The sequence below is a fragment of the Gymnoscopelus microlampas genome (genome assembly GCF_963454915.1).
Source record: "Gymnoscopelus microlampas genome assembly, chromosome: 11".
In the NCBI taxonomy this organism is placed as follows: Eukaryota; Metazoa; Chordata; class Actinopteri; order Myctophiformes; family Myctophidae; genus Gymnoscopelus; species Gymnoscopelus microlampas.
The window spans coordinates 39,730,508-39,787,974 of NC_139948.1; the positions used below are offsets into that span (position 1 = coordinate 39,730,508).

General features: G+C 40.7%; 3 protein-coding genes across 4 annotated transcripts; 2 read left to right on the plus strand and 1 right to left on the minus strand.

The window, feature by feature from the left end:
• Window positions 1–2,531: 2,531 nt before the first annotated feature.
• Window positions 2,532–27,405, plus strand: LOC311055042 (ethanolamine-phosphate cytidylyltransferase-like; the record flags this gene model as incomplete). Of its 2 annotated transcripts, none has more annotated exons than XM_084071116.1 (13): window positions 2,532–2,657; window positions 15,065–15,153; window positions 20,644–20,805; window positions 21,499–21,565; window positions 22,245–22,329; window positions 22,785–22,844; window positions 24,789–24,921; window positions 25,392–25,474; window positions 25,587–25,664; window positions 26,057–26,122; window positions 26,440–26,505; window positions 26,592–26,680; window positions 27,291–27,405. In XM_084071116.1, the coding sequence occupies exons 1-13, from the start codon at window positions 2,533–2,535 to the stop codon at window positions 27,403–27,405; spliced, it is 1,218 nt and encodes a 405-aa protein (XP_083927242.1). In that variant the 5' UTR covers window position 2,532. The 2 variants fall into 2 exon arrangements, with proteins under 2 accessions (XP_083927242.1, XP_083927241.1); XM_084071115.1 differs by having other exon boundaries at window positions 22,785–22,826.
• A 6,850-nt stretch (window positions 27,406–34,255) lies between these two features.
• LOC311054753 (guanine nucleotide-binding protein G(o) subunit alpha-like) lies at window positions 34,256–47,146 on the plus strand (the record flags this gene model as incomplete). The annotated part of the gene is made up of 9 exons (XM_084070758.1): window positions 34,256–34,391; window positions 34,489–34,580; window positions 35,490–35,582; window positions 37,186–37,346; window positions 40,674–40,802; window positions 42,873–43,014; window positions 43,461–43,532; window positions 46,057–46,144; window positions 46,947–47,146. The coding sequence occupies 9 exons, from the start codon at window positions 34,256–34,258 to the stop codon at window positions 47,144–47,146; spliced, it is 1,113 nt and encodes a 370-aa protein (XP_083926884.1).
• Window positions 47,147–48,845: 1,699 nt separating this feature from the next.
• On the minus strand, window positions 48,846–50,600 carry LOC311054754 (neuropeptide B-like; the record flags this gene model as incomplete). The annotated part of the gene is made up of 2 exons (XM_084070759.1): window positions 48,846–48,974; window positions 50,340–50,600. The coding sequence occupies 2 exons, from the start codon at window positions 50,598–50,600 to the stop codon at window positions 48,846–48,848; spliced, it is 390 nt and encodes a 129-aa protein (XP_083926885.1).
• Window positions 50,601–57,467: the final 6,867 nt, after the last annotated feature.

Genomic DNA, 57,467 nt, shown 5'->3' on the forward strand with positions numbered 1-57,467 from the left:
GTGCAATACAGAATGTACAAGCTTACACGTTGTACGTGCTGTGATGGCAGTCCAAGGGTGCCACAGAATGCTTTGATAATATTTGGAATAGACAATATCCTTATACAATCATTTTATATCCTATGAGTTTAAATCACAGAGAATGTGCTGTATTTGGCTTTTTCAGTTCACAACCCCATCGTAAGCTGAATTGGGCTATATCTGTCACAGGGAAATTGGAGAACCAGGGAAATTGAAAACGGAGCGCTCGTTTTTTAGGCGTGGGGCTTCGGGGCGAGGCGGGACTTTTCGAGACAGGGTTTATTACGCGAGGCTCGCGAGGAGGAGGAGAAGGAGGACGCGGCGCCGCGAGGCGGGGCTTTGATGCGACGCGGACCTGGCTTTTGTTGTTCCCCCCCACATAGCAACCAGGAAGCTACGCTAGTGGAACGCTGAACACGCGTTCACACGCACACGTGATAATAGTTATTGTCCATGACGGAGGCGCGCCGACTCAGCAGAGCTTGAGGCCGAGGAGGCGCGAGTGCCCGCGCCGACCGGCCGATGCTCTGCTAGTCGAATCAGCGCCGTCCGAGTTGTAAACCGATAGGGACAGAATAGATCTTTTCATGGATCACTATCCGTGTGTGTGTGTGTGTGTGTGTCAGAGATAAACTAAAACAAATGTTAAAAGCCAGAACACAATAAAAGCATGAGCGCGTGCGCGTGTGTGTGGTCGGGGCCATATATGGGTGGGTGGTAAAAACGAGCGCGCCTTCTCCAATTTCCCTGGTTCTCCAATTTCCCTGTAACATACTGTATATACCTGGATCACCTGCAGTCTGAAATAATAAACACATTTAACAAGGACCACTTCATGTTCACCCATAAGATAAGATATGATATTATATGATAAGATAACAGCTCGCCTCCATATCTATGTTCTGTGGGCTCTCTGCACTCATCAGTGCCTCAAGAGGGCTCCACACAGCACATCTCAGCACATCTCAGCACACCTGCCTCTCATCTCCACCGTGCATCTCCCCTGTCCTTCATCTCCAATCACCTCCAAACTCTTCAAGAGCCTGGCCTGCATGCCACTCTAAGCCAGAGCTTAACCAGCCTTCCGTGTGGTAAAGTATAACCAGCCTAACGTATGGTAAAGTATAGCCAGCCAACCCTCAGCTTTCCAGTGTTTGTAGAGCTTCTAGCCTGCTTAACTTTTGTTGCAGCGCTTCACTTCTCCTCTCCAGAACCTGGAATCCTGAGCTGAGCCAGCGGAGCCCACAGCCCTGACCAGCTTCCCTTGTTGTTAACCGTGGTTCATAAACTTGCCCTTGTGAGCTTTAATCTTCAATTTGCCTCTTCCTTGCTGTGCACCTGGGTCACACACACACACACACACACACACACACACACACACACACACACACACACACACACACACACACACACACACACACACACACACACACACACACACACACACACATTTAAAGTGCTTTAAATTGCCAGTGGTCATCAGGGTTCCTATACGTTTTGCACACACACACACACACACACACACACACACACACACACACACACACACACACACACACACACACCGATCCTAACAATAAGATGTGCGTGTGCGTGTGCGTGTGCGTGTGCGTGTGCGTGTGGTGTGTGTGTGTGTGTGTGTGTGTGTGTGTGTGTGTGTGTGTGTGTGTGTGTGTGTGTGTGTGTGTGTGTGTGTGTGTGTGTATATAGAGAGAGAGAGACAGAGAGAGAGATAGATAGATAGATAGATAGATAGAGATATTCACACAGGAAATGACATCTACTCTGTCTCGGTTAAAACGTTTCGGGGGAGGACCCCCAGACCCCCGCTTAGTTGGTCTGGGGGTAAGAATAATAATCTCCTTGATTCTCACAGTCAAATGTTGGCAGCCCTGACATACACATACATACTATAAATACATACATACATACATAGGCCTACTGTGTTATCATAGTGTATTGTTTGTGTTAGTGTTACACAGTGAGGATGTGTCTCACACTCAAAAGGCAAATAAATATCCATCCTATAGTTTTCTCCCTGACCCCCCCCTCCCTCCTGTGGGAATTGAGACGGTGTCACATGACGGTGGAACTATTATGTAACAACATGTCGGCAGAGGACCAGCAGTGCACTAGCAGTCATCTCATCTCATCGTACGATTCCACGCCGCGGTGACGCTGCTCTGTACCGGTTAGGAGGAGGAGGCGTTGGCCCCGCTTGGCCCAACGGTGCTTCCATAGCGAGGCGTCACTTATTGCACACAGTCTCCCGGCTGCCCTGCACGCACCGCACGGCATACAGACAGTACATGATACCAGGCTTGACACACACACACACACACAGTCACACACAGCCTTTCCATCTAAACAAAACGCGAGCAAATCCCGCTGCCGTTGGGTTTTTCTGTGTGTGTAATAGGATCGTACCGCATAGATAGAATATATATATAGGCCTATATATTTTTTGGCTTATTTTTTTTTAGCCGTTGTTTGTTTGCACGCACAAAAAAAATGATCAAGAACGGACACCACCACGGTGGGAACGGGGGGAAAGACGCAGGGATCACCGGCCCCTGCGCTGCAGCCTGCAGCCCGGAGAAGAGACGGCGGAGCGTCCGGGTGTGGTGCGACGGCTGGTGAGTTTTGTGGGGATTTAATAACCGTTATATTATGATGCGAATCATGCGATGGATGGCTGGTGGGTTGGTGGCATCTTATCTTAATAACCGTTATATCTTATGATGATGATGCTGCTGCTGCAACATTGCTGTCATTTATACTGTCCTCTGATCATGTTTGATTCAATGACTTTAAGGCAAGCCCTGAAGCCCACATCTATTATAGGCCTGCTACAGAACACTAGTCTAGTAGGCTATTTGAGAGCTGACTGACATAAATGATGACAGCCTGTTTCGTGTGTATATGACTGCAATACTGCAATATGTACAGTAGCCTATACGTTTTGCACACACACACACACACACACACACACACACACACACACACACACACACACACACACACACACACACACACACACACACACACACACACACACACACACACAGTCAGAGAGGAAAACCGAATACAGGCATTAAATAACAGTTTTTATATACAGCACAGCTGCCATAAAGTTTCATATATATAAGAGTTTCAATAATATAGGAGGCACATCATGAAGTATAGCCTGTTTAGTGTGATGAAGACGTGAGAACTTGTTCCCTTCCTTCCATGGGAAGTGCATGGAGGAGTCGTGACACACTAATCATGCACGATGCACACAGGGAGTCCTTTTCCAATATGATTCACTGCCAAGTGCCACCATATGATAGGGAGTCTAGACACCTGTCAATGGGGCTCAATTTCAGGTTACCTGGGCTTGTGCACAGCACTGTGACTGTGTCACTTAACCACTTAAACCCCCTTGAGCGGAGTCCCTCAGGGATCTATACTAGGGTATTTTCTGTTTTCTGTTATTGTTGGGGAAAGCTTTCGCAGAAAATAGCAGATTGACAAGCTCACTCTTTTCTGTGAGAGCTTTCCCCACAGTAAGGTTACTGCAGGGTTTAAGTGGTTAAAGGCAATAAGTTATGGCAGAAGAATGTCTTTGGTCAAATGATCAACATGCTAATTCTGTCATTAGTAAGCAAATGCTATGCTATATATAAAACAAAAATAACATTCAGTTCATTTTGAATATGACATATTTTGTCATTTAGGTTCTGGCAGTATAGGCTAGTTACATAAAATCCTCAAAATGATTTATTGCTCTAGTGGTGGATAACACTATAGGTTACACATTGATGAAGGCCAGGTTTATGGTGGAGTTCTGTTTACCTTATGACGACACTTGCATGCCATGTATCTATATCTGTTGTTGGGCAGAATGAACCTGTACAGCTTTATGGTAAATAAATACTGTACATGCCTTTGAGACTGACAAGATTGTGAATATGAACTACAGGGCTGGGTGATATGGACAAAATCAAATATTACAAAATGTTTGACCAAATACCTCGATATCAATGTTGTCATGATATCAGTTTTCTTTTAAATATTTCAGTTATAATTTTTTTAAATACATATATCTTTTTTTCTGTTATACAAAAATAGCCATGTGGCAGATCTACAAGCTTGTGAGACTGGTTAGCTTAGCAATATTAAAACCAGGACAAGACAACAGCCATAATGCCATCACGATATTACGATATCCCAAATCCCAGATGGTATCTAGACTCATATCACGATGTTGATATCATATCTACAGTATCTCTTGCCCAGCCCCAATGTGAACTGATTTGGCTGTGAGTGAGTACGTCATGTACAGTTCAAAACATGCACTGATCTCCGTGGAGCAGTGATAAATTGATGACAAAACACAGATCCTTCTACCGGTAAACATATGCCAAGATGATGTAGCAGCCTAACATAAAACATGTGCCAACATGATATAATGTAAAACATACGTTGGTAGAAAAAGTACTCAAATGTTTTGCTTAAGTAAAAGTATCAATACTACAATGCAAAAGCAAAAGTATTGGCATCAAAATGCACTTAAGTAAAGTACCAAAGTACTCATTATGCAGAATGTCCCATTTCACAAGTTTTCAAATGTATAAAACATCTTTTTAAAATAGCAGATCTACAGGCGCACAATCGCATTGTGTGCTTGTAGATCGGTTATTTTCAAATGGAGGAAATGTATATACAGTACAGGGTTGAAGTGGTTAATGTACGTTTTGTAATAATAATCAAAATCTATAAAGTAACTAGTAACTAAAGTTTTCAAATAATTGTAGTTGAGTAAAAGTACAATATTGCCTCTGAGATGTAGTGGAGTAGAAGTAAAAGTACTGAAAACTGGAAATACTCTGTAAGTAAATAAGTAAAAATACCTCAAAAGTGTACTTAAGTACAGTACTTAGTAGTAAATGTACTTATTATGTACTTAGTATGCTTACTTAGTATGTTACATTACACACTGAAAACATATGCTAACATGATATAACACAGCAAACCGATGGAGAAGACATTTTCACTGACACTGCATAAATTGTACACTCACAGTGCCTTTGGAGCCAGTAATGGTTATTCAAGGCACAAAACGAACATGTGTGCCAACATTCCTTGGTCCTAAGACGCAGTACGTGCACTGCCTGTGATCACGATGATGTTACTGTAACAATATGTTCCAGCACTCACACATCCTACACTATACACATGGGTCAGACAAGTTCATTTGTCCTAGAACATTGGTTCTCAAATGATTTAATTTCAAGGACCTTCTATAACAGAAGGTCAGAGAGTACAAAAAAAAGGATATGGTTCCATTTGTACACTCTCAGAGTTACAGACCTGTAAGGGTCCATTTGGAACCGAGTCAGTCAACCGAGTCAAGGAACCCTGAGGGTCCCTGGAGGACCCCACTTTGAGGACCACTGGCAATTTAAAGCACTTAAAAATGTGTGTGTGTGTGTGTGTGTGTGTGTGTGTGTGTGTGTGTGTGTGTGTGTGTGTATGTGTGTGTGTGTGTGTGTGTGTGTGTGTGTGTGTGTGTGTGTGTGTGTGTGTGTGTGTGTGTGTGTGTGTGTGTGTGTATGTACATAGGCTACTGTATGCTTATACCATTATTGAAGCTTGCCCAGTAAACCCATGGTGATGGATTGTCAACACGGAAAGGCTACACTGAGTGGCTTTGTGTCTCTGTGCCAACTCACATAATATCAATAACAACAACAACAACAACAACAACAACAACAACAAAGTGAGAATGAGTGAGAACACAAAAGGGATTCTATAACTGTATTCCTACAAACTGAGGAGATGCGTAGTCTGTATGTTTCATCATGTCCATAACTAGTCTGGGGGGACTCTTCTTTTGAACAATTAACTTATTTTTGGTTTACTAAAGGGCTGGAGAGATGGGGAGGCCCCTGTTATTGAACACTCTAGCAATGAGTGCTATTGGAATATAGAACTATTTAACACACAGTAATATTTAAAAAAATAAATGTCACTTAGACCACCTGTTATTTTGGGCCATTGTTGTTGTTGTTGTTGTTGTTGTTGTTGTTTGTTTGTTTGTTTGTTTGTTTGTGGAGGTGATGCCTTCCATAGTCAAGGTTATTTGAGGAGAATATCCACCAACAATCTATTGTTGACACCCTTACACTGCTCTGTACTATGACAGTGAGTTCTCAACCTTTGCAGACCGTGACCCCCCATAATTATCATATTTGAACTGGGGTCCCCCAAAAATCATCATATTTGAACAAGGGACCCCCCCCCTCCCCCACCCCCACCCTGACAAGCACTTGGAAGTGTAGGAGTTGAGGCATTACATTTTGTTTGACTCAGTTCCACAGTTAAATATTGTGAAAATAGCAGATTTACAGATGACCAGCTTTTATAGTCTAGTTTGTTCATAACTTTTGATCCAGTCTTTTTATTTGCTTTAATTTTTTGTTGTTGAGGTATTAAAAAAAGTCTTAAAATTCCTTAAATTGTCACTTCACTGTCATCTGGGGACACCAGATGACCCCCCCCCCCCCCCAAATCATGTGGGAACCCACAGGTTTAGAACCGCTGATCTCAGAGACCATGTTAAAATGTGACATCCGTTTTGGGTGCACATGACATGACTCATGCTGTGTGTAATGCTGTAATCTACTGCACATGAAGATGTCCTGCTACTGCGCGTGGGCAGACTGGGCACGAGATGTAATGTAACCATAGCAAATGATAACGGCATGGTCCGTCTTTTACACAGTCAAATCCTCAAGTGTTCATTCATCCATCTAATACACAAGCCTACTCCATCAGAATGGACCCAAGTATTAAGGAAACCTTTACGTCTTAAGTATCTTGATAGCTTCAAAAATAATCCATGCTGATTATTTTGTCTGAGAAGACCTCACATTTTCAACATTTTGAAAAATTCTCTTCAAGAATCAGTTCATGATTTCTTATACAGATGCAACCGCTCCTATAAGAGGGTTTAGGACCCATCCGTGGCGAAAGTTTTTCTTTCCGTCGTGAAAATGTGTCTTTCGCTGTGACGCCATGCTGTGGAAAACACGCCCATAGGCTAAGCTTTGCAGGATGTGCTGTGATTGGCTAGCGCGAGACACATGATGAAATTAACTTCAAACTTCGCAGACGCGCTGTGATTGGCTAGCGAGACACATGATGAAATTAACTTCAAACTTCGCAGACGCGCTGTGATTGGCTAGCGAGACACATCATAAAATGAACTTCAAACTTCGCATACGCGCTGTGATTGGCTAGCGAGACGCATGATGAAATTAATAACTCATAAATATCACCGCTCACTTCACACTGGGTGTGATTTTTTGCAGAATGTTCGCCTATTATGACGAGCCCCAGAGTAAGGGATGCTAGGGTACATGCAGTCTTAGCACATGCATTTGGTTCAGATGCAGACCGTGCGTTGGACAGTGACAAATGAAGCAATCATTCATGATGAACAAACAAACATTCATGAACAAAGATCCCGCACTCTGCTCTTGCTCAGCAGCATCAGTTTTTATTCAAATTGACATGACGTTTCGCTTCATCGAGAGGGTACATGATGTGGTCAAATCAGCAGTGAGGATCTTTACTTGTGTAGATCTATGTCTGTCATGATGAGAAACCGCAAACTCTCCTCCTGGGCAGAGGCTGGGCTCATAGGCCAGAGAGAGAGAGAGAGAGTAAAAAAGAAAGAAGGAATTCTCTGAATCTGCCTGCTCGAAGACCAGGATTACGGGGGCTTTCTCTGGGAGAATTCCAGCCATTTAGGTGTGGCCCGGCCGCACTGTGGTTTGATGGAATGTTGCAGAATATTTGGGATGCCACAATATTAACCGGTGGGCTGAGCTCGCAAAGAGCCCCAGTGTCAACACAGCTCATGTCATTAACCCCTCTAACACCCGTGGGCCACACCTGCATGCCAGCATGTGGTGGAAAAAAGTACTTGAGTAAAAGTATCGACACTGCGATGTAGAAATACTCTGTTGACAAAGTAAAAGTCCGGAATTCAAAATTTACTTGAGTAAAAGTATGAAAGTAATTGGCATCAAAATGTACTTAAATGTACCAAAAGTAAAAGTACTCATTATGCAGAAATCTTCCATTTCATGTTTTCAAAATGTATAAGATCTATAGCAGATCTACAAGCTGCGACGCGTTGTGAGCTTGTAGATCGGCTATTTTCAAATAGCCCAAGTCTATATAGGGCTGAAGTGGTTAATGTATGTTTTGTAATAATATTTAAAATCTACAAAGTAACTAGAAACTAAAGTTACTAAAAATAATAGCTGTGGAGTAAAAGGTACCATATTAGCCTCTGAGATATAATGGAGCACAAGCAAAAGTTTAGAAATTTGGAAATACTGCTGTAAAGTAAAATAAATACCTCAAAATTGAACCTAAGTACGGTTAGTACTTGAGTACATGTACTCAGTTACATTCCATCACTGCCTGCCAGGCCAGCCAGGGAGCCATGCAGCGGGCTCTTCACTGAACACATTGTGCTGGACCATATTATTCACCATGTTCTTACTGACATTCTGCAGCGTCAGCACAACCATAAAGGCCTAATTGTCCAAGGAGGAGGCAGCCCTCGTCTTCCTCGCCCGGCGGTATAACGTCTCGTTGTCTGTATGGGACAGTGGGACAGTTAATCTAACTAATCGAATATAGAATAAATAAATAATCTATTTTAATCCATTCAATCCGGGAACGCATCTCTGTCATTTTAGATTACTTTGGCTATTCAAAAATAGCATATACGTATACAAGGTCATAGCGCGGCACCGGGTGCCGCGCTATGAGCTTGTAGATCTGCTATCTGCTATCTGCTCTTTTTTTAAGTGGACATTTGTAACTCAAATATTTGCTTCCGCTTTAAAAAAAATATATTCAAAGATTTGCACACAATTTCACAATTTTTCAAAAATAGTAGATCTACAAGCTCGTAGCGTGGCACTCGGTGCCACACTCCCAGCTTGTAGGTCTGCTATTTATAAATAGCCAAAGAAATCTTAAAATTACACAAATTATGCTTTCCTGGTCTTAAAGGGTTAATACAAATAATCAATTTGGGGGTGGGGGGGCAGATTTAGAGGCTCACAGTGCTTTGCGTCGCAACGACACGCTGTGAGCTTGTAGATTGGCTATTTTTGCTATTGTGAGCGACAGAGCGACACTGTTGTACCACTTAAGCCTGGTATTAAATAGGGCTTCAGTGGTTAATCAGACTTATCAATTTAGTAGATTATTAAAAAAAATGATTAGAATTATTTCCGCGTTTTTTCGCTGATATTTTTTTTAAAAGTACTTCTCGATTATTCGATTAAATTAAAAAGTTATCAATAGAATAATAATCAGAATCAGAATCATCTTTATTGTCACATCACAGGTTTACAGAAGTAAAAAAGTGTGTGAAATTTGTTTTTGTGCAAGTTCTATCGTTTTTGTTATTTCCATAGAAAAAAAGAAAGGGAAGAAGAAGAAGGGGGAGGGAGTAGGGGGAAGAGAGATCAATCAAAGAAAACAAACAAATATCTACATATACACAGTGCCTGAGGTAAGATATAAAGGTGCGTGAGCAAAGCAGCACGTGATATACTATGGACGTTAGTTAAAAAAACAATCAATCACAACAATAAAAAAAAACAATCAATCAATCTGCAGCCCTATTTGTTTGTGTTAGGGATGCAAATTATTGATTGATAACCTTATCGATCAATTAATTGATTAATTGATAAGCAGCGTTTTTAGGACCGAAAAGGAATATTCTAGTCAAAATCGGAAATGTGAGTGCAGAAACATAATAGGCTCTATGCACAGCAGCCATATTGGACAAAAATTGGGCCCCTTCCTTACTTCCTTTACAGGTGTTACCAATGATTCTATTGAAGGCTCTGTTCCATTTAGTGTAGCACAGTGGTTCTCACACTTTTACATTTCAAGGACCCCCATAACCCCCATAACTCTGACACTCTCAGAGTTAACACCCCCTCAAGGAACCATGAGGGTCCCTGGACCACACTTTGAGACCCACTAGTGTTTCTACAGTAGTGAGCCAACATGCACAATATCAGCACCCTGCCTCTGTTTGACCAGAATGGAACAGAGCCTTCATTAGTATCATTGGTAACACCTGTGAAGGAAGTAAGAAGAGGCCCAATTTCTCTCCAAAATGGCTGCTGTGCATAGAGCCTATTGCCTGGATGTATATAACATTAACGAGTGCCAACGAGCATCAGCTGGACACAGACACACACATGGAGCCTCTGGAGGGCTCTATGGAGTCTGTCTCATTTCTCTCCAAAAGCCCTTGAATATGATGGAATATGATTAAGGATTACTGTAATTATGGTAAGCTCACATTTCATATTACACACACACACACACACACCATGCCTGTAACTTTAACTAGCCCGACGCATTGTGAGCTTGTAGATCGGCTATTTTTGGTAAAAGTACAATATTTGCCTCTGAGATGCAGTGGAGTAGAAGTAAAAGTATTGTAAATTACTTTGGAACTACTCAAGTAAAGTAAAAAATACCTTAAAATTGTACTTAAGTACAGTACTTGAGTACATGTATTTAGTTACTTTCCACCACTGGTCACCGCCCGTCTCCCTGTCCCCGACGAGGCACTCCGCTCATGTTGCTTAGCTACTTGTGTGACACAGCAGGGTGACAGGGTTAAAGTTCGCCTGCCATCGTCATCATCATCCGGGCCAGGAGTATAAAGTCCACTTCCAGTTCATGTAATTAACACTTCAGATAATGTGTCCAGACATGCACTTGTCCAGTCCTTTATCGACTCATTCCAGGGTCACCTGAGACGAAACAACACATTCTGTGAGTTAACCAGTCGATATTAGATACAGCAAGCACAATTAAACAATTATTTCTAGTTAAATATTTATTGTTCGCCATGGCGTGGATTTAAAGGAGTAGTTCACCCCAAAAATGACTTATTTTCTATCAATTGCACACCCCATGAAGCCTTGAATTCATGGAGATTTTTGTCCCATTCCTGAGCCAATAATTTGATGACCGTGTCATCGGTCAGTATGAGACTCTTTGAGACTCCGCAAAGAATTGGCTCAGTAATGCGACAACAACAAAAAAAAACTCCATGAATTCAAGGCTTCGTGGGGTGTGCAATTGATAGAAAGTACGATTTTTACAGTACCGTATATCTTCATAGCAGCACTATACAGACATTGTAATTGTTCCCATTCAAATCTTGAATAATTGCAAACGGTGTGGTTCTCTTTGCTTCATTACAGTGTCTAAGTGTGGATCCATACATTATTACTTAAGCCATTAAGACCGGGAACGCATCTGTGTCATTTTAGGTTTCTTTGGCTATTCAAAAATAGCAGATATATGAGCTTGTAGATCTGCTATTTCTGAACAATCGTGAAAATTTGTGAAAATCTTTGAATATATATATATATTTTTTGTAAAGCGAACATTTGTAACTCAAATCTTCTGGGGGTCCCTGAAACAAAAACATTTTGAGATGGGGGTCCGCGGCCAAATGCATGAAAAAGTTTTAGAACCACTGATGTAGCATCATAGGTTTTAAAAAAAAGACATTTAGAAGACATTCTGTCGGCCTCAGGTCTTAATGGGTCAAGCCATTACTGGTATAGAATGTGTTCTATGTCTCCGTTCTGTACACTCTGACCGTCAACCGCAGTCCTCTTGCAGGTATTATTGTCAAGGAGCCCTGGCTCGGTTTGGGTGTCTGTTAACAAACTAGTTAATTTTTCATTAGTCCCCTGTGATCCGGTTGTGTGATGATGATCCATCCCTGCACAAAAAAGAAAAAAGACAGCAGAAATACAATCACTTCACCCTCAGCGTTCCTGAGGTTACTCAAGGGCAGATGCCGCTGACTGCCTCCCTCCCCAAGTCTTATGTAACGGGGCCTCTCAAAGTGGGGTCCAGCCAGGCAGGGACACCACCAGGGGGTCCTTGAGGGGGGTTCCAGGTGGTCCCCTGCAAAATGAGCAACAGTTTAAAACACTTACAGGTATTCGACGCGTTGTGATGCGTTGTGAGCTTGGCTATTTTCTATGTTATATTTTCAAGCTTAACAGTTGGCTATTTTCGATCTACAAGCGTGCCACAAAGCGTTGTGAGCTTGTAGATCGGCTATTTTAAAAACATTTTTGACAAATATTGACAAATGGTTGTCTCTTATGGGGGCCCATTGCTCAAGATCTTTTCAAATCTTGGTCCGCTCCTTGACATGAAAATGTTTGAGAACCACTGTTATGTAATGCCGTCTTTGGACTCTTCGTCACCTCCAAATGGCCCTGCACCCCCCCTACTACAGCTCCTGCTCTAGAGCAGGGGTCTTCAACGTTTTTCAGGCTATGAACCCCCTAGCTCAGAAAGAGATGAAGCAGGGACCCCCTCTATATTGTATGAAATTGTGTTATAAATTAAACTCTTACTTGGTCTGCTCTTTTTTCCCTCTACACTTTGCCCAAAATAGCAGATCTACAAGCTCACAACGCCTCGCAGCAGGAAGCGTTGTGAGCTTGTAGATCTGTTATTTTTGGCTAAAGTTCTCCTCAGAAAAGGGATGCTAGGGTTCAAGTGGTTAAATGTCAAAACAAAAATCATATCACACAAAGATTTGGCGACCCCCCTGTAGTAACTCTGAGGACCCGCTCCCGGACCCCCTGTTGAAGACCCCTGCTCTAGACTTAGTAAACTGGACCTGAGTTGTCTTTGTACTTGGATTGCTTTTTTCTGTCTACACCAAATCTCTTTGCAGAGAGCTCTACTTAGCTTGTAGATCGGCTATTTTTGGCTAACGTTCCCCCCAGAATATGGATATTGGGGTTCAAGTGGTTAAAGTTTAAATTGCCAGCTAAGCACCTACTTTCCGTCGTTCACCCTTCAGAATATTGTCACTATGTCATGGTTTTACTGTATAGAAACTTTTCAAGAAATGGAAAAAAATATCTTTGTTCCAATGGATCCAATGTAGTTATATTTAGTCACAAGCTCATATTGTTAATACTTTTAATTGGTTAAATATTTATTAAACCCACACACTCTTAACCACTTTCAACCTGGCATCCCTATTTTTTGGCATGTCATTATAGCCGCACTTCACTTGATTTGCGTGACACACATACAATGAAGTAGGCTATTCATGTATGAAATAACAGTTCAACATTAAGAGTTGAATTATAGGTTTCTGCCAGACAGCGAGGATATCTTTTGTACAGAAGATACAGTATGGTGGTTGATATGGAAGCCCATAGAAATAACAATAATGATAACAATAATGAGAGTCATGGTTCATCTTGTCTTTTAGGACGAACTGGAAGGAAGCTTGGTTCAAGTGAAAGGCGAGATATCTTCTGTGTAGAAGATACAGTATGGGTGGTATGAAATCAAATACAAATAGAACAGACACATAATAATAATGGTTTATCGTGTATTTTAGGACCTACTGGAAGACATAATATTAATAATAATGATGATAATGGTTCATCACATCGTTTAGTACTGTACTGGAAGGGATCTTGGTTCACTCAAGGGCGATTGGGTTCGCTGTGTGTACAGTGATGCCACACAGCGAGGCACACAGATGCACAGATATGATTAACATGCCCCGGGGCTGACAGCATCACTGGATTATCATACCGTTCTGGCCACGCACGTGGTTGTTGTGGCAATCTGCTTCTTATCTGTTCCTTATTGATTTGTAGAGGACGCTGTTCTTATTCTGCACACCACTCGTGTGAATCCCGGGTAGTCTTGTGACATGCAACAGTATCTCAATGTCTTTAACCAGCTAATGATACAGGCTGTGTAATTAATTAGCCTTTTTTTATATTCTTTTCTTTTAAAATTTACGTTTATTTACCCAGGGAAGGTATGCTGAGCATGAATGCTCTTTTTCAGCAACACACACACAATAAAAGCTGGGTACTACCCAGTACAAACACAGTCCTATACCACTGAGCAGTTGGAGGTGCTGTGCCTTGCTCAAGGGCACTTCAGCGGGTGTTGAAGGGGGGGGGGGGGGGTGTGAGTGGTGAGTAGTGGTCATTCACTTCCCCACCCGGATTGCTCCTTCCTGTCTGGTGGATCGAGCTGGTAACCTTTCGACCACAAGTGCGTTCATCTAACTTTTAGGCCAATGCTGCCCCCGATATTATTTGGACATGTGGAGGCAATTGTTGGAGGTCTTGTTTTCCAGATTGACAGGATAGATTGATCTGCTTGTGATATGAAATCGCCTGAATTTCTCCACAGGGATCAATAAAGGTCTATCGATCTATCTCTAACGTTTCACAACACTAGTTTTGTAGTAATAACCGACTGAGACTTATGGTGTGCATCCTCTTCTCGTCTTATCTTGCCTGTACATTAGACATCACTGTGAGCAGACACAACAATTACCAGATGAATAAGTAGCCTGCAGCCTGTGATCATAGTAGGAGGCTAATGACCATCTGTCTGCTATCACTATGCTACAGGACCATGATAATATACTGTACACTCCATTGTGTGCCATGTAGTGCAAGACTAGGTCAGTGGTTCTGAACCTGTGGGGGGTCCCCAAATGACAATTTAAGACCTTTTTAATACAAAAAAAAAGAAAGACAAACTATACTATAAAAACTGGTCAAACATTGGCCAAATTGTCAAATAATATAAGAAAGAAGCAACATTTTTGAAAATAGCAGATCTACACGCAGATCTACAATGTCGTAGATCTGCTAATTTAGCTTTTTATTAATGATTGAAAATTTAAAATATTGAATAACTAAAGCGAAATTTCTACGTGCCCCCAATTGATTATTTGTATAAACATTGATTATTTTTTAAACAATCATTTATATCGATGTGTTGTTCTATTACCTGTTGTGCCTGCATCTGTTTGAAGTATATGGGCTACTTACTAGGGGGTAAGAAAGCTTGCGTTGTGTTACAGGAGAAGTCAGAGTTAAGTTAACAGTGTATCTTCTCCCTGTCTCTTTCCCAGCTATGACATGGTCCATTATGGCCACTCCAACCAGCTGCGACAGGCCAAGGCCATGGGAGATTACCTCATCGTTGGAGTGCACACAGACAGTAAGGTTCCACGGCTTTCAACAGTGCTGAAATTGTTACCACTGAGCCAATGAACAGAGCATGCCTGTTTGCAAACAGGGAGACATTTTATTCTGACCTTCAGGTAGTACCAGTGGTGTAAAGTAACTCAGTACAGTAAATGTACTGAGTTACTTTTACATTTACTCAAGTACTGTACTTCAGTACAATTTTGAGGTATTCTTTTCAGTGCTTTTACTTCTACTCCACTACATCTCAGAGGCAAATTTTGTACTTTTTACTCCACTACAATTATTTGAAAACTTTAGTTACTAGTTACTTTGTAAAACACACATTAACCACTTCAGCCCTATATTTTATCGGCTATTTGAAAATAGCCGATGTACAAGCTCACAACACGTCACTTTGTGACGCATTGTGAGCCATCTGCCTTTCATCTCAGATGTTATGGGGGCCCAAGGCCCAACTTAACCACTTAAACTCTATACGTAGTTGACCGGGGTCTATACTTGGTCGGTCCCCTACTGTACTTTCTTCCCCTCTACACCAAATCTCTTTCATGTCTCTTGACGCGATGTGAGCTTGTAGATCTGCTATTTTCTGATCATGTTTGCCTATCTTTGCCAAATGGTTGCCTATTATGACATGCCCAGAATATGAGTTGTTAAACCAAACTGCACCTCTTTCCAGGGTTTTTGGTTTTGTTCATAAAAATCCCAAAACATGCTAAATACATTCCTTGTTCCTAGTACCACGTAACCGTTGAAACTTCTCTAGTATCATGTGATAAACATCGGTATGCAGCTAGTTGGCAGTGGTTTGTTTAACAAGGAAGAAAGTTAGCGAGTGCTAGCAGTTTGCTTATCCGCAAAAATGCCTGGGGAACTTGTGCATGTTTAATAATGTGTGGCGTCTGGAATAGCAGCCAAATTTAGATGTGGGGAAACAAAGTGCCTTACCTCTCCACATTTGGAATTGCGCCCTACTTCAAATGGCTTGTTGTTATCATAGGTGACCAGGCAGGCTGGAATGATGTTCAATGAAAGCCCGAACAAAGCTCTCCAACTCAAACAAATGGTTCTGCGTGTCTGAATTTGGGATGTGGGGCAGGTGAAAACCTGGCATGTGGGCTCTGAGTTCCTGGGGCACACAACTACCCAGGACATCGTATAGCACATGCAAAATAGAGGAACCGTGTGCAGTTATCAATGGACGCGCCTCATGTGAATTGCACTGTAGTGTGCAGTGTTCAGTTTACTTCATTCCGAACTTGTCCAAGTCAACATCTCTGCTGAACATACTATGCTTGTGCAGACTGCGCACTCTGCATAATGTATTCCAGGATAGATAAGCGGATGGAAGGTGGACCAAATTCTCTCTACATGCTGTATTGGCATTTTAAAAAACAGCCCTGAACACTGAGAAGACTTTATGAAGCATGCAACACATCGATGCTTAAACTCTGCCAGCACCGATGGGTTAAAAATGTGAAAGTTTGTGAGAGAGGACTGATTCTGTGGCCTCATGAGATCAACTATATGTCATGCAGTCTCAAGAGGAGCATTACCAGAGCCAGAGGTCAAGAAAGCCGGAGCAGATCCACTTTTTTCCAGTGGGACCATCAGCATTCCCCTTTCTTATCAATACCAAACTGATAAACCAAAGCAACAGTATACCATTCACAAGTGAGGACATGTATTCAACCTCATCAAAGGTACTATACCCACTCTATAGTATTTGAATTGATACTAAGATTATACTCTGTCACACAAAAATAAATACATCCACATTCCAATCCACTAAATTGAAACTGAATTGGCTGTCAAACAATTATGTTCAGCTGTAGAACTAATGCATGTAATATAATTCATACTGTCATTAAAGGTCTGACCTTTAATCCAGAAATGATGCGATCTTAAAAAAAAAAAGTTTTTATTTATTGATATATCATGTGTTTATATCCTTATTTGGACATGAGGAGAGTGGTCAGATATTATATATATATATTCACATTGATATGAATGGCACCCAGTAGCCCTCTACTGGCCTTAAAAGGTAATCCCACAAAGAAAGATATTTGGCAATAATATCCAAGGTTGCGCCAGTGTTCACATTGGTTAAGCTATCAATATTTTGAATGTATTTTATCCCACGAAAATATAACAATAAACAAATATTTGTGGTTAAGACAAGCACCAAATTAGCCGGTAAACTCAGATAAAGGATTGGTTATTTAATAGCTTGTTAATGTTCTCATGGGAACACATTAAGTAATAATAACATGAGTGTAATAATATGATGACCTAGGCAGCAATCAGTAAATACATTTAGTCTTTATTCCGCTTTATTCTGTCTGCAGGGCCCATGGATTGTCTAATCAAAGAGATGACATTGAAAGAAAGAAACTCCCTCTTATAGTGCCATTTTGATCAAGCGAGTGAACACAAGAATGCTTCTAAAGGGTATTGTAGAGTATACTTAAGTTGTCGCGCCAGTGTTGTGCGCTGAAAAAAAGTTGTACAAGCGCACGCATTGTGAGTTTTTAGAAATGTATTTTCACACCGGTGCGCAACTGATATAAATCAGGCCTGCGGTGGATATTGGTTTTGCAGCAGAGGCAGCAGATGATCTCAAAAAGGCAGGTGCTTGAGATAAAAATGGATTGTAACACTTTCCTCATCTCACTCCTGGCCAAGACACCTGTGCATTGACCTTTTCTTAGAAGCATGCGATGCCTAGCTAGACAAAATGCTTGCAGAACAAAGAGCAGCGTGTGCAGAAAATGCAGAAAGCACTGGCAGTACAGTGTGTGATGATGTCTTAGAAAGAGACGTTTACAGGGTGTGATTTCTCCCTGCGGTCACTCCAGGGCAGTGGCTCCCAAACGGTGTGCCGAGCTTGTGACAACCACACATCATTTTGGAAATATATAGGCCACTGTACCTATACCACTATACAAAAGGTTATGAATTATTTTACAAAAGGTTATGATTTTTTTTTTTTTTTACTATAAGATTACTTAGTGCTCACTCATTTCCCAACACAAAGGCAAATTATATACCCTAAATTCATTACTTTTAAATTGATAAATGGGGCAAATGCTGACATTCACTTTGGTAAAAAAGTGACATAATGATCCTCTTAGGATGAATGGATGGTGTGGCAAAAATGTGGCACGGAACATGTAATGACATTCTCTAAGTCTACTGTAGCCTATATGTAGATACAAATTAATTCAATACCATATTCCATTTTTGTTCCATTTTTGCTATTTCGTCTGTCTTAGGGAGTAAGAGCCTCATCAGTGCACCCTGTGATCGCTATAGGCCTTCCTATTTTAAACCACCGGTACTTAAATAAAGTCATGGTCAATGGGGTAAAAATATTATTAAAGTTAGATAAAAGTTTAGAAAATGTGTGGGAACCCTGTCTTTACCTCAAAGGCCCTTCGATTGACCTTTGGATCCCCTAGCCTTTTGCCTCCATTGTACTATCCCAGATTCCTCTGTCCTCCTCATCCACTTGTGTTCCAACCTTAAACTCCCCATCACACCAGCCCTTGTTTGTTCTGTTTCGGTCCAATAATCAGCAGCCCAGGCACCAGCTGTGCGCTGTGAGCTCCAGAGGGTTGCTCTCGTGACGGTAGCACAGGGAGCCAGGGATGCTGGCCTAGCCTGGCCACCATGCAATCTGTCTCACTCTACCATGGCCCACTGGGGCATTCGGACACTGTGACACACAAACATGGTGCACCAAAGTGGACAAGAAGAATAAAGCACTGGAGCTTCACGGACGAATAAATGCCTTTTTATTTACAAGGTGCCAGTGGTGTAGAGTAACTAAGTACATTTACTCCACTACAATTATTTGAAAACTTTAGGTACTAGTTACTTTGTAGATTTTCATTATTATTACAAAACATACATTACCCACTTCAGCCCTACAGTATATACATTTCGGGCCTTTTGAAAGGCTCTACGAGCTTGTAGATCTGCTATTTAAGATTTTTATACATTTTATACATTTGAAAACTTGTGTATTCTGCATTGCAATATTGATACTTTTATTTAAGTAAAACATTTGAGTACTTTTTCCACCACTGCAAGGTGCTAAGTAAAAAAGTGACGTTTTGATGCAAGTGCATCTTCATCAGCATCATGGATGCATTCTGATGAAGATGCATCGAAACGTTAGTCACTTCTTTACTTCAACATAAATAAAAAGTCATTTATTCGTCCGTGATGCTCCAGTGCTTTATTCTTTTTGTCTGCTGATGTGTCCCGGTTCTGTGATGCACTGGACCTGCCTGTTAACTGTTTGATGTGCGGTGGTACTCCCTTTCTTCATGGTACACCAAAGAGTTTAAAGCCTGAGTTATACTTAAGTTGCGGTCGGGTGTCTGTCGCGCACCGAAAATAACCGATGTACAAGCTCACAATGCGGCGCAGCACAATGCGCGGTGTAATCCTCTTGTAGATCGGCTATTTTCAGTGTGTGACACTGGTGCACAATTAAGTATAAATTAGAACAACTGTTGCTGTGGCTTACAACAAACAATGGGAGCCTCACATATAGAACAAAGAACAACAGCAGTCTTTCCTTCGCTGACATGATAATGGGCCAGTCTCTACGAGAAAGACTACTGTATTATTCATTTATGCCGTTTGTCGTGAATCTACAGTATGTATGTCATGCTGCCATGTTATCTTGTTTTGATAAATGCTGGATGCTGCTGTTTTTTAATGCTGCTCAGTTTTAATTCACTGCACTTTAGGATTTGTGCTTATTTTTTATTTATTGTACACTGCTGGTCCTGAGTACGAGTTTCATTTCACGCGCAAGCATGTAAATGACAAATAAAGTGAACCATGTGTTATCCCTCTATTCTGTGTGATTTAGGAACAGCAAACCTTATTGTTGTCCTGTAATGTTTTCACGGATTTAACCCATGAAGACCTGGAACTGTGTCATTTTTAGATTTGAGCTAAAAAGCATTATTTTACACTTTGGGCTATTCAAAAATAGCAGATATACAAGCTCATAGCGCGGCACCGAGTGCCGCGCTACGAGCTTGTAGATCTGCTATTTTTGAAAAATCATGAAAATGTGTGCAAATCTTTGAATATATATATCTTAAAGCAAACATTTTGAACTCAAATCTTTGCTTCTGGGGGTCCCTGGAACAACATATTTTGATGGGGGTCCACGGTCAAATACATATCATTCTGGGGGTCCTTGACATGAAAAAGATTGAGCACCACTGATATAGAAACATACGTTTTTCAGAATACTGTTGAGATTTAGGAGACATGTAGAATCGGCTTCAGGTCTCAATGGGTTAAGTTCTCATTCGTCCGTGACAAATGAGAAAATTACTGAGTTGAATAAGATTAAAGAGTATTAGAATGGGTCGAACTAGCAATAGAATACATGATGCTCAGAAGCATCTAGCATTAAGCCTAAATCTGCCTCAGGTCTCAATGGGGTTAATCCCTGTGCTTGCTCCCGTAGGTGAAATCGCAGAGCACAAGGGCCCGCCGGTCTTCACTCAGGAAGAGCGGTACAAGATGGTCCGCGCCATCAAATGGGTGGACGAGGTCGTGGAAGGGGCCCCCTACGTCACCACCTTGGAGACCCTGGACAAGTACAACAGTGACTTCTGTGTGCACGGAGGTACAGCACCGCTCATTCCAGCTAAATCCAATTATAATCATTTGTTGAATTAAAAAAAAAAATCTTAACACGCGATGACAAACAGCGGTAGAAAGTAACATTAGTACATTTACTCAAGTACTGTACTTCAGTAAAATGTTTAGGCACTTTTACTTCCTGTTTAGGCACGAGTATTTCCTATTTGTTATACTTTTTACTTTTATTCCACTACATCTCAGAGGCAAATATTGTACTGTTTACTCCACTGCAATTATTTGACAAGTTACTTTGTTGATTTTGATTATTATTACGAAACAAATTAACCACTTCAGCCCTATATATACCTCGGCTATTTGAAAATAGCCGATCTACAAGCACCCAACGTGTCGCTCCGCGACACGTTGGGTGCTTGTAGATCTGCTATTTTCAAAAGATTTTTTATACATTTTAGACATAATGATAACTTGTGAAACTTTTACTTTTGGTACTTTAAGTATATTTTGATGCCAATACTTTTATACTTTTACTCAACAAGTAAAATGTTGAATACCGAACTTGTCATGTATAACAGACTATTTCTATAATAGGTTATTGATACTACTACTAAGTAAAGAATTTGAGTACTTTTTCCTCCACTGGTCATGTGGTTAGAATGTGGCAGAGCTCGGCTTTGCCCTGGATACAGTGTGATGTCATCATGTGATGTCATTTCAGATGATATAACACTAACTGTGGATGGAAAGGACACGTATGAAGAGGTTAAGAAGGCGGGGCGATACAGGTGAGTTCCATCTCTGAGGAATTGCAGATCATGTAGTCGCTGCCAAAGTAAAGTACACGGACGTGATGAATCTGATGATGTCATCATAGCAGACCCCAAAGCGGACCCTGAACATACATACGTCTGCCTAGGAGGAACTAAATGATGTAATTATAATAATCGATTCTGAACAAAAAAAGTATCAATTTGGGGGGGAAATAAAATGTTGCTTTTATTTGAATGTAATTTTTTTTATAATCGATTGAACCGATTAGCAGGGCTGTCACGATTACATATTAAGTAGATTTTTAAAAATTGTGACTAACAATCTAATTGTGTTTTTGGCATTGAACATTGGGACATACAAATAAAAACTACATTTCTGTTTGCGTTTTAGTCTTTGTAATAAAAATTGCACATGGAAGATATGTCAAATAACTGAAATATACCGACATTTATTAATTTTATACAAAAAAAACACAAAGAATGCGGAAATAGCTGATCTGCAAGCTTGTAGATCAGCTATTTCTGCTTTTTTTAATGTATGAACATTTTTCAACATGGAAACGATTATGACGATTATGACAAATAATTCTCAAATAATTGTGATTAGACGATTATATAATCATTGTGACAGAACTACCGATTAGATTAGATTGCTTTAATTAATTGTTGCTCCCCTAATGTTCTGTTCTTTCAGGGAGTGTAAGAGAACACAGGGGGTGTCGACCACAGACCTGGTGGGCAGAATGCTGCTCATGACCAAAGCTCACCACAGCAACATAGTGAGTAGAACGGCAAACCCTTTTACTTTGTCCCTTTATTCTCACCACAAACCCTGAAGTCTCCTAACCCAGTGTTTCTCAAACGTTTTCATGTCAAGGACCCCCCAAATTGAATTATTGTATTTGGCCGCCAACCCCCATCTGAAAACGTTTTGTGCCAGGGACCCCCAGAAAAATGTATGTGTTTTTTTTTTAATAAAAAAATATTTAAAAAAAATCCAATATTTTCAAAAATAGCAGATGTACAAGCTTGCAGCGTGGCACGAAGTACATCTGCTATTTTTTGAATAGCCAACATATGAAGTGGTTAAAATTATGATGATGCTACTGTATATTAACTACTTTTGCTGGGGACCCCGTGGAACCCCCCCAAGGACCCCTGGGGGTCCCCAGACAGAGACCCCACTTTGAGAACCAATGTCCTAACCTGACACCCTCCTCTCTCAACTCCTCAGGGTAGCCCAGACTACCAGCAGCACACGGACAACTTTGGAAAGGTAGGCATCTTCTTGTCTGTCAAATCATTCTTCCATTCATTCAACTTGAACCACTTAAACCCTTTTATACTTCAAGACCCAAAGGAAATTAGACGTTTGCCTGGAACCCAACCTAGTGAAAATAGCAGATCTACAAGCTCACAACACGGCGCAAAGCACCGCGTTGTGAGCTTGTACATCTGCTATTTTCACTTCTTAAACTTTTTATTCATTTTATGTATGAAATACCTTTGAAATGTGTTGTTTAATCGATGAAAAGTTGTGATTTTCTTAGTTAAACTTTTTTTTTGATCTTTTGAAATAATATGTATATATTATTAAAAAGGAGATATTTAGTACTCGGGACCCATAAAAATTGGTCCGTGACACAAAGATGACTCCCGACCTACTGTTTGGGTAACAGTGCCCTAAGGGGTCTATACCTGCATGGTCCCCTCCTTCTTTCCCCACTCTACGCCAAACCTCTCAGATAAAAATAGATGACCTACAATCTCGCAAACGCGTCACAACACGATGCGTTGTGAGCTTGCAGATACTGTAGGCTATTTTCACCGGACGTTTGCATATTTTCGTCATGTCCAGAGTAAAGGACGGACTCTAGGGTTCACGTCAAAGTCATTGTAATTCTGCCCACTTGATGAAATTTACTCCCAAACTCTTAACGAGGGTCTATTTAGGACCAAATCCTTGCCTCTTTAGCCAGTCTGTTGCCCAAAAGTTTCCAAAGTTGTCCTCTGGGCTAGATGCCACCATTTCCAAACAAAGGCCTTTACTGTGGGCCCAGTGCAGAATCATGCTGCGGAGCTGGCAAGTAAACAATGAATGCCACCCCTGTTCCCGGATGGGGAAACCTAACACGCCGTGAGTCCTTATGGTGGCAAAAGAAAAGAGCACTGTTTTTTTTGGGGGGGGGGGGGGTTTGTTGTCCTTCACTCTTCCGACGGGAAGGGCAATGATGTGAATGTAGACTAAAGGCACAGCAGAAATGTACATCTTTGAATGGACCAAGGGCCAAGGCTTGGATATTTATGATGAGGCCAACACGGAAGCTTATGAATGGCCAGAGTGGCGCTGTTTTACCCTGCGCCGACCTGCGGTGTCAGAAAGAATTTATTTTAACGCAAGTGAATGGGTTTTTTGACAAACTTTAGACTAGATTTTCTTACCGTAATAAAAATTGTCATAAATTCTATATGCTTCCAGTCGCTAGTTTAAAGTCTCCTTTCAATCATCATGATGTGCGTTTTGCTAAATTATGGTCCCATTTATTTTAAAATTGACGATAAAGTAGGCTATTCTCTAGGAGGGGCGGGATGATTTGATATAGAAAGCAGGGGAGTGGCTTTGTCCATCTCATTTATACAGTCTATGGAATGGACCAGTGATGTTTCTGTTGTCTTGGAATTTGTTCAATATGCTTCTCATGCCACTTGGGGGCGCTGGTGCAGCATGAGCGTTCAGTGTTCCTTAGACATATTATATACTGTACAACACCACATTGACCACTGGATCATATGGCAACATCGCTGCCATATTGGTAGAGGCAATTTGCTTTAACTCCACTGCAAGAAATATGCCTGAGCTGTATAAGTACCCGGACAGTTAAAAAATGTCTGTATTTAAAACCATTACTGTCTGTTACTACATTTGTAACAATCCAAACCTGCTTGAAAATCGATTGCGAATTCAGCAAGTTATGATGATTTGAATCGTGGAATGTGGATAGGCCCCCTGCTTCAATAGACATACATACATGCATGGCTTGCACCCGACTTGCCCCGACCAGTATGGCGTCCGCATTGAGGCATCGCTCCAATGAGCAGCAGCAGCCAATGCGTTATATCTGTATATACATATATCTATGGCATCCTCTGTTCAATGCACTACTACAGTGTTTGAGAGCACATCATCATGTCTTGGCTGCTGCTATACTAAGTACTTATTTCCTCCTGCCCCGTTCAGAAAGGCCACAGTCCGTGGACAGGGGTGTCCCAGTTCCTGCAGACCTCCCAGAAGATCATCCAGTTTGCCTCGGGCCAGGAGCCTCAGCCTGGGGACACCATCATCTACGTGGGCGGAGCCTTTGACCTCTTCCGTATCCTCTGATAAGCATGCGATAACATGACCTAAAGGCTTCCTGACTAAAGTAACTTGCTGTTTCGAGAGCTAGAGCCCGACCAATGTAAGCTTTTTGTGTCCGATTGACTGTGATGCCGATTATGAAGAGTCTATACAGTATAGTAAAGTATATATATCGTAATTTTTACTTTTTGTGGGGGGTTTTTTCTCGTAAATTACTGCCCAACTTGATCATACTACAGCCTAACACAAAAGCATCAAAAGTAGCAGATCTACAAGCTCGAAATGTGGCGCAAAGTGACACGGTTCGAGCTTGTAGATCTGCAGCTTTTGCTATCTTTGAATTTGAAAGTGGTTAAAAATCGACTGCATAATTGCAGATACAGATGTTGTCAAAAAAGTAAAGCAATGATATATCTGATATATATCGACCAGACCAATATGGCTCTGTGAAACTGCAGTGATCCTTGACCAGTCTCCTTGCAGACATCGGCCATGTGGATTTCCTGGAGGAACTATATAAGCTGTCGGATAAGCCATATATTATTGTGGGGTTGCACTTTGATCAGGTAACAGTTCTACTCTCTTTTTATGCCTCCAAATGTATGAGATGTGCTGCACGTTTCGTTGAGGCTTATAAGCTGGTTTCATATACTGTGATTTGATTGTACTTTATTTCAGGAGGTGAATCGCTACAAAGGGAAGAATTACCCCATCATGAATGTCCATGAGAGGACGCTCAGTGTGCTGGCTTGTCGGGTGAGTTCATTCCTATGTAGGGCCATAGCTGCCATATTAAAAAATATATATAATTAGATGAATAAATAATAAAGAACAAAATTCCTCTCTCTTAGGCATGTAACGATTCACTCAACTCACGATGCGATTCGAATCATGACACTAGGTTCACGATACGATTTTTCACGATTTTTTAAACCCAAAATAATTTTCCAGACAAATGACCAAAAAATCTTACAAAGATCCTATATTTTCTTCTCTTTTTTTTACGCGCCCTCTGCTGTTTGCATCGCAATGCATTATTAAATCGATTTAAATTGTCACCAGTTTGAATCGTTACATGTCTACTCTCTCTATGTAAATGTTTAGCACTGCAGTTTTCTTTTGTAAGTAACAATTTCACAATTTCTCAGTATGTTTCTGAAGTGGTGATCGGGGCACCCTTTGCAGTCACAAAAGATTTGCTGGACCATTTCAAGGTAAGGTAAATACGTACCACGGCTACAGTTTCCATCTTAAACACGAGAACAAACAGAACAATCCCAAATTTCACTAAATACCGCTAATGATATTATGCATCACTTGACTTTGGAGATTTTTTTTTATTTAATGTTATATATTCTACTGTGTATACTTAACTTCTTTGACTTGTTTTCCTCCTTGTTTTACATTTTCTTTCAACTTTCATTGCAATTGTGTCTTATTTGTTTGTTTTTTCTTTTTTGTGTTAATGGTACAGCAAGATAGCAACCTTGAACAATTTTTTAAATAAAAAAACGCCTATTTCTATTTACAGGTAGATCTCGTGTGCCATGGGAAGACAGATGTGTATCCTGACAAGGATGGGTCTGACCCTTATGCTGTAAGATCTATTATTTCACCTTTTCATTGAGCATTTTCACAAGTGTCATCACAAGTACGAGACGATGTGGTTTTCTTCATAACCAGGAGCCCAGGAGGAGAGGGATTCTACGTACTGTCGACAGTGGGAACAGTCTCACTACGGATGCCATCGTCCAGAGGATAATCAAAAACAGGTAACAGGAGAAATGTTCTAGTCCAACGGTTCTCAAAGTGGGGGTCTGGGGACACCCAGGGGTCCTTGATGTTGGTTCCAGGAGGTCCCCAGCAAAATGGGGAACCGTTAATACACTTAAGCCCTATTTTATTTTTCGTTTTTTAGAAAATAGCCGATCTACAGGCTCACGATGTGTTGCACTACACATTGTGTGCTTGTAGATCTGCTCATTTTGGCTATTGTTTTTTTGTTTTGTTTTTATTGTCAAATCTTCTCTTATATGGTTAAAAAATGATTGAGAACCACTGTTCTAGTAAACCAAGAACAAAAACAATGCATGGGTACCTGAGGCTACTGTTCTAGTAGTCAACATAAAGACCTACAGTAGGGGGCAGCTGTGGACCAAATTACATTACATTCCCTGTTTTAACCTGCATCCTCATTTAGATGACTGTATTTCCAATTTTTCCAACTTTTGGTGCTTTGCGTATATTTTGATGCCAATACTTTTGTACTTTTACTCAAGCAAATTTTGAATTCCGGACTTTCACTTGTAACAGACTATTTCTACATTGCAGTATTGATACTTTTACTTAAGTAAGACCATTGTATGTTTCTGCATAACTCAGGTTGCTGTTTGAAGAAAGGAACCAGAAGAAGGAGGCCAAAGAGATGGCTGTGATCCAGGCCATGAAGAGACGAGAGGAGGAGAAGATGAAAGAACGAGCCCAGGCCGTGCTGTAGGAGAGAGGCTCGACTCCGCTCGGTTCCGCACGACGCACCATTGAACCACTGACCAGCCCCCCGTGTACATGCAGCCCGATGAACAACAACACACTTCCACACACGCTCTCTACTCTACCCACAGCAGTCCTTAACCGCTATACACTTGTGGGACGCTCTGCCGGGGGATCACAAGATAATGGCGGGGATATTCTGTGTTTTTTTTTCTTCCAGTACATGCTGCATTATGCAATTTACCTTTCGTTTCAATGAAGAGTCGTTCAACAGATCAATGAAGGCAACTCCTACCGGAAAAATGCCGTCAGGAGAAGGCGTGCTCTACTCAAGGGGAGTCTTGAGTCTTGTAGTTTAACTGGGTGCAGATTCTTGAGGATACATACAGTGAAAGGATTATTCACACTCTCTTCAGTTATATTCTTATTAATTTATTGTCTCCGCCAGGCCGAAGGCATGGTGGAGAGTATGTTTTCGTTGATTTCCTTTGGTTCCACCAAGCTAACATTGGTCAAGCTTCACGTGACACGTGACAATATGTTGAAAGGGTGTGCTTTGATTGGCTAGCGAGACGCATGACGAAATACATACCTATAAATAGGTGAGTCACTTCGAAACATTGCATTGAATGTTTCGAAGTGACATCAGTGCCATCAGCCAAGCTAACATTTAGTCAGGAGATATTAGCAGAAAAAGTTCCAATCTTGGAATAAATTCCAATATTTGCTGGCCGAGACTTGTGCTCCGAGGAGCACATTTTCTAGTTTTATAAATAGGTTCACAGCAGCAGCAGTCTATCTGGAGAAACGGACGCGTTTCGGCAAGTGGGCCTTCCTCAGCGTTTCAAACTAGAATACATCAAAAAAGGAAGTGACATATATCCGTTTCTCCAGGTAGACTGCTGCTGCTGTGAACTTATTTTAAAAATAAATTAAGAATATAACTGAAGAGAGTGTGAATAATCCTTTCATTCAACAGATCACCCATGCATACACATACATACACCCCACTGGCTGCCCTATACCTGCGAGGTTACGGACATGGCGATAGTAAAGCCAAGAACAGAAGATATCAATCATCATGTCAGTAACGTAACTTTTGTTTTTTGCCTTCAAAATGATGGAATTAATTTTATGGGCATTTTATTTTTTACTATTACTTTTATGGAATTTGGGATAGGATGCGGGCGAGCAGATCACCTGTGAGAGCTTGGTATTGTTCCATTTGTGAATGGCGGGGGAGATTGTTTAAAATATAAGTGGAATATGAAATATGACTTGACTGTCATGGAATGATAGCTGACCATCAAACCTTTTTCCAGGGGGCTGTTGCTGCTTTCTGCCCTGACAATGGGCTCAGTCCCCTCAAACACTCACTGTCAATCTGACCTTTGTATATACTGTATGTACCGTTTGTATCTATTATTAAATTAATAACAGGCTCTGTGGAAGATGCTGAAGCCAATGGAGAACTGGGAGAAGTGAGAAGCTACCCCTTCTTAACCCTTGGGAAGCATTCCAATCGGCTGATTTGCTTTGGAGAAGCAGTGGGCATTAATTGCATTTTAATCCGATATATAATTTTTTTTAATACATGGTTGTGTCTCGATTAAGAGCTATTTCTGAGGGTGCTCAACTTGCACCTGCCTCGGTTACTGCCCTCTGTGTTCAAATGGTGAACCTCAGCCTTTGGAAGTGGAGAAAAAATAAAAGTATTGGGATATTTTTGGTGGGCTTACTTATGGGACCTCATGTACTGTACATACCAGAACCTTAAAGCCTGATTTATAGGTAGATGCGCGTTGGTGTCACGCCCTGAAAATAGCCGATCTAAAAGTTTAGCCGTGAGTTTGTGGGCCCTATTTTGCGCGTCTTAAGTTCCAGGTCTTAGGACTTAACTTAAGACCTGGAGGCGTGGCCAATGCCGTTCCGCTATTTTGAGTGGCCAAAACAGCATGGGCCACGCCTCCAGGTCTTCAGTTAAGTCATAACACCTGGTTACTTGAGACGCACAAAATAGGGCCCTTAATGTCAGCTATTTTAGGGTTGCGCGACGCTGGCTCACAACTAGGTATAAAGCAGGCTTTAACTCCAGAATGCACTGACTGTAAGCTGTTCAGAACCATCAGAACTGTTCCGTTTTATAGATAGAACAGTTTTTTAACTGAAAAATGCACACTATCAAGATCTGCACATCTGGCCTTCTGAGTGCAATTGTTTCTTCTTTTTTTTAAACACACACTCCTTTATTCTTATTCTAGCATAGAAGCACTTATAGAGAGTTTTAACAGAATGCTTTTAATGTTAAATTATCTTTAAAAGTAGAGGATTATGAAGGATGCTCGGTGTCGTCGCCTTGATTATAGACCTCTTACTGTCATTGTGGAAGCCCTGATGAAGTTAACCTCTATCCCAATATGAAATGGGATTAAATATTATATTTTTTGTAGATGTATATTTTGCTGACCACCTCTACATTAACTCTGGTTGGTTTCATATTGTTTAAAAAAACCATAGTATGTCTATATGTCATGTTGGAATGTAATTCAGTGTAGGCTGTAATCTGTATGTTAATCACAACTCCTAATTGACAAACACTGTAGATATTGGTTGGCCTACAGTATGTTATCACTGACAATAATAACAACTTGATCTGAAAAGCTGTGTCATCTTGTGTTTATGACTGTGGTGGAAAAAGTACTCACATGTTTTACTTAAGAGCAGTGTTGGGCAGTAACGAATTCAAAATAATATATTACTGTAATATTATTACTTTTCCCAGTAACGAGTAAAGTAAGGTATTATTCTGCCAAAACAGTAATATAATACCATATTACTCGGTCAAAAAAGGCCTCGTTACTCGTTACTGATGACGAGCGTCATTTTTTGTCTCATTCACTCATTTAATAATAGGCTACTCTCTCTCCGTCTCTCGTAGAGGCAAGTTGTCGCATCATGTGAAAATAGAGCAGATCTACAAGCTATCAACCTACGTCAACAGAGATGATTCTTAGCTTGCAGATCAGTTCTTTTTAGCACGCAGCCAGCGCACAGTTGGAGAAGTGTTCTCCCTCGGTAAAACACCTCGTAATGAGAAGTCTCTCTCGTCTCTGTCTGTAACGTGTTGTAGCCTATCTGCAGGCTGAGCTCTCCAGCCCTCCCACACACGCACGCGCACACACACGGTGGCCCCGTGGCGTTCATAGAGGGAGACGCACGCAGGAGGAGTAGTGCTGGTCGTCAACGTTGTAAAACATCTTGGATAGACCACTGGAATAATAACTGACTGATCATCATTCATCTCAAATATAAGTCTACTACTAACCTTTATTTGCTGTTGTCATCTCAAAATGACCAGCCAAACTAAAATCCACCATTTTAGAGAGTTGTTCCAACTTCCTTGGATTAGATTAGAGTGATCAGATGCGATGCGTTTTCAACACAAATGCGCATATTATTGCCAGTCAGCTGTGTAACACTAGCTGGATAACGATGGCTCGTTGAGCCTGTATGCGCATTTGACCACATAGCAATCAACATCACTAATTAATGGCAGGTGTGTGTGTGTGTGTGTGTGTGTGTGTGTGTGTGTGTGTGTGTGTGTGTGTGTGTGTGTGTGTGTGTGTGTGTGTGGGTCCATTTGGTTCCATTTGTACACTCTCAGACCCGTTAGGGTCCATTTGGTTCCATTTGTACTCTTGCAGAGTTAAATTGACATAGGCCTAGATTTTACAATATAAATTGCGGTCCAAGTGATAGAAATGCCATTAAATGGGGGTCTGTGGCCCTAATGCATGTCAAACTGGGGGTCCTTGAAATTAAAATGGTTGAGAATCACTGCTAGAGCCGTAAAAAATCTTCTCTTATGGGGGTCCCTGGCATATCTTTTGAAATGGGGGTCCGCGGGCTAATAAGTGTCAATTTGGGGGTCCTTGACATGAAAAAGTTTGAGAACCACTGCTCTATATCTCCTCTCCTCTCTCCTCCCCCCCTTGCACTTTGGCTAATTAATATTGACTGGTGTAAGATATGTTGAAAAGGTTAAGAAATGTTCAAAAAGTTGACTTTATTGTTTCAGTTTTTGAGAGGCTGCAGCCAGTGTGTGCAGTTCAGATTGATGTTGTTTCTGTAAGGATAATTATTGTTCCAATTCCAAATATGGAATTTGTTGCAGCAAAATACTTAAAAAGATAAAGACTGTTGACTGTTTTCTATTGTTCCATTAAATTGGATTCCGTTCTAAAAGGCTAAAAACGACACGTCTTTTCTTTTGCGGGGGGGCGCGGGGAAAGTAATATAAAGTAATATGTAATATATTACTCTTGATTCCAAGTAATAAGTAATATAATATTATTACTTTTCAAATGAGTAATAAGTAATAAGTAACATATTACTCTTCTAAGTAATATAGCCCAACACTGCTTAAGAGTGAAAGTATCAATACTGCAATGTCCAGAATTCAAAAGGTATGGCATCAAAATGTACTTAAAGTAACAGAAAGTACTCATTATGCAGAATGCCCCATTTCACAACTTTTCAAATGTATAAAAAATATTTTCAAAATAGCAAATCTACAAGCTCACAATGCGTTGCGACGCATTGTGAGCTTGTAGATCGTCTATTTTCAAATGGCCGAAATGTATATAGGGCTGAAGTGGTTAATGTATGTTTTGTAATAATAATCAAAATCTACAAAGTAACTAACTAAAGTTTTCAAATAGTTGTAGTGGAGTAAAAGTATAATATTTGCCTCTGAGATGTAGTAGAAGTAAAAGTACAGAAAATTGGAAACACTCCAGTAAAGTAAAAATACCTCAAAATTGTACTTAAGTACAGTACTTGAGTAAATGCACTTAGTTACATTACACCACTGGTTTATGCACTTACTGTAGCTGTTGCCTTGGTGTATTATAGAGGAGGTCTGTTTTACTGTATGCCCTCATAATAACTGAGGTAATTGTGAAGGTTATGTTAGTTACATTTACAAGGGTAAGGCCTTGGACATAATCCTATTCATCATCAGTAAACACATGAACCACATGTTGTTAATTTGCACTTGAAGGTCAATGGCTGTCCATTAAAATCAGGCCATTTATGCAGAGCAAACCTGGCTGCTCTCCAACATATTAGGCATGGCATAGCCACTTAAAGGGATAGTTCACCCCCAAAATGACTTTTTTTCTATCGATTAGTCACCCCATGGAGACTGAATTCATGGATATTTCGATATGGATATATCGAATTCCTAAGCCAATAATTTGATGACCAGCGGACCGGTAGGTAGTGGTTCCGGTAGGAGACACAAAGGAGACTCTTTGTGTCCATGGGTCATCGCCATGCTGGCTTGTGGTGGACATTTTTGTCAAAAATGTTTTTTTTTTCCATGGACACACAAATGAGTGGAATATTACCAGAAACACAAAGAGCTATAGCCTTGATACCTTTACAGGTCTGTAACTCTGAGAGTGCACAAATGGTCCATATGGTTCTATTTGTGCACTCTCAGAGTTAGGGGGGTCCTTGAAAATAAAAGATAGTGAACCACTGTCCTAATGGACTCCTAATGTGCCACAGTGAGTCTTATGATCACAATAAGAACATTATAAAATCTAAAATGTGCCACTGACAAGGCCAAGTCTTACCACGGACACATATGTCCATGTACGGACACATTGATGACCCCTGTTTGTGTCTCCTACCGTAATCTTTTGGGTGAACTATCCCTTTAAACCCTACCATCTCTGCCGGGTGGAAAACAAAAAACTCTCTCTCTCTCTCTCTCTCTCTCTCTCTCTCTCTCTCTCTCTCTCTCTCTCTCTCTCTCTCTCTCTCTCTCTCTCTCTCTCTCTCTCTCTCTCTCTCTCTCTCTCTCTCTCTCTCTCTCTCTCTCTCTCTCTCTCTCTCTCTCTCTCTCTCTCTCTCTCTCTCTCTCTCTCTCTCTCTCTCTCTCATTCATATGCAGCAGCCACCACATGGATGGTGTTCTGTGTTAATATATTCAATAAAATCTAAATTCAGGATGAGTTTAAGGCTACACAGTGTCTCTCAGCCTATAGGCCCTATACTAGATATGTGACAATTAAAATCCTTAGGTTTTTATAGGCCTATGGATTTAGCAGCAGACCATATCAGCAGACTTGACTTTCACAGGTGAGCTACATCATCCAATTAGTAACCTCATTGGCTCTGCCAAAAAAATAAGAAGAAAACCCCACTCCTTCTTCCTCTGGGTTTGCATTCATATCAGAAAGGTCTACACAGGTTGCTGTGAGCTTCAAGGCCTATTGTTTAAAACAAACAAGCAGGCTAAAAGTCATGATGTATTGCTGTCTCACTTATCTGCCATCCCCTTTGCAGGTAGGCTAATAATCTATGCAATGGTTCTCAAACTTTTTGATTTCAAGTAGGCCTACATTTGTAGGCCTACTCTCTGAGTTACAGATCTCTGTATGGATCAATTGGAACCCCCTTAAAGAACCATGAGGGTCCCTGGACCCCACTTTGAGAACCACTGATACTGTATGTTACATTTGTCTTATTATATGTTGGAAAATTCCAACTGACATAGGGAAGTTTTCCCCATAATTTTAATGCATCCTCATCACTCCCAAATTGTATGCCTGTAATTCTAAGCTTGTTGTATAATTTATTTAAACAATGCTTTACTTATTGGGATGGCAAAATGAAATGAATGGATGAAATGAAGCCATTAAAACTGGGAAAGCATCTGTGTCATTTTTAGATTTTAGCAGTGGCTATTCAAAATTTAGAAGGCATTTGTACAATCGGCCTCAGGTCTTATGATGGAAAAGCAGCCTTTTCTTTCTAAAGTTGTCCCTCCTCACCTGCCTGTATAGATGTGCATGGGCCTGTGCGCTAACCAAGATGTGACTGAGGAGGGTAAGAGGGCAAAACTGCAGAACAATATCATAGAACACGACATATGTGAACATGCCAAGAGTGAGCTCAATGTGATGAAGGTCCTGATGCTGGGTGAGTTTCATGTTTTCTTCTGCAAAAACAAATTAGTAATTGAAGTGTTGTGTCTATAGTGAAATGATTTGTTCTGTGTGGTTTGTTTGCATATCAGGTGCTGCAGAGAGTGGGAAGAGCACCTTAGTGAAACAGATCAAGATCATCCACAGTCATGGCTTCTCCAAGCAGGAGCTCATTAGCTTTAAGGTAGGGTACAGTGTGCACTTTACAACTATTTATTTCACTATTTTTAAAAATTATTATAATAATCCATTAGTTTATTATTAGGCTCACATTGTTTTTGTCTCCGCCAGGAGACATTGTTTTCACTTTCCGTCCCGTCCCCCTCGGCCAAGCTAACATTGTTCAAGCCTCACGTGACACGTGACAATACGGTGAAATAGTGTGATCTGATTGGCTAGTGACGTATAGCGGCCTATAAATACATGCGTCACTTTGAAAGAGTCTCAGCCTCTTTCAAAGTGAGGTAAGACAGGAATAACCACGAAATGGCTGAGAAATGGCGGATACTGTAACAATTGGATAGGACACTTACACAGACAGGACAGATAGGACACTTACACAGACAGGACGGATAGGACACTTACATAGACAGGACGGATAGGACACTTATACAGACAGGACGGATAGGACACTTATACAGACAGGACGGATAGGACACTTATACAGACAGGACGGATAGGACAGTTATACAGACGGATAGGACACTTGTGTCATGTTACTATTTTTACATTTTTTTGTAAGAATTAGAACATAAGAATTAGAACATTCCCAACATTCCCAACACAAGTCTGCTGGCGGAGACTTGTGCTCCGAGGAGCACTTTTTCTAGTTATTATTTTTACTGGCAGGATAAACATGCATTTAAAAGGCATTATGATGGTTTCTTTCTTAACATCTACAAAGTGAATGTACAGTTTTCAGTAGGACTTTTTGGGGCTCTGTTATTGACATGAATGAGCACTTTTGGCTCTGACTGGGGGTCCCCTGTGCTCTTGGGCCCCTGGTCCAGGGCTAGGGTGTCCTGTGCGGCAATCCACCCCTGGGCATATCAATTAAGCCATAGTGTTGACAGAGGTTGTTATCCTTCCACAGCCTGCGGTGCTCAACAACCTCCTGACCTCTATGAAGTTTGTGTTGCTGGGTATGGGAAAGCTCAGGATCAATCTCACCAACAAGAAGAACAAGGTGAGGCCATCATCCACTTCAATGGACATTTGGACGCAGTTTGTTTGAGATGAAGATGACAATTCACCAAGTGCACTCTTTGTACTGTATATGCAGTACCTCATTGTCACACTAGGTGTCTGTATTTATCCACTGCACTGCATGTGTGTGAGGAAACGAAGGCTCTGATTTGAACAACTGAACAACATTGAAGTTCAAAATGAATGTATTCCTTCAAAAATTCAGTGTATACAGATCAATCTTGTGGAAAAGGTCATTTTCTTCCATAATATAATTCAAAAAGTGAAACTTTCATATATTCTAGATTAATTGCGCATAATTTGAAATATTTGAAACCTTTTTTTTGTTTTACTCTTGATTATGGCATAGAGCTCATGAAAATCTAAAATCCATATCTCAAAATATTAGAATATTACATAAGACCACTCAAAAATGTATGCACTCAATACTTGGTCTGGGCTACTTTTAAACAAATTACTTAATGGGCCGTGGCATGGAGGTGATCAGCCTTTGGCACTGCTGAGTTGTTATGGAAGCCCAGGTTTGCTTTGATAGCAGCCTTCAGATCATCTGTATTGTTGAGTCTAGTGTCTCACACACCTTCCTATTCACAATACAACATAAATTATCTGTGGGATTCCTGCAGGCCAGTTGGCTGATAAGTTTGGTCAGTACACCAGTTACTAGTCGTTTTGGCACTGTGGGCAGGAACCATGTCCTGCTGGAAAAGGAAATCAGCATCTTCATAAAACTTGTCAACATACGGAAGCACAACGTGCTCTACAATCTCCTGGTAGATGGCTGTGTTGAGTCTGGACTTGATAAAACACAGTGGACCAACACCAGCAGATGATGTGGCACCCATCATGACACCTGTTGATTTCTGATTTCCTTTTCCAGCAGCACTTAGCACCTGCATGCCCACGGTGCCAAAACTAAGTAGTAACTGGTGTACCGACCTGAAACATGGTATTACTGTGCTTGACCGACTGACTGACCAGCCAACTGGCCTGGCCTGAACCCCACAGAGAATCTAATCTATGTTGTATTGTCAAGAGGAAGAGACACTAGACTCAACAATACAGATGAGCTTAAGGCTGCAATCAAATCAAACCTGGGCTTCCATAACACCTCAGTAGTGCCACAGTCCTCCCTTTGGGACAGGGCAGCAGAGTGGTGCTGTGTCTGTTTGGGTAGGGAGGTAGAGAAATGTCCTGTAAGTGTAACATACTTTTCACATGGTTGACATTTCTGTCATAATACTGTATATAAATAAATATAAATCCTTTTTTTAGTGGTTTAGTTTTTGAGCTGTGCCATAATCATCAAGATTAAAACAAAAAAAGGTTTAGAATGTTTCACTTTATGCACAATGAATCTGAGTGTTTCACTGTTTGAATTATGTTATGGTAGAAAATGTCATTTTCCACGATATTTTAGGTTTTTTTTTTATCTGTATAGGCTTGATAGATACTCCTGTGTATTTAATGAGGGTATCTAAAAAGCAGATTTAACTGTATATTGTCAAGTGTTTAAAAAGAAAGCTATAAACGGTGTGTGTGTGTATGATATGGGAATCTGTATCTATTGTGTTGCCCCTTAGGTCCATGCCTGTGCCATCCTCTCTTGTATGCAGTGTTATGGGGAGGACCAGGAGCTGCTTCCCTTCGTAGCCCATGCTTTCTATGCTCTGTGGGCCGATCAGGGCGTGCGGAGCGCCACAGCCAGAGGCTGTGAGTTTGAGCTGAACGACTCTGCTCTCTAGTGAGTCAATACTTTTACTTCTACTCCACTATTTTATTTACCATTTACCACTACATCTCAGTGGCAAATATTGTACTTTTTACTCCACTACAATTATTTGAAAACTTTATTTACTTTGTAGATTTTGATTGTTATTACAAAACATGCATTAACCATTTCAGCCCTATGCATACTTAGACTATTTGAAAATAGCCGATCTACAAGTGATAGATAGATAGATCGATAGAGATGGATGGATGGATGGGGAGAGAGAGATGGATGCAGCAGATTGAACAAAGGATTGAATGTCAGGTATTTGAGCCCATGTGGAGATAGAGTATGTGTGTGCCCTATAACCACTCGGCTATCGGGCGCCCCTCATTGTTAATTTAACTCCACAAAGGAGAAAATGTATAACAGCAACGACCATTGCTAAGGTTAAATTGTCTCCAGGAAATGGGTGCTCTGAGTCTTGACATTTACAACATGTTGTTGTGTGTGGAGGCTTAATTGCAGTCTCATCATAATGGCACTGTTTGCAGATGTCTAGGAAGATGTTGATTGGATGGCAGATTATGTTTTATTGAGTAGTAGTAAAGATGAGCATTAATGCAGTGGTGGAAAGTAACTAAGTACATTTACTCACGTATTGTACTTTTTTGTACCATTTTGAGGTACATTTACTTACTTGAGTATTTCCATTTTGTGATACTTTAAACTACATCTAATAGTCTTCCCTCTTTTTCCTCTTTAGTTACTAGTTACTTTGCAGATTTATATTATTTGACATCCCCATTTTATACTTCGGCTATTGAAAAATAGCCGATCTACAAGCTCACAGCATGTGTGAGAGCTTGTTGAGCTCTGCTATTTTCCTGATGTCCACTGCTTCCCCAACATCCTTGTATTAAAGGCTATGTTCAGACTGGCAGCTGAAATCAAAATGTTATCCAGATTGGTTTGATCAAGTCTGACTAGCAAAAGAGAACTTTTTTTGCAAAGATTTCTACAGATGTTGTCTGGACACTGAAGCCTGCTTATACTTGGCTCACCAGAAAGAGCTCACAAAGTGTCACATCACTGCGGGTTGTGATCTGCTGTTATTGTCTGAATACACCTGCAAAAAAAATAAAGCTAAAGCCCGTATTTGAGAGAAAGATCGGATTTGCATGCAGTCTGAACAAAACCAAAGACATGTAAACATCCTCATGTGGGCTGAAGAGCTTTTTCAATTATTCACCTTTCACACAATCATGATGGTGTAAAGTGTCACCAAAGATTCATTTCTGTGGTAAATTTTATGGGCATTCAAGAAATGCCAGACTTGAATGGCTGCATCATTGACTGGATACTGTGGAATGCAGTTCATTAATTGGCACAATTTTTTTTCCCCGCTCTTTTGTCAGGCGTATGTGGGACTCAGGAGTGTATGGCTTTTTCTTTCAAGCAGTGTATGAGCTTGAGAAACTTGTCTGTGAGGCAACGGGCTAAACAAGTTCCCAAGTTCAGATGGGAACATGACAGCTTCATCATCGGAATTCAATAAGTGACTGTGGTTTGGAACTGGAGGGTAATGGGACACTTTACTAACTCTCTCTTCCTGTTCTCTGCTCTCTCCGATAGACCTCACGCTTACATCTCTCGCCCTCTGAACATTTTGCTGTCGTGACATACTTTTGGGGCTTTTTTTGTGCAATTTTAAGGACAGGCACCACCTCGGGCTGCGAGCAGACTTTTATTATAATCTGTCTCCCAACTTTTCTAACGTCATAGAAATATCTTGCCATCCCGGAGAATGTGACATTAATATGGCACACTGCATAATGGATGTGTTATGTGGCAGTCTGCAATAAGTAGCTCCCGCCGCTGTTGGAGAAATGGAAATGTGCTCCCCAGACATCAGTGATCCTTTGCTTGCTAGACACCTGTCCTGCAGCGCCGTGGAGAATTGTGGGGATTGTAAATGGTAAATGGTGCATTTATATAGCGCTTCTATCCGAAGCGCTTAACATTGATTGTGCCATTAACCCATTCACACACACATTCATACACCGATGGCGGAGGAAACCATGCAAGGCACCAACCTGCTCATCGGGAGCAATTAGGGGTTCAGCGTCTTGCTCAAGGACACTTCGACACTAACTCTAGGGGAGCGCCCCAGCCCGGGATCGAACTGGGAACCTTGCGGTTTTCCAGTTCACTCTACCCGGCCACTCTACCCATGAGCCACTGCCGCCCCATTGTTAGTGTTAGCCTTCATGATTTTCGCGGGATAAACAATGACTTCATGAACATGCACAGAAACAGATTTCACCCACTGATTAAACCTGTGATGTGACGATAAAACTGATTCTGATGAACAGATATACAATTAGCACAATATCACTTGTACTGTATACCCATTGGACCGGACAAACTTTAAAGCCTTTTTTTTATCTGTTTGAATGTGTAGTTACTACACTTTGGCTTTATAAGGCAGTAAAATGGCATACCTGCAAGTATGCCGGATCATCGCCCCCCTGCCCCTCCAAACCCAAGTGCTTTTGAGACTGCCCAATGTCCCCAGTCCTATTAGTCTGTCACCTGAGCCCGCTGAATTACAATTACAAGGCTGACCGGACACCCTGACTTGCTCTGGGTTTCCCGTATACAGTATGTATTGGGGCACAGAGTCTTTGAGGGAGGGGGACATGCACCCTGGAGTGTGACGTGATGAGACTGAACCTGACTGGAATGTCGCCTGTCTGCTCCTGCCTAGATGAGATGATGGGAGTGGGTGGGCACTGCTGGTGGTATAGGGCTGACTGCACCCTGTAGCTTTGTGTTAATAACAACCTGTGGTTTTATATCCTGTGCCAGCTGCCTGTCTGCTGCTTTGGGAGAGAGCGCATTGTTCTGACCTTTGATCACGATAATTGACCAAAGGTCAAATTTGGTCACGATTTAGGTGAACCTTTTCATTTGATGGATGTTTTTGGTGCAGATTTACATGTCGCAATGTGTGACGTGTGCTATTTTCTGCACGATTTAATGCTCTATTATTCTATGCAGCTAGACATTTTAGGAGGTATGAACCAAGTGGCTCACACAGTATATTAGGCTTTATGGTAGAAATTGTGGACGCAGCACATCACTTTGTGCCGCGCTGCTATTTTTGAACATTTTTGAAAAATGTGTGAGAACTACTGATTTTAGAAGGCATTTGTAGAATCGGCCTCAGGTCTTAACCACTAAACGGTGTTTAGCAGTTGACTTGAGCAGCTGGCCCATCATGTGAACAAACACTGGTGTTTTCATCTTCAGATGTCTTTTCTGTTGTAATGTTACTTCGATCCCCTTCTTTTCTAGCTTCTTTGAGAACATCAGTCGGATCATTGCTCCAAACTTCATTCCTACAGAGATGGATGTATTGAGAGTGAGAGTGAGGACTTGTGGAATCGTCCAGACCCAGTTTCAAGTTAATGAAATGATCCTTCGGTAAGTACTTGTAAAGCCTGGGGATATTTATTTATACTTTGTTGATGGCCAGCAACACAAACTGGTTATCAGTTAAAGAAAATATGCCTCAGAAAATATGCATAATTGGTAATGCATATTTTCTCAGTCATAACTAAAATGTAGCCTGATATCCAGACTTATGTTATTATTGGACATTAGATTCCCTTCTTGGGAAGTTTGATAAGGTCCTCCTTATAACCGCTAAACCCTGCAACCAGCTAGTTCCTACCTATGGCTACTTAGGACCTTACAAAATTAGCTGAGCCTGCTAACAGCCACACACTTTCTTATGGTCTCCCCTTTATGGTTATGGTTGTGTCAGAGTGACGTCAGAGGTCCGCCCGCTTGCCTGCCGACCGGCCGGCGGCCACCCGCCCTCCCTCCCATTAGCCAATTTTAATATAGGATACTTATACCGTTTCCTGGTACTGTGATATGCTAACACTGAGATCTTGTGTCAAAATGAATTATTTATGTAGAGCGGCCCTTCTACAGAACAACACCTCCACTGTACAGTAAAGTATGTACCGTAGCTTCTTCAAACGGTACACATACAGAATGTCTGTCGGTTCATACTTGGATTAGTCACTTCTCATCTCTCCCGTTCTTATGCGAGAGCTTCTGGGAACTCAGATTATTCAAGTAACCCATTCAATCCGGTAACGCATATGTGTCATTTTAGATTTTAGCTATAACCATTATTTTTATACTTTGGCTATTCAAAAATAGCAGATCTGCAAGATTTGGATTGAATGGGTTAATAGCTGCACCTTTCCCACTTAATTGGGGCATGATGTCATTATAGGCAGAAATGTTCAAATTAAACATTTAGGGTGATTTCATCATCTTAATTGTAAGCACAATATGACCAGGATGCTATTATGAGCTCACATACTGAATTAATGTCTTTTTACCCCAACCCAAATCAGACTTAAATTTAAGATGCATAATTTTATAGATTTGCCTTCACATGAGTCACCCCAGTAAAGATTTTCCAGCCTAGTGCGACTTCAAACACTACAGTTCTGGGTTACTGTCCTCCAGTTTTTGAAAGATGACTCTTGAGTGGATAAATGTTTGATTTCCGTAGACATGAGTAGAGCAATCATGCACCTGGTGTCAGGTGAGTGTCTGGTCTATTGCCTGTGTCACCTAGACTCACAGCTTGATGCATGACTTACAATCTTTGACATTGTGAGGAAATGGTCTGTTGGATACTTTTTAGTTTAGAAATTGGTCACGGTGCTGAAAAAACAACTCCTTGACCTACTGGCAGCATGCACAAGACATTTGGCGCTGATCGGTCCAGCGGTTTGTGAGATTATCCCCAGAAAGGAAGAGAAAGACTCACTCAGACTCTCTCTGTGATAGCTCGGCCCCAGTGGTGGAAAAAAGTACTCACATTTTTTACTTTAGTAAAAGTATCAATTCTGCAATGTAGAAATGCATAACATACACATAACATAAAAGTCTGGAATTCAAAATGTACTTGAGTAAAAGTACAAAGGTATTGGTAAATTGTACTTAAAAAGTGTACTTAAAGTACTCATCATGCAGAATGTCCCATTTCACAACTTTTCAAATGTATTAAAAATCTTTTGAAAATGGCAGATCTACAAGCTCACATTGTGACTACTTCATGGAAGTAGTCTATTTTGTAATTGGCGGCACCTGGTGACAAATATGTAACTACACTGAATGAGAACATGGAAGCTGTTTTTTAAAATGTTATATTTCTGACAGATTTAGCGGAAATGACCGGTCTACAAGCTCTCATCCTATTTTCGCTCTCCCTGAAAAATCATGCTTATAGTGACATGCCCAAAACGGGGATGCCAGGTTGAGAGTTGGCCTGTGAAAATTAGAAATAAAATGTATTTAACTAATGAAAAATAACACGAGCGTGTGACTAAAATAATGACTACATTGGATCTATTGTAAGATTTCCTGAATAGTAACGGTTTGGACATGTGTTTCCACCTGACAGACAGCATGCTTTATACATGTCATCACTGGTTCATTGACCTTATTGTCTTGCTGTGTTGACAGCTTGTATGACGTCGGGGCCCAGCAGAGCCAGAAGAGGAAGTGGCTTGGCTGCTTTGACTGCGTCCAGGCCGTGTTGTTTGTGGTGGATCTGAGTGGCTATGATGTGAACATGATGGATGACGCCTCACCTGGGACACAAAGAGTAATGTAGTGTTCTCTCTCTCTCCCTCTCTCTCAAAAAAAACAAAAAAACAAGTTTTTAATATCGACTCTTAATGCATTTATGCCTTTTTATCAGAACCCGGGTTCAGAAACGATTATTTACTAATGTTGATGGATGATTGAATTGAGGAGTGTCTGTTATTAGAATTCCTCTCATAAGTGTCGAAATGCGTCGGTCAGCTTTTGCCTTGCTCATCTGCTAAAAAAATCATATATTTTTTTTCACCTGAAGACGGCGTGCCTCAGTATTTTTTCCCTATAGTCTGCCTCACCACAAGCAGAACTTTGGTTTTCTTTGCTTCTATTCCTACACCTGTTCGACTGAAGAGCACCTGTTTTGAGCCACTGTGATTGAACCCAAGCAGCGCTTCCTTTTCTTTTGTTTTATCTTCTCATGTCTTTTTCTCACATATTTTGCTGCATCAGAGCCGGCTACAGGGAAGCCTTGATCTGTTTACCTCCATCTACACAAACACCGCTTTTAAGGACACGCCGTGGGTAAGTTTTAAATGGCCTAATGCAATTGGACACATTAACCACTTAATCACTAGCTGCAGACATACTTGTGGAGGTCAATGTTAAGTCAACCGCTTTATACCCCACCAAGATGTCTGCGCTACCAAATGACACTTGTTGACGCCTCCTTCAGGATTTTTTGGTACGCACTATAGGATATGGGTCTGTCGGTCTGTACATGGCCCCCTCCTTTTTATCCTCTACACCAAATCTCTTCCACGACAATAGTCTTACAAGCTCACAATACATTGCAAAATAAATGCAATTTTCACTGAATGTTAGCCTGTTATTACATGCCCAGAATAGGTTTATGTGGTTAAAATGTATCTTCCCCCCACCCCCTATTGTTTACCAGTATGTTGGACACACTGTGTGTATTTGGATGTCTGTATACACCCAGTTAACTCTGGGTGTGAGAGGAATACTGAGTGCCCGTTGGTATAATAATCACCTTGCCAAGCAGACGGGCACAGCTGTGATTGCCCCTGACACGGATAATTAGTGCAGCTGGAGGTGTAACGGAGGTCTCAAGGCAGGTGATTTGTGTTCGGCATGTCGGCTGGAAAGCTTGTGTAATGAGTTTGTTTGATTTCCTTTCTGTTTTAAATTGTGGTGATATTTAAAGAGCCATGTACAGTGTGAGTCACTGGATGTTGGTCACAGTGATATGTTTATCAGTGAGCAGCTGGGTGTAGGTTTGTTTCTACTTTTGCTCTTGCATGATTTCCACCCCTAGGCAGTTAATTATACCCTTTTCCATCTATTTCCTATACACAGCAGCAGTGGTTAAAAGGGGAGGTGGGGGGGGGGTCAATATAAATGTTTTCATACGTCACTCACTCAAGGGGATGATGTCAAGGTTTGGGATCTCAGACTTCATCACAATACGTTACTTGGCAGTCTAACAGTTTGTTTTTATCAAACAGACAAAAGAGATGAATGAAACGGAAGATAAGTCAATTACCTTGTGTTCTTTTTACAGCATAAAGAATTATGGGCAATAATTAATTTGATCATTTAATTTGGGCTGTCTATAATTTTATCATAATTGAAGGGGGGCACACACTTGACCACCTTTTTATATCAAACTTTGCAACCCCAGACACGGCAAGGTGAACTACATATTTTGTATTAAAACATATACCATGCAGAATTTTCTAAAATAGAACGTCCCACATTGTAGCCTTTAAGCGTACTTGTAGAATTTCACTCAACCATGGTGACGGTAGGGATGGTGCACGCTCCTTTAGTGCCGAGTGTCTTTCTTTTGATGGACTTGAAGCATCTGTCAGGGGCTAGCCTTGATGTGCATGGGTTAATGGTCTTGAAACATCTGCCAGGGGCGAGCCTTGATATGCATGGGTTAATGGACTTGAAGCATCTGCCAGGGGCTAGCCTTGATGTGCATGCAATGAAGGTCATTGGGGATGTTCAGTCTGTCTCTTGGCTCTGGATAAATGGAGTGTTCCTGTTAGTAGTTGTCCATGGTTGGTGACTCTCAGCAGAGACAGTGACTTGCTGTATCTTGCCCTTTTGGAATGGATGACACCAGATGGTGGAGAAGGGTGTCAGGAGTTAAGTACAGAGGAACTTTATTTGACAACGTATCCTGTACTACTTGAAAGTGCAGTATTAGCACTTTATACACAATTCACTTTAGTATACAAATGTATTGCCCTCTAAAACGCTAGTTAGTGCAATAATATATGAGCCAAGTAAAAATGTGTTTTTGTCTTAGCCTTAAATGGATAACTTTGCACCTTTTTTGTACCGTTTCGTACCCTGTTATTTTATTTGTATTATGCTTTGCTTTCCCTGTGTAATGTACGCTTTTGTCTGCTTGTTTTTGTGGTGACTGCGGGTGTACACTAGCATCTTTGCTAGATCCGGTGTATTTACAGTACATTACATCGATATGTATTGTTCATTAATATGCAGTGTCCGGGGGGGGGGATCTTCCAGCTTCTCATATAGTTGAAAGAAGCACATTATGTTCATGTTGATGTTGCCAGTTTGATTTCCCTCGCATGCTTACAGTGGCAGCATCACACTGCACTTATCAATCAATCATTCATTATCGATGACATTGTATACTTCGTTTTGCAAGGTTGAGACAATCATTACAATATACTGTATCACCCTTGTTGTTTTGACATACCAACTTAAGAAAATATTTGTATTGTCACACATGAGTCTTGAAGTAGTTTATACCAAAGAAAGATAATTAGTTTTGTGTGCACGTCCAATTATTTCAGCATGTCCAACAGACATGCAAAAGTGTCACTTTTCAGCTACAGTCACCTTTTTGAACCCAAATAGGGCAATTGTGTGACACCTGACCCGAAAGAAAAAAACATGTCACCTTTTTCACCTCGGGGCTGTTTGCATGCCTGCCAGTATGTTTGCATCCTGTTGAAAATGTACCACTGACAAATGTCAGTGATGTGCCAATTTCTAACCATTTCTCTAAACTATACTATTGATTTGTAAATTGTTTCTCTTCTAGATTCTGTTTATGAACAAAACTGATCTTTTCCGGCAGAAGATCCTATACTCGGGAAGACACTTAAGGTTGTATCTCCCATCTTATAAAGGTATGCCTCTATAACCTCTTTTGTGTATTGAAGTTTTTGGTGAAATTGGTGGAAACAACAATGTTGTGTTCTCTCACACCCTTCTACCTTCTCTGGTCATACTGATTCCTGCTTGACAAGATTTGGAGTGATAATTGCTACATTACTAAAAAATGGACTGAGTTGAATTAACTTTGAGGGTTATATTGTGTATAACGTTGCAAATAACTACAGTTGTGTGTGTATACTACTACTACGGTCATTAAATTGTCTCCTTTGGGAACTCTCAAATGTTCTAAGATTCAGGACCTTGGATTCCCGGAGGAGTTGTGTGTATTCACACCACACCAGTTTCTTTTGTTGCCTTTCCATATACTGTAGGCATGGTTCACAGCATTTCTTTTATCATTGGGGAATCCAAATCCCTTGCTGCCAGAGATTGCCACAGTTCTTAGACACAGTTGTTCTGGTCATACATCTAATCTAATTCTGTGCATGACAGTGCATGGTCACATTCGGCCTCATCCAGAACACCTACTGTACCAGAAATAAAGGCTCACAATATTCACTACCTTGACTTGATGCTTTGCAACTTGTTATGAGCTAGAAGAGCTGATATTTTAAAATGGGCAGCTGACAGCTGAGTAAGCAGGCACTGACTCAGTGTTGTCGCAGCTGTAAACTTGGGAGTATGAAGCTCTTGCGGCTGATTTATACTTGATTGTATGACCCTTTCCCTCCACAAAGTTGACGTATTTAAGATGTGGTGCGTCATGTGACTGATCCAAATGATGATTTAATAATACCATTTGTCTCCCTGTAGGAGCTGATGGTGACGTGGATGCTGCAGCGTACCACATCGCCACCATGTTTCTGGAGTGTAACGACATGTCCAACAAGCCCATCTACCACCACTTCACCATCGCCACAGACACCTCCAACATACGGGTGGTGTTCGAGGTGCTGACGGAGCAAATCGTCAAGGAAAACGGCGACCGCGTCTCTGCTCTGACGCTACTCTGAAGATACTATGCAGATTGTGTTTTTTTACTGAACTCTAAAGAGTGATTTATACTTGTTTGCGTGTTGGTGTCGCGCACCAAAAATGCCAGAGAGAGGTCCTCTTGGGTAGACATTTAGCTCCACTGCACAAAATGATCTTTCATGCTTTTCATGTTGATTGTTCTGGCTAGTGACATTGATTTAATAACCCTGTAGGAGAGGCTGATTACTGGCAGTCCTCGGATATTAAACGCCTCCTCATGCTGTGTCCTAAACTTTGAATTCATTACTAGTGTGGTAAAACTGGGCCCAAGTGCCCAGTTTTACCACACTAGTCCAGCCATTTGGTGTTGACGATGGGCATGCTCCCGTCTCCAGGAATCCCCGTCACCATGGGAATCCTCTTGTTGATCTGCTATTTTTGGAGCGCGACACTGCATGACCAAATCACCCATAAGCTTGTCTGAGCAAAGCCATGAATCGTGGCTCATAGCGCTAATAGCATCAAGTACAGAGCTAGAGCCATGGCTTTGCTAAAACGGTATAAAAATCTATGGGAAGTACATCAGGTTGTATTTTTTTTATTTTAAAATTCAATTTTAAAGCTTTTGTTTTTAATAAATATTTAATTGATAAAGCTCTATCTTTTTCATTCCTCTTAATGGCGGTACACTTGCAGGTGGCTAGGGTTGTGGTGGGGTTTAATCGAGGTACTACTACAGGTGGGTAGGGTTGTGGTGGGGTTTAATGGAGGTACTACTGCAAGTGGGTATAGGTTGTGGTGGCGGGGTATAATGAAATGTGTTTTTTATTACTTTATTTAAGATACATATTTTTTTTCTTTTTCTGCCTTTGTACTGATATAGTATACCGTAGATGGACAGGAAATTGAGAGGGAGATGGGGAGTGACACGCAGCAATGGTCGTCGGGATCGGGATTCAAACCCGCGACAGGCAGCCTAGGTGCCCGGACCACAAGGCCAGCGGCCTTTCATTATATCAAGTTGACCTGGGTGTAATGAAATGTAATCATTCCTCTTAATGGAGGTACTACTGCAGGTGGGTAGGGTTGTGGTGGTGGTTTAATGACATTTGACCCAAAATACACAAACGTGTTATACTTGGAGTTTTTTTGAGTATATATAGTTTTTTGTCGTATTTTCTAAAAGGCCTTAAACTTTTAATTCTCAATCTGTAAAGTGAAATGACTGGTGGCTTTGTCTTTAGTGCAGTTTGAGGCTAGAGATGGGGGCACATGCAGAGCACTGGTGTTATTTTGGGAAAATCACGATTGAAATTCTACTTTAATAATAAAACCAATAATTTTATCTAAAATATGTACATACTAAAATATCAAAACCGATATGTAGAACCAAAATGGTTTCCTTTATCTGTTAGATTTAACTTGATGCCAACAAAGTACAAACAATTGCTGTCTTGAGGATGATCAGAGTATCTCCTCTGTGTCTTTATTGTACATGAAGACGAATGTAAACGTGGAGATGCACAATTAATCTAGTAATGACAACTTGGATGAATATGTACATTATTATTACAGTGCATTATGTAAAATATTGTGAACACATCAGCCAGCAAGAACGTTGTAGAGGCATTGGCAAAATAGAAAATAAAACTTCAGTTCTTTCATTTAGTGGAACAAAGATGCATCTTCAGTTTCCACCACAACCAAGGCTTATCCTGCCCCATGATACAATACTGGTCAATATTCTGCACAGTCCGTGGCGTCCAATGACAGGAGGACATCGGCTTTACACTTGAATAACCCCTTGACGCTTCGGTCAAGTTCACAGCTCTGCAGGTTGGGTGTAATGTCTTTGATGCATATGGGCTGTTGGGGGGGAAAACACAAAGGGATGTATTACAGAGGGATTCGATACATCCTCCTTGCCAGCACGTAGTTAAGCCTGTTGCAATTACATAATCGCCTAATCACAATTATTTGAGACGATCACAATATTTTTTGCATAATCGTCATAATCGTTTCCATGTTGAAAAATACACCAAAATCATTTTCAAAAATAGCTCAAAACGCGTCATGATGTGATGCATTTTGAGCATGTAGATCGGCTATTCATGTTTTTTTTTTTTTTTGTATAAAGTTATTCATGTAAGTTATTCATATCTGCCCTGTGCACCTTTTGTTGACGAAGCCTAAACGCCAAACAAATGTAATTTTTAATCATTATATTCCAATGTTGAACGACAGAAAAGCAATTAAATTCAATTATTTGAGTAAATGTCATTGTGACACTTTGAGAACACACGTGACAGTGGTTCTCAAAGTGGTCCTTGGGGGGGGGGGGGGGGGGGTCCCCAGCAAAATTAGTTCATAATAAAGCATCACAATGACACAATCAGTTTAACCACTTTAACTGTATTTTATACTTCGACTATTTTCAAAAATAGCAGATCTGCAACTTGTGTGCAACACATTGAGATCCTGTAGATCTGCTATTTTTGAAAATGTTTGGTGAGTAAAAAGTGAACAACTTTGAAATATTTTTCCCTGGCACAAAACATTTTAAGATGGGGGTCCACATTCAAATACATATCAATTTGTGGGTCCTTGACATGACATTTTAGTAGCCTGTAGTAGCCGTAGCCTACAACTGTAAAGTGACTTCCAGCTGTCTTAGTGCTCTCTATGACCTGCATGGTGCTGAAGGGACAGCTCCCCCATGCGAAATACGGTGGAAACCTAAAGGGATATATTTCACTTTCAAGCATGTTTGGGGTAATTTTAACATCTACTCAGGCTTTTGAGGAGAAGGACGCCGACAGTTTAAGTTGTTTGATTCAGTATTTAGATATTTTCATTTTATCATACACGCCCACTTCCTATACAAATCCATTGTAACTTCAAACAATGATAGAGATTCATTGAAAACACTCGTGTTTGGTTCTGGTGACTCATATTGTCCTTCTAACACGTGAGGGGCCGTGTTTTTACAATTACTACTTCATTTATTTTTTATATATATTTTTTTATAATTTTTGAAAAAAAAGATGTGAACATTAAATAAAATAAATGAAAAAAGTAATTGAAAAAACACGGCCGCCTCACGTGTGTATTGTTTATTCTCTTTGATGACATTCTATGGCAATCAGCTTTGATTCAATTCTATGATAAAGACTTAACAGTTGAAGATGTTTCTGTCTGAATTAGCCGCTATCATCCTATAATAATACTTACAGTGTTAAAGAAGAAATTCAGAGAACCAAAGTTGTGTTGTGCGGTGTGGGTGTTTCCCAGAGGTTCTCTGCCCTCTTCAGATGAGTCCCTCTCGGCTCTCCGGAGGTTCGGGAACCGTCGGAACCCGGATAGCAGGCCGGACGCTCTGCCCACGGAGTAGTAGCTCGGACCGGCGGTCACCTGCTTGTACCAGGCTTCCGTTGGACTGCAGCGCAGCAGCATGGAGAGAACCGCGAGAAAGAAGGTGAGTTTAACTGACATCTCCATGAGAAAGTCAAGTCGATTGGCGGTGGCTTAAATGTTCCTGTCTCTCCTGTCCAACTTGAAGCGACTGGTCGCTCTTCTCCTCTCACTTGGCTACTTGTAGGTCTGATCTTGTTTCGAATGTCTTCTCTACTTATTAAAGAGACCCTGCGTGATCGTAGGCGATGCCTCTTGTGCACTACTTCATTGGAATGCCTTGTGAGGGCAGCATATTGCCTACACTGTCTGGAGTGGGTATAACCTCGCGTCACCATGGGCTTTCCAGGAGTGGGCAGGGCCAGGGTATAGGCTAATTGATTTCTATTGGAAATAATTGAATTCCTGTGTCGGCTGACTTTAGTTTCAAGACTGCAGTAGCCTATGCTATAGGATACTAGGAGGGTAATAATGTAGAACTGTGGTAATTATCTCTCTTCAAACTTTGTTTTGTGCCCAAGGCACACGAAAGAGCAAGTCAAAATCACAATGCACACACCTGTATTGATATCTGTGCAAAATAACCTCTAGGCTATAACATTTTTTGTCTCCGCCAGGACGAAAGGCATGGCCGAGACTATGTTTTGCACCGTGTGTGTGTGTGTGTGTGTGTGTGTGTGTGTGTGTGTGTGTGTGTCCATCTGATTAGCTAATCAACGGCACCATTGGCTTGATCACAGCGAAGGGTCACTGATAAACGCCTCAGCATTTAACACATTAATTAAGACCTGAGGCACATGTACAAATGTAACCGGGCGTTTTCTGAAAAACTATCAGTGGTGCTCAAACTTTTTCATGGCCAGGACGCCCAAATGTATTTGGCCGCCGACCCACATCTCAAATATATCTTGTTCCAGGGACCCCCAGAATAAATAAGAGAAGATGTATGTAAAAAGTAAATAAATAAATAAATGATATTCCAAATACGCTGGAAACAAATAATTTAAAACAGCCAAAGTATTAAATATGCAGGGTCAAAATGTATTCATTTAATTTTAATAAGTAATTTGATTATTAACACATTTTGTCTAGGACCCCCTGGAACACTCTCAAGGACTCAATGGGGTCCCCGGATCCCACTTTGAGAACCCCAGTTTTAGAACATATCAATCATATCGATTTTGGGTCCCACCATGGGTGTGAGGTATCATTACTATTTCCTCATAATAATAAATGGGAGGAAAAAAAGAAAAAAGACCAGAATATCCTGCAAGGTTCATCATGTTTGAATGGTGTCAGTTGCTGCACCTTGGCGCCACCCTGTGGTCATACGGTTGCACCCCACAACTTAAACTTTACAGATGTTCATGCAGCTAGAACCACAGTCCACAGCTTCTCAAACCTTTTCATACCCCCCCCCCCCCCCCCCATCATGACACGTTGTGACCTTGTAGGTCGGCTATTTTGAGGTCACAGTAACTTTCTCTAACACTTTTAGGCGGTCATTGAGGTTTCCTCTTTTTGCGATCATTGTGCTGAATGTTGATATTTCTTTCCCACACTGTAGATAGTTGTTTCTCTCTACACCATACTAACAACTAGGTTCAACTTGGGTCACAGTCTCAGTTCATAATCCAACTCTCTGCCCCAATACTGATAATACAAACATAATCCAACTCTCTGCCCCAATACTGATAATACATACATAATCCAACTCTCTGCCCCAATACTGATAATACAAACATAATCCAACACTCTGCCCCAATACTGATAATACAAACATAATCCAACTCTCTGCCCCAATACTGATAATACACATAATCCAACTCTCTGCGATGTGATGATGAAGTACTGTAGCTGAAAAGACCTGGCTGCAATGTTTATTTTAAAACATGCTACTTTGTCAAGATTTTGTTTTGTTGTCATAAAGTAATGTCTTCTACGTATGTGACAAACAGATTGTTGTCACAATAACGTACCGAGTAGATGTTTCTTTGTCAAGGTAGTTGTTCTCTGACATTGTTATGTATCAATGTGATAATTGCCCTTGTGTTACTGTATGTCTCTGAAGTAACTTAAAATCACCTTTATACTCCATTCTGCTGCTCGATTTGAACTGTAGCAGATTGCCTTAACTATGTGTGAATGCCTAAATGCATTGAGTTGCTGCCATGTAATTAGCTGATTAGAAATGTGTGTTAAGGTGCCGTTGGACAGGCAAACCTAATAAAGTGGCCGGTGGGTGTATATTCCAATACTGTTTGTTCAGTAACAGGGGTTTCCCCATCTCTTCGCTTCTAAACCTAGAATAACATTTCAAGTGGGTTATATAATTAATCCAATCAGGAAAAAAAATACCATTACTGCATCGAAAGTAATCAACAACCTATAATATAAAAACCGGTCAAACATTGGCCAAATTGTCAAATAATATAAGAAAGAGGCAAACATTTTGAAAATGGCAGATCTACAAGCACTTGGAGCTTTCCAAGTGCTTGTCAGGGTGGGGGGTCCCCAGTTCAAATATGATTATTGTGGGGGGTCACGGCTTGCAAAGGATGAGAACCTTTGATCTAAAAGAAGGAAGGCCTTCATTGAAAAAATGTTGGGAGCCACTGTGAGCAGTCAATGTCCAACAAAAACAGGAAGGACATTCAAATGAATCTTTCATTTTCTAATTCTTTGAATAAAATGTGTATAGCTGTTGTAGTTTAGAACCCTGCTTATTGTCATGATTACCTTTATGGCTTTTCTTCCCTATTAATCAACTGGAAATAATCTATATTCATAATTTTGATCTGACTGCTGTATTTTTTACCCATAGTGCTGATTGCTTCTTATTGTCAGTAAGAAGGAAGTCATACTAGGGTTCATGATGTCTTGCGCAGCACAAACAGATTCTATATGAGCACATCACTCATTACATCTTCCTAGTTCAGTCTTCAGCTCCACTGGAGACTGAAAGAAAAGACCCTATTAGGTCAACTGATAAATGCCTCAGCATTTAACACATTTAGACCTGAGGCTGATTCTGTACAAATGTAACAGTTTTCTGAAAATCTATCAGTGGTGCTCAAACCTTTTTCATGGCAAGGACCCCCACATTTATATGTATTGGGCTGCCGACCCGCATCTCAAAGATATCCTGTTCCAGGGACCCCCAGAATAAATAAGAGAAGATGTATGTAAAAAGCAAAACAAATATATATATAAATTCCCAATATGCTGGGAACAAATAATTTAAAACAGCAAAGTATGACACATGCAGGGTCAAAATTGATCAATTAAAGTTTAATTAAGTAATTTGATTATTAACACATTATGCCTTGGACCCCCTGGAACACTCTCAAGAACTCAATGGGGTCCCCGGATCCCACATTGAGAACCCCAGTTTTAGAACCTATCAATCATATCAATTTTGGGTCCCATATAAGGTGTGAGGGTAAAAAAACAGTTATCATTACTCTTTCCTCATGATAAATGGGAGAAAAAAAAGAAAAAAGACCAGAATATCCTGCAATAATGCCAAGGTTCATGTTTGAATGGTGTCAGTTGCTGCACCCGGGTGCCATGCGGTTGCACCCCACAACTTAAACTTTACAGATGTTCATGCAGATAGAACCACAGTCCTAGAGCAGTGCTTCTCAAACCTTTTCATATCTCCCCAAATATGTATTTGGGGTTGATTTTGGTTGATCTGAAAACAAGTTTTTTTTTGGAAAATAGCTGATCCACCAGCTCCCCTGTTACATCATGACACGTTGTGACCTTGTAGGTCGGCTATTTTGAGATCACAGTATCTACTTTATTTAACACTTTTAAGCGGTCATTAAGGTTTCCTCTTTTTGCGATCATTGTGCTGAATGTTGATATTTCTTTCCCACGCTGTAGAGAGTTGTGTTTCTCTCTACACCATACTAACAACTAGGTTCAACTTGGGTCACACAGTCTCAGTTCATAATCCAACTCTCTGCCCCAATACTGATAATACAAACATAATCCAACTCTCTGCCCCAATACTGATAATACAAACATAATCCAACTCTCTGCCCCAATAATAATACAAACATAATCCAACTCTCTGCCCCAATACCAGGGGTGCAATGCTCACTGGACGGCCTTGCACGCCGTGCCGTAACCTATTTAACCAGGAGCACACGCACGCATAGATTTAAAACTACTTTAAATTCGCACCTCAACAAAGTTTTCAAAGGCTCCCCACTCACACCTAGCGAATTAACATAGGAATAAGCCTAGATGCATATCAATTGTCCATTGTGTGACTTGCAGTGTAAGTGTTAAGCGACGTGCGCGTCACGTCATTGAAATGGAGTGCAAGAACATACCAAATGAGCATTGCATGCCTGCCTAATACTGATAATACATACATAATCCAACTCTCTGCCCCAATACTGACAATACATACATAATCCAACTCTCTGCCCCAATACTGATAATACAAACATAATCCAACTCTCTGCCCCAATACTGATAATACATACATAATCCAACTATCTGCTGTGATGAATTACTGTAGCTAAAGGACCTGGCTACAATATGTTTATTTTAAAACATGCAACTCTGTCAAGATTTGGTTTTGTTGTCATAAAGTATTGTCTTCTTCTACGTGTGTGACAAACAGATTGTTGTCACAATAACGTACCGAGTAGATGTTTCTTTGTCGACGTAGTTGTTCTGATTGATTGATTGATGTACTTTATTTAGTAAGACATGAGAACAACAGTACATGGAAGTACAAATTCACAATACAAGGTCTAATAAACTGGAAGACTCATTAAGCACTGAGCTTGTTTAAGATGAGATCCCCATGCACACAAATCATGATGACATATAAGAGACAGACAGATATACACACTACTATACAGAATGTCATACAATCAGCTTACAGGTTACTGGTATGAAGAGTGAAAAAAATGTACAATAGAAGAAAAAGAAAAAGGGGGGGGGGGGGGGTAGGTTAAGACTTAGACAGGGGCCATTTTCGAATTGCAGCCTCCTGAAGGTGTATCTTTAGGGCAGTTTTAAAAGTGAGTAGGGTTTTACACTCCTTTACTCCTTTTGGTAGGACATTCCACATGTTTGATGAATAGCATGAGAACTAGTTCATTCCCTTTGTTGAGCCAAATCTGGGTTGAACATGATTCGTGGAGCTGCCTCTGGTGTTATGATCGTGGACTTCGTTAACATTTTGGAAGTATTTTGACAAATACAGGGGGATCCCAATGTTGTGGTGTATCTTGAAGACCAGGCCCATAGCAAGTTGCTGTACTCTGTCCTCAACCCTAAGCCATCCAATCCTAGCAACCTGACATTGTTATGTATCAATGTGATAATTGCTCTTGTGTTATATCTCTGAAGTAACTTAAATCACCTTTATACTCCATTCTGCGGCTCGATTTGAACTGTAGCAGATTGTCTTAACTATGTGTGAATGCCTAAATGCATTGAGTTGCTGAACTGCATTGAGTTGCTGAAACAGGGGTTTCCCCATCCAGGGGGGTCCCAACATGATTTTTTGGGTGTCCTCAGTTGACAGTGAAATGACAATTTAAGGACTTTTAAGACCTTTTTATTAAAAAAAAAACATTACTGGCCACGGCTTGAAAAGGTTGAGAACCACTGGTGTAGAAGAAGGGGGGCCTTCATTGAAAAAAAAAAATTGGGATCCACTGTGAGCAGTCCAACAAAAACACGAAGGACATACAAATTAATTACTTTATTACTTAATTAATTAATTACATTTCAGTTCTAAATCTTTGAATCAAAATGTATCATTGTAGTGTATAGCTGTTGTAGTTTAGGACCCTGCTTGATACAATCTCGTTGATAGTTATTGTCATGATTACCTTTACGGCTTTTCTTACCGATTAATCAACTGGAAATCTATATTATATAAATCTATATTATTCCTAATTTTGGTCTGACTGCTGTATTATTTACCCATAGTGCTGATTGCTTCTTATTGTCAGTAAGAAGGAAGTCATAGTAGGGTTCATGATGTCTTGCGCAGCACAAACAGATTCTATAAGAGCACAGCACTCATTACATCTTATTACATCCTAGTTCAGTCTTCAACTCCACTGGAGACGGAAAGAGAAGACCCTATCAGTCCACCATGGAACTCGTAATATGGAGAAAAATCCTGTATTTGAACATGAGTGAGTGCCAGGTCTTTTTTTATAATATCAATTGACTTTTCCTGAATTTATTGAAAATATTTCACCCCCATTTACAGATTTGAATCTTAGTGAGGTGAGAGTTTCCGTGCAACATTCTAGTTCAATTTATGACAGTATAATAAATCAACTTGTTGAACAATGTCTTCTGATACATATATCCCAGGGGTCACATTCACAGAGTGTACATTTCTCTACATGAATATACTGCTGTGGGCCTACAGTATGTTTGGATCGGCATGTAAATAAGAATAACAATCTTACAATTAATCCTCTGCCAACATCTGCTGTAGGAATGCAGTGCATGCTTACAACAATGATATATCAAAAAAGAAAATACATCCATTATGTTTTGCTATAACATTATTTATTGCTGTCCTTTGTTTACCTATCCTATCCTATGTATTTTGCACTGTCAATCAGCACAGCACAGCATTATGTAGGGCTACGTACCTGTGCATGCATACAGAACATATCTGTTGCTGATGGTGTATCGCTACACATGCTACCTGCATACAATCTGCTGTGTATTGTCCATTTATTTCACATTGTCTGGGTATTTTTATCCTGTCCTGTGTATTGCCCTGTGTACTGTACCAAGCTCATTTTCACTGTTGGAAAAAAAACACATATGTAACATATCAATCAAGGTTTTACAGAAAGCTATATAGATGTTGTTTCGATATGTGATATTTTGTCACGATTAGGAAAACATGAAAGTAACTCTGTGTGCTCTGATGCTTTCCCACCT